Source organism: Asparagus officinalis, chromosome 10 (genome assembly GCF_001876935.1).
Source record: "Asparagus officinalis chromosome 10, Aspof.V1, whole genome shotgun sequence".
In the NCBI taxonomy this organism is placed as follows: Eukaryota; Viridiplantae; Streptophyta; class Magnoliopsida; order Asparagales; family Asparagaceae; genus Asparagus; species Asparagus officinalis.
The window spans coordinates 5,160,709-5,232,797 of NC_033803.1; the positions used below are offsets into that span (position 1 = coordinate 5,160,709).

At 36.9% G+C, this 72,089-nt stretch overlaps 1 protein-coding gene and 1 pseudogene across 1 annotated transcript; one reads left to right on the top strand and one right to left on the bottom strand.

Annotated features, from left to right (window-relative positions):
* LOC109825595 lies at window positions 34,592-51,037 on the top strand (annotated as a pseudogene).
* On the bottom strand, window positions 61,297-65,494 carry LOC109825540 (pelargonidin 3-O-(6-caffeoylglucoside) 5-O-(6-O-malonylglucoside) 4'''-malonyltransferase-like). The gene is given in 5 exon segments (XM_020392391.1): window positions 61,297-61,942; window positions 61,945-62,226; window positions 62,229-62,291; window positions 62,294-62,340; window positions 65,115-65,494. Coding segments are annotated over 5 exon segments (1,242 nt in total). The 3' UTR covers window positions 61,297-61,472.

The window sequence follows — 72,089 nt, forward strand, 5'->3', positions numbered from 1 at the left end:
ATTTACTTTTTAAACTATAAAATAGTATAAGAAAGGAAAAAAAGCTCTATAATTAATAATATTTGACTATCTCACAAAGTGATCACATTAGACAAATAAATATGGTTTAAGGGGAAATAGTCAGTTTGATACTTAGAAGTAAACTTGAGAATTCACCCATACTTTATGAGGATTTGATCATTTTGTCCCTTTAGTTTTAGTAGTATTTTTTTTCCTTTTAATTTTTTTTCTCTTAGATATTTCTTGTCGTGATTCTTTATGACTATTTTGTTATTGCTTGAAATCTTACATCTGAGGCAGTGTCTATCATATCTTAATTGATAGACTTTTACTCCATGAGAACACGAGGGATACATATGGAACCACGTTTATGAGGCTTTGAGGCCTTGGTTGGTTCATATCAAATAGACTTACAACGATAAATATAATAACAAAATTTTTATTTATAATATTTGATTTACAGCAAGAGAGTTAATTGTGATAATTAGATCTATTTTTTGTGAAAACAAGTTGTAGCATTTGCTGTACCTAATCAGCAATCAATATATTACAAGTTTGCATTAACTATGAAAACTAACGCTGCGTCAAAAAGTTAGTGAATTCTACCTTAAAAAATGGAGATCTTTTTACGTTTTCAGAGAAGCAGCCACTTCATTGCAAAGGATATGCATTTCCTATCACCAAAAATGCAAATCTAACAACTTTTGAAACTAACTAAACATTAGATTTGGATTTGGAAAAATATTTGCCAAAACAAAATTATAGATATGCAAATGATAAATTTGATATTTATGTTTTGTAACAAATACAACATGCAACATTAAGTAAGTGTTGATCTCACAACTTGCTAACTTCTTCGTTTGGATACCATGGTGTTTTTCTTGTTGTGTTTTTATAAAAATAAATAGCGTTGTGTTTTCCCTTAAATTGTTTTCAAAATACCATGTTGAGTGTTTTTAGTCAACATTAGTTTGACCCGTAACAACATTAGTATTATAAATAATAATATGTTTAATTATTTTGGTATATCAATTTATTATTGTTATATATTGTATAATATTTTTAAAATAATATTATTTTATTATTAGTATATTATACTATTATTAATATAATATAATATTATTAATAATGTTAATATTATGTTATTACTAGTTTATTATTAATTAGTTAATATTATAAATATTTTAATACTATATAATATATTATAGTTTCTAATATGTTAGAGTTTATTAATAATACTTTAATAATTTATTAATAATTTATGATATAAATATTATTATATTACAAACTATATTATTTTTACATTAAGATTTGTTAGCAATAAATTATTTTAGTATTAAAAAATTATTTTACTTTATAATATATTATATTATTTATTATATACGTTAATATTTTATGTATTATATTACATTTACTATATAATATATTGTTATAATATCATTATATTATTGTTTTATTATTAAATATGTTACTATTATATAATATTTTATAATTATTAATTTATAACAATTTATTTATTAAAAAGTTGATAATATTATAGTAATTATAATATTGTATAGTATATTACTATTAAAAGTACCCTAGGGGGGGTGAATAGGATAATTGCTAATCTAATCTGATATTGATGCCAATTTAAAATTAATAATGAATTATCCTTGCAATGATGATATACACAAAAATATAAGCAAGGACATAAAATGAAACAATATGACCATGGGCGATATAAACAATAAGAGCAAGATGAAAAATACGCCAAAGTCAATCACAAACACAAAGATATGATCACGGCGATATAAACAATAAGAGCAAGATGAAAAATACGCCAAAGTCAATCACAAACACAAAGATATGATCACGGAGTTCGGTCAACCCACGACCTACTGAAAAATACGCCAAAGTCAATCACAAACACAAAGATATGATCACGGAGTTCGGTCAACCCACGACCTATGTCTCCGCTCCTCACCTCGAGGAGATTCTCCACTATCTCTCAAAGATAACTACACAATAACGATTTTTAATGTTCATCGATAACGTTTACAATACACACGTTGTCAATCATACAAGTTACACTTCTCTAAGTGTTGGCCTACCCGTGTTACATTCCTCAAGTATTTGGATTTACCACCTCTCCCTAGGCTTTACTACCAACCTACTCCTCTTGGAATTAACCCCGGTCTCTCCCAACCACTTCTCTAAATGTTCTTGTATATTACAACGTGTTTTCACAATGAGTGCAAATAAAGGATTTGTTCTCCAATACAAATGAGAACAAAATGTAAGCTCTCTCAAGGAATCACTCTCACAACCCAAATATACATAATATGAAATACTTAAGCTCAAGTGGTTGTGTGTGTAAACAATGAGTATAATAAAATCAAAGTTAAACTCAAATCAATCTAGCACAAATATATGAGAATCAAAATAATAAATAGCTAGAGGATGAGTTTAGAAAAACTTCTATAAAACAAAGAGAGGTAGAGATTTGAAGATGAAATCATTCTCTTTGTAAAACCCCTTCAAACAAACAAACACACTTGATTTTCTCTTAAAAACCTTTAAACAAACTTGCAAAACCTCTTTCTAAACTTCCATAGAGAAACAAATGAGTTATGAGGGCCATATATAGCTTCTAAAAAAATCAGCTAAAAACTAGCTGTTACAGCCAAAAGACCGTTGATCGGTTGACTGATCTTTTGGATCGGTCGACTGATTCGATTGTAAAACTGAAGGCTGAAAAAATGTTCTGGTCAATCGACTTAAAAATTACATCAGTCGACTGATGCAAGAGGATCGGTCGACTGATGAAACCAATCGGTCGACCGAAAACACTATTCACAGAAACTTGAATTTTGAAAAGCTAATTTTCTAGATTCAAATTAAAATAGCAAATCAACTCCAAAAATAGTAAAACTTAGGAAAATATTTATATATATGAAAATAAACATGTTAGAAAAGGAATTTCTAAAAAAACAAGTGTGTATGTATGTAGATGTATCTATTTGCTTCATATTTATATGGCTAAACTCATTTACAAAGATATTTAAAAATCTTTTAACAAGGCGAATAAACAATGAAAGCGATAAAACAATTAATGTGTACGTGTATGGTTTGAGCTTTAAGTATAAACACATAAAGTAAAACCTAAACTACTATACCCAAGCAAATGATCTTCATTTAGCTCGATCTTGGTAGAGGATGAAGGGATAATGTATCTTGACTTGAATTGCGACAGCTTCATTCCAATATCCACCAACCTCCAAAAATTTGTCGTTAAGGCACAAATCCTTCCAGCCTCCAACCTGGATGCATGTTAGAGGAAAACACAAATACTAGAAAACATCATTAGGAATTTTTTGTTAATCATCAAAACTAGATTAGACAATAGACTCATAAACATGAGACCTAACAACTATATCATTATTATCATCTTTATATAATTATTTATTATCAATAATTTTTTATTATTTTTATTTATATTTTATTATTACTTATTATTATATAATACATTATCGACATATTAAATACTAGTATTTAATATATTATTATATTATTATATAAGATATTTTAATTATTATATTTTATATTATTTAATAAATATTTTTAATATATTAGATTAACTATAATATAGTATAATATAATATAATATAATAAGCATGTTGATAATAACTACATATTAATTACATTTAATGTATTATGTTAGATATTATATTAACACCTCAGCAAAGTCAAAACCAAAACATCAAACTTAAAACACCCAAAATGTGTTTTGAAATAAGTGTTGTGTTTTTTATTTGAGGATGATTTAGCTCAAAAAACACTATGATTTTCAAACACATGACGTTTTATTTTTGGTAAAAACACCATGAAAACAAATAAAACGCTATGATATCCAAACAGAGCCCTAGGAATCAATATATTACACACATATAGTTTTTGGCGGTTCTTTTATGGTGCACGTTAGCGGGCGATTTGCGTTGCTAACGTGTGCCCCGTCGTGATTCTTGATGGGAAAAAAGAAGAGAAGAAGTGGGAGTAAGATCTTTAGTATTGGATTACGTTCTTCGAATTCTGATCTTGTAGCTCCTGAGGATCAATCTGATACCAGTTTTGTCGAAGATGATGAAGAATCTGATCTCAATGCTATGGGGTCAACGGGGCCTAAAGGGGAGAAATTGAGGAAATCTATGGCGGAAATCTTAAACTCTTCAAGCTCCTTTGTAAATTCTCTTCCTCTGGTTTCTCCTCCGATGGCTGGGGTTCAATCTCGTTTACTCTGTAAGTCTCTGCCCTCTAGATCTCATAGTACTGGTAGGATTTCTTGGGCTGATGCAAATGATTCTGAGATGTTTCCTTTATCTCAACACCTTTCTGCTAAATCTCTAAGAATCTTAGACTCTGATCTCTTGAATTCAATATCGGGTTCAGAGAAAGTTACGATTCCTTTGGTTTCTGTTGAGAAAATTCCTGAGGAAGTCTCTTCAGATGGACAAACTGAACCAAAAAATGATAAAACTAATGGAGATTTTTTGGATTTTCCACCCCTAGAGTCTGCAAAAGTCTTGAATAATTCGGTCCCTGCGAGCAACAATGCCAAGAAAAGCCGGGTTAGTTTCTTTTCTGACAATAGAAAGCTTGGTTGTGGTCTAGATTTGAGTTTTGTGCCCCCAAATGAAAAAGATTCAGTGATTTTTGAGGAAGATGAATGGTATGAAGGTGCATCTATTTGGGAATCTGCTCTTATTGGTCAAGTTCTGGGGATAAATATCAAGTTCTGGGGATAAATATCAAGTTCAAAGCTATGGAATCTTTTGTTCAAAAAGTTTGGTCCCATTTGGCTTTGCCTGAGATATGTATTCTTAAACCAGGGCTATTTTTGTACAAATTTAAAAATAAAGAAGATATGAGGATTATTCGGGAAAGTGGACCTTGGTTTTTTGGATCTAGACCCCTCCTTCTTAAACCCTGGTCGATTGATGAAGAGATAGGTAAAAGAAATGACTGCTTATATCCAATGTGGATTCAGTTACCAGGACTGAGATTAAATCTGTGGAATGCAAAATGTATTAGTAAAATAGCTAGTCTTATTGGCAAACCTATTGCCACTGATAAGCTAACTGCAAGCAGACAGAGGCTAGAATATGCTAGAGTCCTTGTTGAAGTTAGTATGCGCCACTGATAAGCTAACTGCAAGCAGACAGAGGCTAGAATATGCTAGAGTCCTTGTTGAAGTTAGTATGACATCTCCTCTTCCAGATCAAATCTCCATTCAGGGGCCAAAGGGGAAAAAAATATAATTCAGAAGGTGAATTATGAATTAAAACCTAGATGGTGTGATTTTTGTAAACAAGTGGGACATGAAACTAACTTTTGCAGGAGGCAATCTAGAATACAAAGATGGGTGCCTAAAAGCAAAGTTGATATCAATGATAAAAATAAACCTGGGAACAACTTGAACTCACTTGATGAACATGTTATTGCTCAAAGAAAGTATCTTGAAAAAGGAAAAGAGGTTATCCAAGATTCTGCAAATAATGGTTGCGGTAACAATGTTTTCCAGACTGGAAGGAATCCTGTGCATGTTGTGCATGATAATGACCAGAATGAACATAGTAGCAGTATTGTACAGTCTGGTGCAAATAAGGTTGAAAAGGTGCCTAACTATATGCAACAAGCTCATGTGGTGCATGTTCTAGGAAATGGAGTTGATATGCAACATATAAGCAGCACGTCTGGTTTACTGCAGGCTGTACATGTTGAAGAATGTGCACAACAATCTGAAACTGGTTCAAAGCAAATACTTGGTTCTGGCAATAATGTTGAAAATTCTTGGATACTTGTTCAAGGGTCCAGAATTAAAAATGCATCTCCATTACCTTCCAGTTCCATAGACATTGATCCCTCTACAATTGATAGAGGGGGGTCTATACAAGATGAATTTGTCTTTTTGGAACATTAGGGGGTTGAATAAATCCTCTAAACAGCTCTTGGTCAAAAAAATTTTGCTGCAATATCATCTCTCTTTCATAGCTCTCCTGAAAACCAAAATAAAAGAATCAAAATTATCAAATTCTGCCAAGAGGATTGCAAATGACTGGAAATGGTTGTCAAATGTCAGAGACTCTTCAAAAACTAGGATTCTTATTCTGTGGGATCCTAGAATTCTGGATACTCAGGTTGTTAATATCTCAGACCAGCAAATTACTTGTGCAATTAAATCACTTGATGGGAGGCTGGATTGTATAATCTCATCTGTATATGGTTTCAATCAAATGGAGGGTAGAAAAAAAATTATGGGCAGATTTAATCCAAATTCAGCAAATAATTGGTAATGTTCCTTGGCTCATCTGTGGTGACTTTAATACAATGATTAGTAATGATGAAAAACTTGGTGGAGCAGTCCTTTCTGACTCAGATACTAGAGATTTCAACAATTTCATTGAAGATTGTCATCTAAACCATATGAAAACTCTAGGTAGCTTTTATACCTGGAATAATAAGCAAGAGGCAGAAGCAAGAGTGTGGAGTAGGCTAGACAGAGCTCTAGTGAATGATCAATGGATTACTGCTTTTAATTCAAGTCATGCAAAATATTTGTTACCTCATTTTTCAGATCACTCCCCAGGCCTGATTTCTATCTATGAGGATTGTTTGCAAGGGAAAAAATCATTTAAATTCTTCAAGATGTGGACTAAACATGCTGATTATCTGCCTACTGTATCTGATATCTGGGTATCTGATATTCAAGGATGCACAATGTACTCTTTATGCACCAAACTCAAAATGCTGAAGGAAGCCCTGAAAGTGCTAAACAAGAGACACTTCTACAATATTAGTGAGCAGGTTCAAAGAGCTAAACTATTTTTGGAAGATACTCAGGAAAAACTTCAAAGCAACCCTCTAGACCCTATACTCATCAGTCAAGAAAAAGAAAATCTTTCTTCTTACAACAAATTGCTGGACTGTGAAATATCATTCTATCAGCAAAAAGCAAGAATAGCTTGGAGTGTGCATGGTGACAGAAGCACTAGTTATTTTCATGCTGCTGCCAAAAAGAACAGACATAACAATAATGTGGGTGTTCTTTATAATAGTAGAGGGGACAGGATTACTGATGGAGGGGAGATTGTAAATGAACTTATTTCTTTTTTTACTAACCTGTTGGGCACTTCTGTTGCTACTTCTCCCCTAGACAGGAGCATTATCAAAGCTGGGCCTTGCCTGTCTGAGTCTCAAGTCAGGAATTTATCTAAGCCTGTCTCTAAAGAGGAAATAAAAGAGGCTATCTTCTCCATGTCTGATAACAAAGCTCCAGGACCTGATGGGTACATTGCTTCTTTCTTCAAAACAGGTTGGCCTATCATTGGAGAAGAGATTTTAAAATCTATTGGGGATTTCTTCAAAAATGGAAAGCTTCTGGGCACTGTCAATTCCACTTCTATTACCTTGGTTCCTAAGGTACAATGTCAAAAAACTCCTGCAAATTTCAGGCCAATTGCTTGCTGTAATTGCCTATACAAATTCATTTCAAAAGTCCTAGCTAACAGAATAAAATCAGTTATGGGTTACCTAGTGGATGAAGCACAAAGTGCTTTTGTCAAAGGCAGACAGATTTCTAGCAATATATCTCTTGCACATGAACTTATCAAAAGCTATAATAGGAAACATATATCACCAAGAGTTATGCTCAATATTGATATTAATAAGGCTTTTGACACTATTAGCTGGAGTTTTCTTACTGACATGCTAGAAGGGCTGAATTTTCCTGAGGTCGTGATTAACTGGATTAAAACATGCATTTCTACTCCAAAGTACTCAATCTCTCTAAATGGCTCCCTCCATGGGTATTTTAAAGGGAAACGTGGATTGAGACAGGGTGATCCCCTCTCTCCTTACCTCTTTATACTGGGAATGGAGTATTTTTCTAGGATGTTGAATTCCTTAAAGAAGGACAAGCTCTTCAAATTTCACCCAGGGTGTAGCAAGCTCAAGATTACTCACCTTATTTTTTGCAGATGATCTCCTATTGTTTGCTAAAGGTGAAATTTATTCTGTGCAAAAGCTGCACCAATGTGTAAAGGAATTTAGTGCAATATCTAGACTGGTTGCAAACCCTGAGAAAAGTTCTGTGTTTTATGGGGGATTAGAGATACCTGCCAAAATCTCTATAGCAAATCTTTTGGGCTTCACTGAAGGAGCTTTGCCTATCAAATACATGGGAGTTCCCCTTATTTCGAAGAGGTTATCCTTCCTGGACTGCAGCCCCCTCTTCTCTAAAATATCTGGACAATTTCAGAGTTGGATGAACTATAGAAATCTCTCCTATGCAGGCAGGCTCCAGATTATTAAAAGTGTCATCTTGGGAGTTCAAATCTATTGGACATCTGCCTATATTCTCCCTGCAAAAGTCCTCCATAAGATTGATGAAATGTGTAGAAACTTTCTATGGGGAAAAACAGACCAAGCTCACAGGAAGCCACCACTAGTTTCATGGGAGAAGGTTTGTCAGGGGAAAAAAAGAGGTGGCTTGGGTGTTTTTTTTGCAACACTTTGGAATTTTGCATCTGCTCTTAGATCCATCTGGTATATTCATGAAAACAAAGAATCTCTTTGGATCAAATGGGTTCATGAGAGTTATCTCAAACAAGGAAATATCTGGCAAGTTAGTGCAAGGAAAAGTGATTCTTGGTTGTGGAAGCAACTGTTGAAAGTGAGAGATAAAGCTCTTGCTTTTTGTGGTGGTATTGAAAAATTGAAAGATCTCATTATCTCTTGCTGTCAGAATTCAAAAAGATTAAACTCTCAGCTCTATATGAAGCTCTCTCCCCTGTTGGTAGCAAGGTTTTGTGGTACAAAACAGTTTGGGAGGATTTATCTCTCCCTAAGCATTCATTCATTCACTGGTTAGCAGTCCAGAACAAGCTGTTAACTCAGGACAGACTTATGAAAAGGGGTATTATCTCTGTTAATGCCTGTAGCCTGTGTGCAGGTTCTTGCTTGGAGACTAGAGATCACTTATTTTTTGAGTGCACTTTTTCGTGTAATGTTTGGAATCACATCATGGAATGGTTGAAATTTAAATGGAGACCATCTGACTGGCAGCAACTTCAGGACTGGTTTAATACTAGACTGAGGGGCAAAGGAACAAAGCAAAGGCTTAAAAGGCTAGCTCTGAATGCTACGATATACAGCATTTGGAGGGAGAGAAATTCAAGACTTTTCCAGCAGCAAAGTAGAAGGGAAGAACAACTGGTGAAAGTAATAAAGATTGACTTAGCAACTATTATCCTTAACAGTCCCTTACTGAAGAATAGAGATGATTGTCTCTTGATGTTGTGAGGATTGTTTTTTTGTGCGTTTTTTCTTGTATTCTTGCAATCTCAGTTACCACAAAAACTGAGTATCTTGCTGTACATAAATATCTTACATTGGTGAATGAATAAAAAATTTCCATTGACCAAAAAAAAAAGAGCCTTAGGAATCAAACTTTGAACAAGATTTGTCCTCTACTAATCCTTGAGCAATATATGTCAAGGTAAATTTAAATTATACAATTTGCTATTTGAGGAATCTAATTGAAAAAGTTTTGAACATGGAGCAATAATGTCATGGGACATTAAAAATATTGATTTTTTTATAATAGTCATTTAAATATTTCATATTTTAAATTAATCCCTCAAATCACTAAAATCGCCATCAGGTCCCTTAAATCTTATGTTTTTTGGAAATTTATCCCTTAAATCTCTAAAATTGCTAATAGGTCCCTCAATCCTTTATTAGCTTCGAAGTTAGTCCTTTCAATTAATCAAGTGGAGAATTAGCAACCGAAGGAATTAATTTGAAACTACTTATGATAATTTGAACTAATAACGATTTCAATGATTCGAGGAACCGATTTCCCTCTAATTGCTATTTTAATGTTTTTTGTAGGGGACTAATTTCAAAATAACGTAAGAATAAGGGAATCTAATAGCATTTTCAATAATTTGAGACTAATTTTAGAATAACATGAGATTTGGTGGACTCGACAGAAATTCCAATAATTTGAGGCACTACTTCGAATATGAAAGATTTAAGGCACTGATGTTGAAAAAAACCCATATTTTTAATGTCGTATTGACATCATTGCTCTATGCTCAAAACTTGTTCAGTAAGATGCCTAACATAGCAAATTGTATGATTTTCAAGATAAAATAATTAACTAATTTTTACAGTATCAATTAATTGCCAAGTTTCCTTAAAATGTCAATTTATCTGGCTGGCCCAGCTTTTAAGCCTAACTATAAGCCCCGACTACTGACATTAATGGGCCTTGAAACCCGAACTGATTGAAACCCGAACTCATCTCAGTTCGGATAATCTTCAAACGTTGGCCGGGGGTCTAGTATCCAAAAGGCTCGTCAAAGGGTGGCACTAGGGGCACACTCATAACCACACCTCCAATCACACCCCCTCTCTCATTTGCTATAGTACACTGGGCCCCACATGAGATTTTAAATTTTTAATATCTCATGTGGGGCCCGGTGCACTGTAACAAATGAGAGAGGGGGGGTGTGATTGGAGGTGTAGTTGGGGGTGCGCCCCTATCATTTTCTATTAAGAAATGATTGAATTAAATCATAGAATTCGTCAACACAAGTTTCTCTCAACAGGTAATGATAAGTGTACTATTCTAATTGTACTCATTTGGTACTTCCACTCACAAAAAAAAAAAAAGAAAATGATAGGAGCATACCTATTTTTTAAAATTTTAAAATCTCATGTGGGACTTGGTGCACTGTAGCAAATAAGAGATGGGGTGTGGTTGAAGTTATGGTTGGGGGTGTGACCCTAGTGCCACCCAAAAAAAAAAGGATCATGATGACTTATCATTATAATTTTTATGGGGTGAGTTATCATGATCTTACTCTTTTGTGAGTGAGAATATCAAATGAGTACGACGGAGAGTATTACACATACGCGTCGTTTGGTACGCGGGAATTGACTCAAATGAGAATTGAATGGAAGAAGGAATATAATGAAATTAATGTGAGAATGAAATAATCATTCACATTCTCACATTTGGGTGTAATTTATAAAATGAAGTGGGAATGAACGTATTTTAAAATTGTATATTTTATTGATTCATATTTAAGTGAGAATGCCCATTCACTATCATTTCATTGGGAATCCTCAATCCCACGTAAAGTGGGAATTAATGAGAAGTGGGAATGGACATTCCAATTTCAAAAAAGAAGGTGTGTTTGATAGGCAGGAATAAGAAGTGAGAATAACCATTCCATTTCACCACATTCTCGCGTCGCGTAGCAACTGAGGTCATAGTATTTTCTTTTCTCAACGCAAACAATGCAACTACCGTTTAGACCAAGTCATTGATTAAACCAATTACAAGTGGAACAAGTTCGTCGACAAAATTTATTTTTAAAAAAATATGGAACAAGTCATTGACTGAACCAATAACAATTGGATATTTTGCTTGGTAATATCATTTCGTTTCTGGTAGTTGTTTATTTTATTTTTTCTCTCAGATTTTTTTAGTGAGTCCCCATGACTTATTTTGTTATTTGATATATTTTCTATTATATTTGAGTTGACAGACTTTTACACATATGGATCCACGTTTTTGATGCCACAAGTCAGGGTTAACATCACGACTTGTTAACTTAGGACTTAAATAATGAACTTGTTTTGTCCTGCTGTTGAGCAATAATGTCGAGGGGCATTAAAAATAGGAAAAATTCCTTAGGACCCAAAATATGGAACCAATAGGGAGGGATAAGTGAGGTGTCTCCCTCCTATTAGATAATGAGTTAGTCATCATTAATGATGACTAACTTATTATCCAATAGGAGGGGTACACCTTACTTGTCCATCCTATTGGTCTCATATTTTGGGTCCCTATAACAAAGCTCTAAAAATAGGGTTAATTTCATATCACCGCCGAATTATGGCCACGTTGCACATAACTCTCTAGAACTTTATTTATCTCACTTAAGCCTTTTAGTTTTTAAGGTGTCTCACGAAACCTTCATAAACTTTAAACTTTTCTCACCTTATCCTCCTACAGGTATTTAGCAAATAACTAAAATTTCATTACCAGAAAAAAAAAATCCAAAATTTAAGAGAGAGGGAATACTGTCTTTAAATGACCAATGACAATCCTCTTAAGAAAATCTTCATTGTTTACAAATTACACATATATCAGGGTTTAGTGAGAAAAGTTTAAAGGTTACGTGGAGTGGGTTTGGGGGGAGGTTTTTTTTTTTTGGGGGTGCTCCGAAAATAAGAATTTTTATAATTTTTAAATGGATGGAAAATTAAAATTTTGGGCTGAAAATAACAAGGGTGTATTTGTTCTATTTGTGCGAGTAACTTTTTTTTCCCTTTTACAATTGTAAAAAGATTTTGAGGAGGCGGATACACCCTATATAGTTATATTGATGATCCCCCTATTTTGGTTCGTTTCTTTGATATAGAGAAATGCAATTCCATGTAAAGAAACACAAGTTTTGAGTTTTCCAAACTTTTCCAAGAAATAGATTGTTTTGCTTTGGTTCGCACATAAAAAATGGTGGGAAACCAATGTATTTATTTTTCTTGTGTTTGGTTCGCATAGAAAAAAAAGGAAAAATTTTGTAAACAAAGCAGAGAAGGAAAAAAATCTGACGTGACAAAGTTTTCATCAATTTCACTTGGTTGGGGAAGGAAATCGGAGAGGAAAAAAAATCTTAGTTGGCGGCGATTTCAGCAGAGTTTTCCCTCTTCCATTCGAGCGAACCAAAGCGGCACAAAGAAATGGACGGAAACAAAAAAGCTGACGTGGAGGGCTAAAAATCTAACGTGGAGGGGTTTTCTGAGTTTTCCACCCCTTATAATAGCGAAACAAACAGCCCCTAAGTAGATGGGAGTATTTGCACTTGGATTAGTACCACATGGGTCTATTCGCACAAATAAAACCAAAGTGAGTCTATTCACAATTGTACAAGCTTTGTCGATGAGACCATGAGGGATGCAAATGGATTTTAAGGTTTCGAGGCTATAATTAAGTCATTTTTAATATCACCACTTGCTAGATTAGGAATCGTCAAATTTTCCTAACACAGCAAGTTGTGATTAATATTCCCTTGACATTATCGGTCAACAATTCAAATGGAAATAGAGGGTGGACATGATTGAAGTTGACTTAATGAATATAGAAAAGAGATGTGTGTTAGAACTACATTAATTTTGATAGAAAACTAGAGAAAAAGGCGGGCATTAAATTGGGAGCTTTGCTACAGGGACTCAAAATATGGGATCAATAAAGGGGACAAGTGAGGTGTCCCCCTCCTATTGGATAATGAGTTGGCCATCATTAATGATGGCCAACTCATTATCCAATAGGAGGGGGACACCTCACTTGTCTCCCCTATTGGTCCCATATTTTGGGTCCTTAAAGAATTTTTCTTAAATTGGATGGTTCCCTTGACATTATTAGGTCAACGATTAGTAGAGGACAAAACTTGTTCAAAATTTGTCTCCTAATTGGTAGCAAGTCTTAGTTATTACGCCTCAAAACTCAAAACAGTTTGGATCCATATTTATTCCTGGCGAGTGGTCTCATCGAGTAAATAAAACAATGTCAACTCTATTATAAAATAATTCCTAATTAACAATTAACGAAGTAAGAATCAAGTTATTGAGCAAGAGTTTTGTCTTCCACTGATGGTGGATGGAGCACCAACCTGTTTGGCTCATAAAAACTTTTGGTGGTTTACAAATTCTAGAATTAAAAAGTGATATTTTTTTTTGGGGTCTTGAATTTCGTATATGGTATATGTTTCAATAAAATTTTTAGAATGTTTAATTCCTAAAATACAAAAGGCAATATCTTTCAGAATTTGTCAAATCATTCCAATTGGAGAGAATGGTAGATCCTATAGATGGTTATGGTTACCCTAATTACTATACTATTGTATTTTGCTCTCTTGTGTGGAGGTAAGTTCACAAAAGTAAATATATTCACCTCTCATTCTTTTTTAAATTGAAACAAATAATAGATTACAAATTTTAAAATTGTCATCCTATAATTTTAGGTTTGAAACATATAAGAGATTATAAATTTTAGAATTTGCTTTTCTTATAATAATGTTAAACCAAACAAAATATTAGAAATTTTCGTCTAGGATGTTCCGTCTAGGATTATCCTAGACAGTTTTATGTTCCATCTAGAATATTCCGTCTAGAATACTACATCCGAAACGAAAACTTACTAGACACGCATTGTAGACGGAATTCCGTCTAGGATAATCATCCTAGACAAAAAATCTAATTTTCCTAGACGGAAATTTTCATCTAGGATACCTCATTTTTTACTTGTGACACTAAAGATTTGAAATTCTCATGAGATTATAACTCTTAAAATTTTTGGATTTGAACCAAACAGCGTCTCAAGGTACATGAGACTTTTTAAATTAATGGGGCTTGGAGCAATTTAATTTATACGGAAAACAAAAACCTAAGCGCACTAAACCTAAACAATGTTCTAGGAAAAAAACGTGAAAGTGCAGAGAATACCGTTTAGATTAATGTTCCCACAGACCAGGGATTGTTGCTCCACGTTCGGTAGAAGACAAAATTTGTTAAAATTTGATTCCTAACGTAGCAAGTCGTGGCATTACACTTATATATATAGCCTCAAAGCCTCGGATCCATAAGCAGCCCTCGTGCTCTCATTTAGTGAAAGTTTGTCAAGTTAGATATAATAGAAAATATATCAGGTGTAAGATCTCGAAAAATAACAAAATAGGTCATAAGACCTCAGTACAAGAAATATCTAAAGAGAAAAAAATAAAATAAAAACGATTGTCTCTCTACCAAAAAATATCTGAAAGGGGAAAAAACCCACTAGAAACGAAATCATATTATCCCTCCTATGGAGGGTTAGTCACCAAGAACTTATAATTGGAACTCGAATAATCTGTGGGATAAATTTTTAAGGTGTTAGTCACATAGAACTAAAACTAGAACAAAATTTTACAGTTTTAGTCAAGTAAAACTCTAAACAAAACTAGAATTGGGATAATGGTACAAAATTATTCTAATTTTTTTTATTTTTCTATACAAAAATGAGAGTTCTAGTCTCTCAAGTTATTCCAAGTTTTAGCTTGGAACTAGGTGGTAAAAAACTAGAACTCATATTTATTTTGTTATTTTATATATTTTTTTCTTTACTTCTTTCCTATTATGGTTATCACCATCATTATAATAATAATTGTCAATATCTTATAGTCTAATCAAACGTTGGTTCTAGTCTCTCAAGTTACTCCATACTATCGCAAGGCTTAATGCAATCTTCTACTTGGCAGTGACATCCAATCCTGAGGAGAGGTATCACTCAGATAGCTAAGGATGAGACAAATGCTCTCCTTAACCACCTAGCCTACTTCTCAATCCAAGCTTCAGCTTCTCATGACAAGCTTCACTAGCCATATCTTCCTTCAGGTTCTTATTCTGTCAAATCATTCTACGATCTCATAACCTCGGGTGGAGTTACCTCTCGCTACTACAAATTCATTTGGAACTCCCCTACTCCTTTGTAGGTTAAAGTGTTTTTCTAGATTGCCAGCAAGCACAAGTTGAATACCAGGGAGAATCTGGCTGCTAAAGGCTGGGAATTAGGCAGTCTGCTCTGCCCTCTTTGTAATGAGGTCATCGAATCTCATGATCACCTATTCACTAGGTGTGCCATCTCGTCTTCAACGTGGTCTCTTCTTCTTCCACTCATCCCATCTATTGATCGGCCTCATAACCTGGATGACATGATCTCTCTCAATTTCATTTCAGCAATCAATCAGGACATCATTTTATTATGGAGAGTCCTTTTGCCGTGCTTCTGTTGGTGTTTATGGAATAGCCGCAACAACTTCGTCTTTAATGGGATTGAAGTCAGTCATCGTCGCATTGCTTCTAATGTAGCTAGACATGTTCTTTGGACAGGTACTAATGCTAGTAAATCTGGACCTAAGCTCCATCAAGCGGTAATTAACCTGGGACTGAAGCATATCGCACAATCTAACAACAATGCTGATGTGGGTGATAACTTCTCAACCGCAGGTTGATCCTCCTATCCTCCTCTCTGTTGTGTTTCTGGCCTCCTTTTGAAGACGCTGAAGCTCTCAGCCTTTTTTTAGAGCTTTTTGCGTTTTGTTTGATGCTTGGCAGAGGTTGAAGCATTTAGTCTATTTTGGAGCAATTGTTGTTTTGTTTTGATGCTTCTCCAGTGCTTATGTGTAGCAAGTCTTATTGAGTCTGGTTTGTTTTTTGTCCACTCTTTGGTTAGACTTGTATCAGTTGTTAGATTGTAATCTGTTACTAGAAACATCTTATATATATATATTTTAATGCAGGATATCTCACCCTGTTTTCAGTCAAAAAAAAAATCAAACGTTATTTAATAGTAAAGAACATTCTTGTAAGCAATTATCAATCAATAATAGGAAGTCTAAAATACATAAATAGTATGTATTATTGTGCGCAGCGGAAATTTCGGCAGAGTTTCTGGTGCACAATAAGAGAGAAAGATCGATAAGAATTCTTGTTTCTCAAAGGGAACAAGAATCTGAAAGCCTAATATCCCATCAAAGTGGGATATTTGCTCTTCCTCTCGTCAGCTCTAGGACTGCGCGTCGAGGGATCCTAAAAACTATTACAATGGCCACAAACTCAAACAATCAATTTTTTACGTGGTTCGGCAAACTGCCTACGTCCACGGGGCAAGGAGGGGGAGATCTACTATTAGAAAGAAAAAGAATACAAATAGGTTTACAACTCTCACAATTAAACCCTCAATCTAATCTCTTTCTTCCTCTCTCAAAAGCCGCTGACTTTTTCTTCTTTCTCCTGTGCTGCGCACCTGCTCTCTGCAGCCTTTGTTTTTCTCCTTCAGTTCCTGCACGAAACCCAAGCCGCCTTTGCACAGTTCTGTCTTCAAGCCGCCGGTTTTGATTTCCCTTCAGCCTCCGCACACTTTTCCCTAGGCCCTAAGTTCGTATATTTATAGGAGAGAGTGTTCGGGTGGGCCAGGCTCTAATGTCCACAACGAAAAAAAAATCAAAACGCATCTTTGATTTGCTTCAATCACATGGTGGCCCCCACTCTCAATAGCTCTTCACGAGACTTCTTTTGCTAGCCAATCTAATCATGTGGTCCCCCCCACGTTCTCACAATTCTCCACCTCGGTGAAGTTTCCCAAAACTGAGCCGACACCAACCAAACCAAATGCCTCACTTGTTGTGTCCAGTACGAAGTGAAACAATTCACGACAACAGACTCAATCCATAACAAGTCGAGAACCCAAATGAGAATGCAAACACTCTCCAAATGTCAGTATCAACTCACCAAATCGATCTCACCCCCATCAAATAATCCAACCCGGCTGCATCATAAAGACTGCCTACGTATCCTCTTGCCCAAGGAATCAAGCCGAACGTAGTTCACCCAAATGGCCTCCAAAGGCCTCAATTCACTAGAAGAGTTCGCAACCCTTCTCCAACATCACGATCAAGTCTACGACTGATAGCACCTCCAATGGCCTCAAACACCTCCACCTGAGGTGAACCAATGGTCATATCCAAACTGCATCTATCAGCTGCACTCGAGTCAAAACCCAACTCATCATCTGCATCCGAATCCAAATGACTTCCACGCTGTGTCACCTCAGCTGGAATCCCAACCAATGCAGAATGACCTGGAGTATGTGGGAAAATCCCCACCCAATGTGGAGTAGCATCAATCTCCACCCGCTGCGATACCTCTAAGGTCTGTCCAAAACTCTCCACCTGCTGAGAGTCAATTGGCTTCCTCATCGAAGCCTCAACCAAAGTGACACTACCAGACCTATCTTCCAATGGAGTTTTACCTCCAATCACAGCAGTTGACAACTCTATAATAGGATGACTCAAATATGTCGAAGCCTCTGTCCAGAAACTTTTCTGCAGACCATTGCTTGACAACAAACACCGATCCTCCTCCAGCAAGGCACGGTTCTCCAAATTTTTCACCCTATCTAGCTGCCCCAAGATTTCCATTCTAACGAAGTGTCTCGCAATGCCGTGAGCTCGGCTCCAATGCAGAAACAGGTCCATCTTGTACCTCCCACCAGAATGGAGTACCTTCACCTTTCTGCCAATATCACACTTCTTCAATCTGTTAGAGACTACTAGGACTTTCTCCAATGGGGATTTGGTTGCAACCCAAACACGCCTAGAACAACCACCAACAAAGGAAACCAAACTATTACCTCCCAATGATGCCCCCTTGGAAGGCCCCCAAACATCCACGTGAACTCCTCCAGAACGACCCTTAGCACGGTGAATAGAGGTGCCACACTTCACCTCGGTCTTCTTGCTCACATCAACATGTTCACTGGACTTCAAACTGCAGGTCTTTGCACCCTCTTTTAATCTATGCGAGGAATCAATACTGGAATGGTCAAGCCCCAAATGCCGCAGTCTAGTCAAATCAATAGAAGTCGCCAGCTCTCCACCTGCCACTATACCTCCAGTCAAGTAATACAGGTTATTTCTCCTGACGCCCTTCATCAAAATACGAGAGTCTCTCGCAATCTCGAGAACCATGTCCTCAACACGAACCTTCAGACCCTCTCCAACCAAAGCTCCAATCGAGATCAAGTTCTTCCTCAAAGAAGGAACATATCTCACATCATTTAACTCTCTAACAGTCCCGTCAAACATCTTTATGTGAATTCTTCCTATCCCAAGGATCTGGCATGCACGGTTATCAGCCATGTACACCACACCACTATCCACCAGCTTCTCAAAACTGGAGAACCATTCCCTTCTAGGGCACACATGATAGGTCGCACCACTATCCAACATCCATTCAGATTCCTCCGAATAGCTATCTGTAGGACTGATAGAAAGCGAATAAATAGAAGAGTCAGAATTATTACCATCCGATACGATGTTTGCTTCTGATGATGGTTGCTTCCCTTTTCCCTTCTGCTTATTCTTCATCCATTCGTCGAGCTTTGGGCAGTCTTTCTTCCAATGACCAGTCTCCTTGCACCAAGCACACTGATCTTTTCCTACTCTAGACTGTGACTTCCAATTCTTTCGGTTTGGACCCTTCCCTCTTGCGACCAACGCCTCCGCTACCGGCTCAACCGAAGCCTCCTTATCCTTCTTTCGAAGCTGATAATTCACAAGTGCAGCGGTGACCTCACTATACGAAAGTGATGCCTTCCCATTAATCAGAGTAAGAACGAAGGTCTCATATTCCTCGTCGGGCAAGGAACTCAACAACAGCAACGCCTTGTCCTCATCTTCAATCTTGACATCCACATTCGCCAAATCCGCAAGAAGCTTTGTGTAGTGGTTCATGTGATCTCTAATGGAGGTTCCCTTCTTCAACTGGAAACGATAAAGTCTCCTCTTCAAATGCAAGCGATTTTCCACACTCTTGGTCAAATACTTGCTTTCGAGAATCTCCCAAATCTTCTTCGCAGAAGTCTCATTCATCACATCATATTTTAGATCTTGAGTCAAACAAGACCTAATCACACCACACGCCGTTCGATTCATCTTCTTCCAAACCTTCTCTTCAATCTCATCTGGCTTGCCATCTAACTCCAATGTATCCTCCAAATTCTGCGCGTTCAGCGCATCCAAAACCTCGCATCTCCATAATCCAAAGTTGTTTGTGCCATTAAATTTCTCCACATCTATCTTCATAGAGTGGATATTCAAACTCTGAATAGTCTTCACGCCAGAAGAACCACCCTCGACTCCCGAAGCACCTTCTTTCCCCGACATCTTACGCACCAACGAACAAAGAATAGATCCAAAACTGAAAGATAGAGTCTTTACCAAAAGATCCCACCTTTATCACCAACGAAGTCCTAAACGGGCCTCCAAATTGATCTACTCCTCCAACCAAACCCTAGATCTGGAATCTGGGCTCTGATACCACTTGTTGTGCGCAGCGGAAATTTCGGCAGAGTTTCTGGTGCACAATAAGAGAGAACGATCGATAAGAATTCTTGTTTCTCAAAGGGAACAAGAATCTGAAAGCCTAATATCCCATCAAAGTGGGATATTTGCTCTTCCTCTCGTCAGCTCTAGGACTGCGCGTCGAGGGATCCTAAAAACTATTACAATGGCCACAAACTCAAACAAACCAATATTACGTGGTTCGGCAAACTGCCTACGTCCACGGGGCAAGGAGGAGGATCTACTATTAGAGAGAAAATACAACTCTCACAATTAAACCCTCAATCTAATCTCTTTCTTCCTCTCTCAAAAGCCGCTGACTTTTTCTTCTTTCTCCTGTGCTGCGCACCTGCTCTCTGCAGCCTTTGTTTTTCTCCTTCAGTTCCTGCACGAAACCCAAGCCGCCTTTGCACAGTTCTGTCTTCAAGCCGCCGGTTTTGATTTCCCTTCAGCCTCCGCACACTTTTCCCTAGGCCCTAAGTTCGTATATTTATAGGAGAGAGTGTTCGGGTGGGCCAGGCTCTAATGTCCACAACGAAAAAAAAATCAAAACGCATCTTTGATTTGCTTCAATCACATGGTGGCCCCCACTCTCAATAGCTCTTCACGAGACTTCTTTTGCTAGCCAATCTAATCATGTGGTCCCCCCCCCACGTTCTCACATGTATATCTTCAAAATGCATAAATATATACTTCATGATTATAAAAATTTATCCCACGTTATTTTATCAAAATAACCCACTTCACAAAATTGTTCCTATTTATCCCACTAAAATATCCCACTAGCGTAAAACTATTTCACTTTAACAATTATCCCATTTTGTATAAAAATGTCTCAATTGACTAACACCCCCATGTGTATATCCCTCTTTTATATATAATGACAAATTAGTGGTTTATATATAATGAGAAATTAGTGGTTCTTTCAAATGCATAAAAAACTGATGTGCGTCATCTAAATACATGACATGTGTCATATCAAAAAATAGTCATGTGTCCTTCTACCCTATCAAAAGATGATACATGAACACCTAATCTTATCTTCAACTAAGAATCATAATTAAATTAAAACTATACATACTAAAAATTTTTAATAGTCAAAGATTTGATAATCCTGATTAAATTATAATTATCTGTAATTAAAACAAAACTCATACACACACACAAGGTTTTATGCACATGCAAATGCACGTGGTTAAATACTATAATTTAGTATATTTAATTTATTTTCTTACTAAAATTTATTTCTCGATTCTATTTTGGTGTTTTTTTCTCACCTATGTCTCTAAAAATTAATATTATGATTATTTATTTTCTTTAATATTCGTTTAAATGAGCTACACCCAATTTAAATTTTCATATTGATAACTGAATTGATAGAAAATAAATATAATCCGAAGCTAATTTGAATTTTTATTTTATTTGGACCAACATGAAACCAAGATTGGCCTAAGAAAGTATAGTGTTGTAAAAGTAAAAAACGCTTTAAAAATAGAGTCATAAAAGGAAAATGAATAGTTAAAGCTAATAGGACAATTACAGTTAAAAATGGGCTAAAACAACACAAAAGAGAATATGGAGTTTGTTTCTAATCCTTTATAGATTTTAAAAATTATAAATTAAAGATTAATGCTAACTCTAGCACACTTTTATATGATGAAAGTATCCTCATAAGCATATTGAAAATACTAAAAAAATTTATGAAAATAGCACATGTGTTCCATAAGACTCACGTCGATGAGTTTGCAGGCCGTGAGGATCGATCTCGATCATTTGGACGAGAGTACACACGACGACGACATCCGCGTGACGATGGAACAGCACTTCGCATGCTGATGGAGCCGGTACTTCTCAGCCTCATACACAGCCGGATACTCAGATAGTCGAGGCTCATCAGCAGGAGTAAGGGGGAGGGGGAAGAGAGGGAGAGGAAGAAGAGGAGCTATTTTGGGTTGTATCTGAGCTTATTTCGTTAAGTTTTCTAACTTTTATGAATTTTCCAATACTATACTTTTGTGGATTTGATATTGCTTATATATGTACTATTTGTGAGTATTGTTTGATTCATGCTCCATTTTGCATTTTGGTTGAATTATGTATATAGTGTTAAGATTCAGTGTATATGAGCTCAATTATTGTTAACATGCTCTTTGTGAGTATTGTTTGATTCGTGCTCTATTTTGGTTGAATTATTGATTCATATTGTTGTAATTCATTGTATATGAGATCAATTATTGTTAACATGAAAATATAAACTTGTATAAATGTAGAATTGTGTGCACAGTCACAATTCCAGCTCTTTTTAGGATTCTGAAAATGAGCCTGTAACTCCACGGGAGTTCAATTGCCGTGGAGTTTTTGCTCTCACAACAGACTTCACGGGAGTTGAACTCCCGTGAAGTTTGTTCAACTTAAAAAACTTCACGGGAGTTCAACTCCCGTGAAGTTTATTTAAGAAATTAGACTTCACGAGAGTTAAACTCCCGTAAAGTTTAAAAATATGCTAAACTTCACGGGAGTTGAACTCCCGTAAAGTTTCGGATAAAAATTTTCAAACACCGACCTGGTTTCAGCGCCAGGGCTGAAACCAGGTCGGTTTTTGATTTTTTTTTTAAAAAATAGGTTGTTTTTTGCACATAAAAGTGTAAAGGGGTTGGTTTGAAAATTTGTCCTTAGAAGAGTTTAAGCACGATTTTGTGACAAGCTCCGAAAGTTAGAAGAGTTTAAGTGACATTTATAAAATTTAGGGGGTTATCCCAAACTTGTGCAAGTAGTAAGATCTTCACATGCATAATTGTTTAGTCTTGGAGTTAATGAGCTTTAAATAGAGGCTAGAAACAAATTTTAATCAAGAAACTATAGCTATTAGGTATTGACTCCAATTACTATTTTAAACTCATCACTCTTTCTTATCTTCTTCGATGTGAGACTATTTTAAAATCTAAAATATTTGATTGTTTCAAGAGTTTTAAAGCTTAAGATGAGAAGGAAAGTAGCTAATATATCATAGTGTTACATACAAATGGTGGAGGTAAAAATACTTCTAACGAGTTCAATAAGTATTGTACAGAATAGGAAATAAAACGTAATGCCACTTTTTCCTACACACCTCAACACAACGGCATTGTTGAATAGAAAAAAAGAACCATACTTGATATGATGAGAAGTATGTTAAAAACCGAATGTATGCCAATTTTTTTAATGGAGAAGCTATCTCATGCACTATTTATTTGTTGAATAGATCATCGACAAAGAGCGTCAACAATCTCACTCCTAAAGAGGTGTGAGGTGTTTATAAGCCAAGTGTAATGCATCTCAAAATGTTTGGCTCTATTGCTTACAAAAATGTACAATTGATTAAAAAAATTATATTAATGGTATTTTTGGTGCGGAAGATTCCATTTGACTTTGTGAAGTCACTACTCGAGGTTTTCCTTTAAAAAAAGTTACTATTTGATGTTTTAAAAAATAGAATGGAAAATGACCGTTGCAATATTTTTTTAGGTCTAGATGTATTAATGTATAATCTTATACATTTCTTTGACTTTTTGCATTTAAGGAATGTTGGTTGAATGACAATGGAGATACAAAAGTTATAAATATAACAACCAGATTACATTGTTTGATTTGTAAACTTTGCAATCAGGGAAAAAAAATTTAATGGACTTGCTTTCTGACACTTCATATTTTTGATTTGTTATATCTATAATATTAATATTGTAGCCTATGCTAAAAAAAATCTTACCTCCCTTTCACTATTTATCTTATAAATAATCTCAAAGACCCATATACCTCTTTCAATACCTAACTTATATTAATATTAATATCATGTTGAAATGAGTATAAACACTCATATACCATTTGATACATTTTTTATCTAATTTTACTCCAAAATGTCATATATATTGAAATGCATGCTATGAAAATAACTTCAAGTTGATCAAGATGCTCCTTATAATTACTCCTCTAAATTATTAAAATTTATTTATATTAGAAAAATATTTTGGGTAATTCTGATCATTATGTAATTTATGACAATATTATGAAATTAATATATTTTTCAATATTTATTAAAATCATTTGAATTTATATTTATATAATGTAAATAGTTCAAATTAATATATAATTTATGAATAAATTTTTTTATCGGTAATAAAATAAAGAATTAACAAAGTAAAATAGAGTATCAATCATAAAATAATTATTTTTTTGTTAATAATTTAAAATATTAAATCAAAATGCTAAAAGAATGAACCCAAAAATTTTATTCTTGTGCACTCTGATAGCCTGAATTCAGGCTATACTCTTTTCATCACTTTTTTAGTTGTAACAAAGCAAAGAACCAAAAAATAAAATCAAATTCAAGTGCTAAAAGAATGAAAATAAAAAAAAATTCTTCTCTCATCTTTCATAGACCAATCATTATTCTCTACTTATATTTTACATATTAATATCTACAATAAAAAACAACACAAAGAATATGAACAATAAGATGAAGATGGTGAAATAATAGGTGAAAATTATCATTTCCCTTACTTCTTTTGAAATTCATAGGGTTTTTATACAATGATAATTATAAAAAGGGTGCGTAAAACTTTTGCATACAAAATGTTAGATTTGTATCATTTTAGGATTTCTTTTAAATAAATTAAAATTTGAATCGGGGTTATAATTAAATAAACCCTCCAACCAAAACCCAACCCAAGCTCAACCCAACCTAACCCAGACACAAACCATAACCCTAACCATAAATTTAATAAAAACTTTATTTAAAATTGATCAATTAAGAACATCATTGCTTAATTGTTCATGGTTATATTTTCTTTCAAATACATTAAAATTTGAATCATGAGTATAGATAAATAAGCCCCTAAACCCAAACCTGATCTAACCTAGGTGCAAACCCTAGCCTAACCATAACAATAACAAAAAATTTATTAACAATGATAAATTAAGAACATTATGATTTAATTTTTTATGAACTAGAAATATATTATAATAACATTATACTATAACATCATTACAATTTAATTAAGATTTTTCTAAAATATTAACTAAAAAATGAGAGATACCTAAAATATCCTAATTCAAGCGATTTTAAAATTATGGTGACTATAAATTAGAGTTAATATTAATGACAAATATAACTTAGAACTCTCATAATGTATTTTTAAACTTTTTGATAGCCTCATTCCTCTTTCACTACTTTGTCATCATTTTTTCAACTGTAACAAAAATAAATAATTAGAATAAAACAAAATAAAAAAACAAAATAATTCATTGGTAATTAAAAAGTCAAATTAGAATGTATAAATAATGAACCAATCAAAATTTTCTTACATGAAAAGAGTAAATTCGAGAGATTTTGGATGCTAAAAGACAAAAAAGAATTTGTTATAGGTAATTTAAAAAAATAAAATTAGAATATTGAAATATGAGTCTCAAAACTTTCTCCCCCAGATTTGACAAATGATGTCTTGTAAATTTATTAACAATTCTTTTTAATCTTTATTCAAATTTAGAGATTTCCCTAGATTTGTTTAAAATTTGAAAATTCAAAGGCTAAATATCAGAAACCCTTAGTAATTTTGGACGATTATTAATATAACCCCCTTGAGAGAGAGACAGAGAGAGAGGGAGGGAGAGAGAGAGAGTATTCTTTCTGTCTACTTATGTCGCTTCTCTCTCTATTCAAAAGTTGTTAAAAGGTCGTGAAATATCTTTGGCACATATGCACTTAAGTGAAGAGAAAGTACATATAAAACACATACAAATGAATTTCATAAGAGTGTGAATCTTTGATTATCTTTTGACAAGTACACTCTTATTATTTATTTATATTTTTGACAGATATGCACTTAAGTACATACAAAGAGAAGTACGTGCATTAGCCAAGTCAAAAATGCTCAAAAACACATGATGTATCCTAAAAGATCTATAAACTAAATATAAGACACCTCCATCACTATTCCACAACACATAACATGATAAATATGAAAAGTAGGAATGTCCAAGTATCCACAGAGGCCCACTCTTGGTAGGAATGGTCCCCTTAGATATCCAAATCTACTTTACAATTTTGGTTTAGTATTGTAAACGACATGACCTTGAGAGTTGCCTCATTTTACCACATAAAGTGCCACAAGATGGTTGAAAACTCTTTGTCTTGTTTGAATATGAATAACCAAGTCAAGTTTCATTTTTTACAAAATTTTGAGTTTAAACTTTTGAGCCTAAAGAAACTTTTCCACGATATTTTCTAAATCAAATATTTTGGACTTGAGCAATTCATTTCAGACATCATTGTAGTAGAATGAGTTTCAAAGTACTTTTGCTCATTAGACAATGTGCATGAAAAATGATTTAACTGAGCAAGCAAATCGTCATTTTTACATTTTAATATATATACATTCTCAGTTAATTCTTCATTCATATCTCTATATAAGGAACACTCTAAGAAGTTGAAAGAAGAGGTATTCAAACTTGCATTGTTAGGAGCATTTAATTCTAAATATATTTGTAACTTCTTTTGTAAATTTTTGTTATCCTTCTTTAGATTTCAATGCATCTTTTTTAAAGTATTATATTTACCAGCAAGTATCTAAAATTGACCCAACATTTTATCATACTTATATAAGTCATCATATGAAGAGTGTACCTCATTGTCAGAGTTTTTATGTTCAGAATCATCTGAATTAGCCTCTTTTCCATGAAACAAATGTGTGTCGTCCTTTTCTCATTATTGCTCAAGCTGCTCTCTAACCCCTCTTTGTCGATTGACATCTTTTGCCTTTCCCTTGAATCTTTTGCCCTTCCCTTATTGTCCTTTTTGTTCAGCAAACAATTCTTCCTTAACTGACTTTTTTTTTTGCACCGAAAATTATTAGTTCAGTATTAGAATCACTAGAATTAGATTAATTTACCTTGCTCGTTCTATTTTTCTTACAGGAATCTTTGACAATAATTTGATTTGAGGAAGGATTCAAAGCCTTTAATAATTTGATCTGTCGTTATCTTTCTCACTCGCAGAACTCAAGCTCAATCCTATGTTTGCCTTGGACTTTAAATTTGCTTTTTTCATTTTTAGGGTCATTGACTTATTTTTTAGGTTTTCCTCCAATTGCTCTTCTCTCTCCTTCAATATCACCGCATGTGTGATAAGATTTCCTATAAGATTATTAAGAGAGAGTTTAGGTAAAGTATGACATTGCTCAATAGTGGTTACATTAGCATCCCATTCTAGTAAAAGTGAACGGAGAACTTTGCGAAGGAGCTTGTCTTGGCTGTACTCCTTTCCCAATGGTTTTACTTTGTTCACAATATTCATGAGACTTGTAAACTTCTGCTATATCCTCTCCAGGACCTTCATCTTGAAATTTTCATATTTACACACAAGCCTTATGAGCTTAGCCTCCTTGACCTGTGAAGTACCCTCGTGTTTGACTTCTAAAGTATTCCAAATTTCCTGCATAGTCACACAGTCAGAAGCATGATAAAATTCATTAGAATTATTAAATTTAAAGAACAATACAAGGCATTCATAGTTTTAGCATTAAGAGAGTATAATTTCTTTTCAGTTGCAGTCTACTTGTCTCTAGGTTTAACTATAGTGACTACGACCACGTGTCAGTGGGTTCATAATAACCTGATTTTACCATGTTCCAAATGTCATAATCAGCAGACAATAAAAAAATATCTCATGCAAGCTTATGAAAAGTTCATGCCATCAAAATTTAGGGGTCAGTTAATGCCATTGGCCTTTAGAGAAAGCAGTCAAGAAACCTAAATTTGCCATCTATCAAGGTTGTGAAGCCTAATATATGGATATCAAGCTCTGATGCCACTTGTTAGATCTGAGATACAAGCCTCGAGGGGAGAAAGGCAAACAAGGTTGTCTACTACAATAAATGCAAAATATGCAGTGAAAATAAAAAGATAATAATCAAACAATAACAATGCAATAATCACAAGAATAATCACACTAGAAAACATGAGATTTTATAGCTGTTAGGATAATCCAATATCTACTCTTCCTTCTCATGAATGAGCTTCCTTGCAATGTGAAATTTCTCTTGAATCACAAACCCGATTCAGTAGGCTTGCAAGACTGAAAGCTTAATTTCTTTTAAACTAGTCGTAAAACCTAACTCTTCACATATGAATATTTCTAGCCCTAGATAGTGATCAATTCCTCAATTTGACCCCAATTTGAGTGCACCGAAAATCCTCAGCTTGGGTATGGCCATAAAAATAAGTTTAATACAATAAGATAAATATAAATAAAGTATAATACAAAAAGATCTTACAAACCTTCGATTGTGCAAACTATTCTTCGAAGTATATAAACAAAGATTGATGAAGAAAAACAATGGTGATGAAGTCCATTGGCAACTCTCTTTACTGAAAGATGATCCCAAGATGTTGCGCACGACGAGTAAGAGTTCAATGAGGCTCTCCAGGGGTCACAAATTATTTCTTGACCTCTCAAAATCAAAACTCTAGAACTCCTCTCTCTCTAGGTTTTATTTTCACAATTTGGTCAATAAAGAGATATCTCAAACATGATAGAGGTTGCAGATAATATAAACAATGAACGGCTATGATTAAATTATCAAAATTCGCTTCAGTCAAATTTACCATCGATGATGTCTCTTAACCATTGATGGTCTAGTGTCGAGAGACCATCAATGGTTGATGAGCACCATCGATGGTTTTGATGTCTCTAGACTTTTGCATCATTGATAGAGCATTGAACCATCAATAATCACCATCTATCATCCATGGTCAAACATCACCATCGATGGTTGTGATGCTGAAATAATCTTTTGAGCTGATTTCGCGTTGTTTCGCCTCGTACATCTCTCATGTCTGTATTTGCCTATACCAATGTTGGGGATGCACAACCCTCCTGATGCGATTTGGAAATAGAGATTTAGGAGAGAAGAGAGAATTCAATCAATCACAAATGCACAAGATTTACGTGGTTCGCTTCTCAATGTGAGAAACTACGTCCACGGCCGTCGCAGGAGAAAATTTCACTATTTTCGTCTCTTTTTACATCATGCCCTAATCAACCCTTTTATAGACTTAAGGGTTTTATAAATAGAAAAGGAAATAGGTCAAAAACTGTAACTGGGCCAAAACCCGACTCGCGGTCGACTGCCGCGCCACACGCGGTCGACCGCGACGAATCCTTCTCCTAATCAGAGTCTCTGGAGTTTTGGCGGTCGACCGCCGCGTCACCCGCGGTCGAGTGCGACGAAGCCTCCTGTTGATGGTAGCTCTTTGGACTTTTGGCGGTCGACCGTCGCGCCATGCGCGGGCGCTCCTCAGCAATGTGCCTGTCTGTGCACGTCAGCGGTCGATCGTCACGCCATGCGCGGTCGACCGCGACTCAGTCAAAATGCGCCCTTCGTCGTTTTGCTTGAACTTCGTCATCGTCGATCCTATTCCTCCTGTTCCACTTTGATCCTCTTCATTCTGAAGTATAGGACAGGTCTGATAGTTAGGCTTCACATATCCTAACAATCTACCATTTGGAGACTAACTATCAATCTCTTTCAGCTCTCTCTGCGGCGACGACCTCCATATTATCAAGTAATGAGGCCAACTGAAGTTGAACACAACTTCAGTTTCTCTGTAGTGACAACCTTGGTAAGCATATCGGTTGGGTTCTTGCTTCCTTGAATCTTCACAAGTTCTAACATGTCCTCGTTCAACGTTGATATTATGAAGTGGTAGCGGACCTGTATGTGTTTGGTCCTTGCATGAAAAGCGGGATTCTTCGCCAAATGAATTACGCTCTGGCTATCACAATGTAAGACACTCTTCTCACTCTTCTGTCCCAACTCCTCCAAGAAACCCTACAACCATATCATCTCCTTGCTTGACTCTGTCACAGTAACATATTCAACCTCTGTCATTGATAAAGCAACGATCTTTTGTAACTGAGAAACCCAACTAATAGCTGTAGAGCCCAAAGTGAATATGTATCCTATAGTGCTCCTTCTCTGGTCTATCTCACCAGCATTGTCTGCATCAACAAAACCCTACAGAACTAACTTGCCTCTCCTGAAGCATAAGCAGTCTTCTATTGTACCTCGCAGGTACCTCAGAATCCACTTTACTGCTTCCCAGTGCTGCTCTCCTGGATCTGACATAAATCTGCTCACAGCTCCCACTCCATGAGCAATGTCAGGTCTCGTGTATACCATGGTGTACATGAGGCTTCTAATGGCTGAAGCATATGGAACCTTAGCCATGTAGTCTTTCTCTTCATCAGTCTCGGGGCACTGCTCCTTAGTCAATTTGAAATGACTAGCTAGCGGTGTGCTAATGGCCTTAGCACCACTCATCTCGAATCTCTCAAGCACCCGTCTAATGTACTCGGCCTGAGATAGCCGCAGTGTTCCCAAGAGCTTGTCTCTACTGATCTTCATTCCCAATATCTGCTTCGCTGCGCCTAGATCCTTTATGTCGAACTCACTCGACTCTCTACTGATCTTCATTCCCAATATCTGCTTCGCTGCGCCTAGATCCTTTATGTCGAACTCACTCGACAGCTGCTTCTTCAGCTTCTTGATCTCTCTCATGTCTGAACTGGCTACTAGCATGTCGTCGACATATAAAAGCAGAATGATATAACTATTGTCAAACTCCTTGCAAAGCAACAGTGATCAGCATTGCACCTGGAGTAACCGTTCATGTGCATGAATCCATCGAACTTTTTGTACCATTGCCTTGGAGCTTGTTTCAGGCCGTACAAGCTCTTCTTCAATCTGCATACCATCTTCTCTTTTCCCTTCTGAGTAAACTCCTCTGGCTGCTGCATATATATCTCTTCCTCTAGATCACCGTGGAGGAAAGCTGTCTTTATATCTAGCTGCTCGAGATGTAGATCTTCAGCTGCAACAATACTCAGGACTGCTCTGATGGTAGTCAGTTTGACTACAGGAGAGAAGATCTCTGTGTAATTAACTCCTTCTCTCTGCTGAAATCCTTTAACCACCAATCTGGCCTTGTATCTCTTGGAACCATCATGTTCCTCTTTGATTCTGTACACCCATTTGTTGCTCAAGGCATTTTTCCCCGTTGGTAGCTTCGCAAGTTCCCATGTCTTGTTGGTGTTCAAGGATTTTATTTCATCTTTCATGGCGAGCTCCCACTTGCTCGCATCATCCACTCGAAGTGCCTCATCATAATTTTCTGGCTCTCCATCGTCACTCAATAATAGGTAGTTGAGATGGGCTCTGGGCTGTAGTGATGGATACTTTGGATTAGGCTTGTGGACTCTAGCTGACCGCCTCAACTCTCTGACGGGTGAAATAGGCTCTCCATCTTCATCTGCCCCCTCTGAAGTAGTCTCATCCATCAACTATTCTTCTTCATCAGAACTAGCTTCGGGATTGCCTCCATCTGAGGCATCATCTGACTCGAAGTATGTGGGATCACTCTGCACCGAACTAGTAGACTGAACGGCATCACGGTCTTTGTAGAGGACTGTTTCATTAAAGACTACATCCCTGCTTCTGATGATTTTCTTGTTCTGCTCATCCCAGAATTTGTAGCCAAACTCATCACCATCATAGCCAACAAAGAGACATTTCAAAGACTTAGGATCAAGTTTGTTTCTTGCATGATCACTCAGATGAACGTATGAAACACATCCAAATACTCTCAGGTGAGAAAGATTTACCTGCTTTCCACTCCATACTTCTTCGGGTATTTTGTGCTCCAAAGGCACTGATGGTCCCCGGTTGATCAACTAGGCAGCTGTGTTAACTGCTTCTGCCCAGAATTACTTTGGAAAACCTCCTTGTAACCACATACTTCTGTCTCTCTCAGTCAACGTTCTGTTCATTCGTTCTGCTATGCCATTCTGCTGGGGTGTACCTGGCACTGTCCTCTCTAATCTAATGCCGCTGTCATAACAGAACCTCTTGAACTCTGAGTCTTCATACTCGCTGCCGTTGTCAGAACGAAGCTTCTTGATCTTCAAACCGGTCTCGTTCTCTACAATAGCTTTCCATCTCTTGAAGACTTCAAACACTTCTGATTTGTATTTCATGAAATAGACCCAAGTCTTCCTCGAGTGATCATCTATGAAGATCACAAAATATAACCTTCCGCCGGTGGATGGTACTGATGCTGGACCCCACACATCTGCGTGAACTAACTCTAGCTTCTCTTCTTTAGGAGTTCTGCCAACCCTTTTGAAGCTTATTCTCTTTTGTTTCCCAAGAATGCAACTTTCACATAAGTCAATATCAGTCGATCTCAAACCTGGTAACTTCCCATTCGACTGCATAACCTTTAGGCCTTTGCTACTCATGTGACCTAGCCTCTGGTGCCACAAATTTGGGTCTTCCTTACTTTCAGCCACTGTAATGAAACCACGTGCATCTATCGTCATGTAGAGGGACCCTGTCTTCGTACCACGGGCAACAACCATGGACCTCTTTGTAACCTTCCACGTATCACATGCGAATGTTGATACATATCCCTCTTTCACCAATTGTCCTATGGAAATCAGATTTTTCCTCAAGCTAGGAACATGTCTCATATCACTCAGCTTCCATATAGACCCATTGAGCTTAATCTGCACGACCCCTTTGCCAACAATATCACAAGGCTGATCGTCACCAAGGTAGACTTTTCCTAGGTTTCCTGAAATGTAGTTCTCAAATAAATCTCTATTTGAGGTAGCATGAAATGAAGCTCCTGAATCCAGTACCCACGATTTAGTCTTGCTCTCCAACGAACAGATTAGGGCATCATCTGATTCTCCTGAGACCACGTTCGCTTCAGTCTTGTTCTCCTTGTCCTTCTTAGGTTCTCGGCATTGATTCTCATAGTGGCCAAACTTTCCACAATTCCAGCAATCGATCTCCTTCTTGCTCTTGCAATTTCTGGACTTTGACCTCCCGTTCCTCGAGTTAGGTCTTCCTCGGCTATTCCCTCTATTTCTGTTTCTGTTTCTTCCTCTGCTCTCAAGATTCAACGCCAACCCTAAATTAGAAATCCCTTCCTCTTATCTTCTAATCTCCTCAGTCATAATCATGTCCACCACCTCTGAAAACTTTAGTTTTGATTTGCCACATGATCCGCTAATCGAGATAATGGTACCCTTCCAACTGTCGGGTAATTGACCAAGTATCAAGAGGGCTTGGATTTCATCGTCAAACTGAATATTGACCGAGTTTAGTTAATCTGTGATCTCGTTAAACTCGTTCAGGTGTTCCTTGAATTTCTAGCTCTCGGACATCCTCAAATTAAACAGCTTTTTAATGAGATGTACCTTATTCGCCGCAGAGGGCTGCTCATACATACTGGACAACGCCGCCATGAGATCCGCCATCGTATTCTGATTCTTGATGTTGAATGCTACTGATTTAGACAAGGTCAACCTGATCGCTCCAAGGGCCTTTTGATCCAATAGCTTCCAATCCGCATCCTTCATATCCGTCGCATTCTCTCCCAATGGTAGGTATAAATCCTTCTGATAGAGGTAGTCTTCCATCTGCATCTTTCAGAACCCGAAGTTTGTTCCATCAAACTTCTCAATCTTGGATGTTTCCTTCTCAGATCCCATGTCTCTGACCTCAAATCGCTCGTGCCGAACCTGGTCGCTCTGATACCACTTGTTGGGGATGCACAACCCCCCTGATACGATTTGGAAATAGAAATTTAGGAGAGAAGAGAGAATTCAATCAATCACAAACACACAAGATTTACGTGGTTCGCTTCTCAATGTGAGAAAGTACGTCCACGGCCGTCGCAGGAGAAAATTTCACTATTTTCGTCTCTTTTTACATCATGCTCTAATCAACCCTTTTATAGACTTAAGGGTTTTACAAATAGAAAAAGAAACAGGTCAAAAACTATAACTGGGCCAAAACCCGACTCGCGGTCGACCGCCGCGCCACGTTCTCCTAATCAGAGTCTCTGGAGTTTTGGCAACGAAACCTCCTGGTGATGGTAGGTCGTTTTGCTTGAACTTCGTCGTCGTCGATCCTGTTCCTCCTGTTCCACTTTGTTCCTCTTCATTCTGAAGTGTAGGGCATGTTTGATAGTTAGGCTTCACATATCTTAACAACCAAGTCATCTCAAATCAATATTAGTCCCAAGTGAGAGTTTATTATTACTCAAACAAGAGATATTGCAAGGACAACGTGCAAACAATATTTGCTACTAAGCAGCCAGGTTCATTTATTTCCTTAAAAATAATTGAAGAATCTTTCTTCTTTCCTTTCATTTCTTAGACACCCTTTTTAATTGTTTCTCTTTATTTGGTCTCTCTGCAGTAAGCTGTATCAGGCCTCCCCTATTCTTCATAAAGCCCATTAATGCCATCAAATTTCTGATTGATTAACTTTCGTCATATTTTCCCTTTCATATGACAGATTGAGTAGAATGGCAGCAGAGAAAATGGCTCTAAGGAAGCATCGAGGCTTCTAGTGATTCTAAGGGAAAGAGGCAAGCTAAGCACTCTATCCATTTTACAAGCTGCTTCGGTCGCATACTCGACGTATATGCTTTCTTGATGATCGCGGCACCAATTGCGCGGGTGCGAACGGGTGGCGATGCCTCTCATGACTGTGATCTTGGGGAGTATGGTTCAGTCTTTTGGAGGAGCTAGTGACATCCAGGGAGTTCTTCATAGAGTTACCAAGGTATGTATTTTTGTGAAAACTAAAAAATTAAAAAAAGAATAATTCTAGCTTGTCTTTTAATTGGATTAATTGCTGATGATTCTCAATTTCGTTAGTTTCACGTTAAGTTTAGGCTTCGTAAACTGATTTACTTATTACTAATTTAGTGGGAAAACTAATTATAGTTGAGAATCCATGAAGTCTATATGCAAAAATAGACGTATCGGGGGTCTACCCGCAATTAACCCCTTTATAATTTTGCAAATGAATTTAAGTTTCTTTGGCGTAGCAAATGAGCTTTGAGCAAGTATAATTGCGGTGATAATACTTTATCAGACTAATAAAGTAGATAAATAATAGGGAATTAACCCTTTCCCTTTGTATATATGTCTTCAATTAGTGAACCATGAAAAATATAACATCTAATTTTGTCTAATGACATCATTAACCATTTCTGTTCATGTTATCAGGTATGCCTCCAGTTCGTCTACTTAGCTGTCGGAGCTGGGGTAGCTTCATTCTTTCGTAAGTTGTTCGCTCCAGCTACATATACTAATTTGCAAAAATCCAAATTGCTCATTAGGCCCTTATATCTTCAATTATTCCATATTAGTCCCTCAGATATTGGAAATTGCTCTTTAGTCCCTCAAATCTTAGGGTCTTACGACTTAGTCCCACATCGACCAAAATACCCTCCTTCTTTCTTCTCCAATCTAGAATGCTTATAAGCACAGCATCTGCTACAACCTCACTGCCCGTCCTACCTCCAACCAACTGCCCTCATTGCTATTCGATCTCTTCCTCATACTCTTTACTTATCAGAACCAACACCAATTCCCTACTATTTTTGAACCCATGACGCGATCTTTGATTGAGATGAGATGACTAAACTAGTTGTGCTTTGATTGTGGTTTGCCTATTGGATAACCATCTCCCTACACTGCCTATCACAATCCAATATAGCAGAGAAGAGGAGAGTTTTCTTGAATCTTAAGCAAAGGGTGGAGAGGAGGTTGGGGATGTAGGAGGCTGGCAATGACTAATGAGCAATTTCCAAGATTTGAGGCTAATATAGAACTATTGAAGATTAAGGGACTAATATCTAAATAACACCTCTTTATCAAAATAGGGTTAATTTCACATATACCCCTTGGGCTTTTGGGGTATTGCGCATGACTGATATAAACTTTTGTTCTTGTTTTTAATTTGTTGGCAGAGGTGTCTTGTTGGATGGCAACTGGGGAAAGACAAGCTGCAAGAATAAGGAATTTGTACTTGAAAACCATACTACGTCAAGAAGTTGCTTTCTTTGATAAGGAAACAAACACTGGAGAAGTTGTTGAGAGGATGTCTGGTGACACTGTTCTCATTCAAGATGCGATGGGAGAGAAGGTATTCGTCTCGATCATCTTCAGGAATTTCAGCTAAATTTTTGACCATTTTGATAGTATTTCGCAACAATTAATTGAAAGCCCCTAAGCGACTCAAAATTCATTAATCAAGCTGGTGACGGAGTAGTTGACGTCATTTGGATAAAATAGAGGAGTGCATTAATATGGCATTTTAGCCACAATTAGCTTCGGCCTTGTTTTTTTTTTCTATTATTGTTATTATTATTATTATTTTGTGGCTTCCTCTCCTTTGTACTTTGGGTTTTTTTGGTCAATGAAATTTTTTTTTATTCATTACCAAGGTAGTGAGTTTTGTGTACATCAAATTCTCACTGAAATTGTACTTTGGGTTTGTTGGGTTAAACTCTTATTACTGAAACAACATAGGTATTTCTCACCGTTTCACCACCACCACCACCACTACTACTACTACTAACAGTCGGTTCCCAAATAAATAAATTCAAGTTCTTTTCCTAGTACTAGTAGTTTAGCTCGTTTTAAGCACGGTCATACCTCACTGATTTAATATCTCTATTGTACTTTAAGGTTGTGTCTGACAAACTACACAAAACTGGGCTAGGATTAGTCCTAGCCTAGATTTGTACTAAACCATATTTTTTGGACCAGCCCCCTAGTCCAAAAGAAAACTAATTTAGAGGCTAGATTTTGGCCAATGAAAATACGGTGAGATCTAGCCCTCTTGTTTGCCAAACGAAAAATCTTTTAAAACTGGGTTCAGCTTTGAACCTGGCCTAGTTTTGATAGATTGACAAACACACCCTAAGTGTTTCAAAGACACCTATACATCATTTATGAGCTGAGTTCACATCAAATTTTTTCCCATACGAGCCTACACTTTATGTAATATATTATCTTTTTTATATTTAAATTTTCTTACTAATATACATCCTATCACACTTTCATTATTAAATAGTAGATAGTTTCATATGCATGGACAAATGAGCTGTAGTGTATTAACTATTTTAATTTAATAATAAAAATAAATAACTATATACTAAATATAGTATAATCCTATTATATTTATTCCAATATATATTACATGATAAAATTGGCATTACACACACGATATTATAAAATAACAGTCATCTTGTATCAAGATAGAAATATAATATATAGAGTATTTGTTTAATAAATAAAAACAATTATTAATAAAATATAATGAATAGAAAAAATAAAAAGTTATAATGAATTAACAAATATTAAAATAACTTAAAATGTATTAAGAACTTTTTGTGGTAATTAAGAAAATCAAATTAGAATATTATGAGTTAAAGCTCATAAATTTCTCGTCACATTCTTTAACAGCTCCACCTCTTGGTTTACATTTTTGTTAACAAAGTGAAATTGAAAGAGATTCTCAATCCCATAGAAAATAAAAAGAATTTGTCATTATTAGTACTTTTAAAAAAATCAAATTAGAAAGAGTCAATCTCCAATCCTCTTGGTTTACATTTTTGTTAACAAAGTGAAATTGAAAGAGATTCTCAATCCCATAGAAAATAAAAAAGAATTTGTCATTATTAGTACTTTTAAAAAAATCAAATTAGAAAGAGTCAATCTCAAAAGCTTATTCACCCATTCATTAGTAATAAAAAAATAAAATTATTCTTTTGAAATAATGAATCTCAAAAGTTTATTCCCATATTCTTTGATAACACCAATCCTCTTTCACTATCTTTTTCTTATTTTTCTCACCTGTGATAAAAAAAGTAGAACATAGTAAATTGAGAGAGAGAGAGAGAGAGAGAGAGAGAGGTAGGTTTCCAATCTTAAAAAAATAAGAAAAATAAATTAGAATGCTAAAATAAGAAATGTAAATTATTTCTTCTTACATTCATTGGTAATTCATAAAAATTTTCTCTAAAATAATAAACCACAAACTTTTCTTCTAATGTTATTTTATAGCCACAACCCTCTTTTTCTTTTTTTTTAATCTTTTTTTTCCTATATATGCAACAAAACAAAAATTAGGGGAAAAAGAAGATAATATGTAAAAAATCTATGAAAATGGAAAAGTTAAAATATTTTTGTTTTATCTCATTTATTTGAATAATAAAACATTCAAATTTCAAAATCCTTCATTAATATTGTTTAGAAACTCAGATTCTGAAATTAAAGAAATTGACAACTATAACGCTATATTTGTGGTATTAGAAACATTTTTTATGATCTTTATTATCTTCTATCCTCTTGCTCTAATTTATTTGTTATTTATTCATACATAAGGAAACAAAGTATTGGAGCAAATTAAAACAGAGTTAGATTCTCAATCATAAATTCATAAATTAAATACTTTTTCATTAGTAATTAAAATACATATTAGATATGACATTATACCTTTTTAGAAATTGATAAGGGCATTTATCATACAATTGAATACCTACATTACATGAAAAATACAAACATAGTGATATAAGGAGATTGATACATAAAACATAATTAAAATTTAAATATGAAATAAATAAATCTAACAGCCAAACTTAACGCTAAGGAGATTTATACATAAAACATAATTAAAATTTAAATATGAAATAAATAAATCTAAAAACCAAACTTAACGCAAACCAAAACCCGAAGTCTGACCCTAATTATAAAACCTGCACCCAATCCAATGTCAAACCCTGACCCTAACCATAAAACCTACACCTAATCCAACGCCAAACCTTGAACTTAACCATAATACTAACACAATATTTTTTAAAAATTAGTAAAATAAGAACATTACAATACAATTATACATGAATAAGAAAATAAAATACATGGTGGTTTAAGATGATTGACAAATAAATATACAAAAAATTTAAACATCTTCTCAATCCTAAAAAATCAACAAGTAAAACAAAGTAATTAAAAAAATCTCATTAGAATGCTAAAAGAATTATTATCAAAATTTTCTTCTGACATTCTTTGATATCCTCAATCCTTTTTTTTTTAATCTTTCCCCATTTTCATCACTAATAAAACAAAGATTAGAATAAAGTAAAATAAGGATATTTTCAATTGAAAAAAAAAACAAAAAACAGATTTTTATTTAATATATTGTAATTTTACAAAGTAGAAATTACCTTAGGAAAGAAATGATCTTAGGGAAGATTAAGGTCCAGATAAATGCGCATAAACCTATCAAATATGCTATCAACCAATAAGATTTGGGTCTACGAAAGAATAAAGAAATAGAATATAAACTCTTATGATTTTATAAATAAAAATTAAAAATTTGGGCAATGGGGGATCAAGTTAAATTTTACATCTTTTTTTATTTCTTTCCTCATAAATTTTTTCTTTGAGTTTAAATATGTTTGAAGAACAACCACAAGATGATTATAACTGATATCTGCATAATAAATAGTATTTGCTAAAAACTCATATAATCTTATAAATATATTTACTAATCAATTGTATTGTACCTAATATAACGTTTCTCTCTTATTTTCAAAATTCAAATTTTTTTTCAAATGTTTATCTATAATTTAGGAAATAAAGATTTGTAAACAATTTTATATAGTAATAGTAACTATTCCAAATTTGATTTATTACATTATATATAGTTATTATTTAGGGTGATTTGATATCCAAATTGTAGAGAGAATTCAAATTAATTCTTTAATGAAATTTCTCCATATATGTTAATAAATATTAAATTATTCATAATTTAAAACTCTATAAATAAGTGATGGTACATGCAATTTTTTGGTATATTTAGATTTCAGTCAGCGATTAGATGAGGATGACACCTATTTGTGGTGTGTTTAGAAATTGCGTTCTCTAGTGCATTTAAGGTCATATGGTTTTGCTTTAGGGGGTGTTTGGTTCAATTTCTAGAAATTATAGGAAATGTTTTCCACCTAAAATATGATTTCCTTGTATTTCTTAAAAAAATTATAGGAAAAGTTTTGATATATTAAAAAGTACCAATTTTCTTGTTTTTTATACTTTGCTTGTTTGGTTCAAAACAAGAAAATATCTCATAACTTTATAGAAAATAACAATATTTGGTAGGTTTTTAATTAAATATGGTATGTGTCAGATTTCTGGTGATTTCCTCTCATTTTGAGAGGAAATTACTTTTTGTAAACTTTGGTAGGTTTTGATATTTTATAGAAAATATTTCTGTAAATTTTTTGTTGAACCAAACATAATTTACTGAAATCTCTGGAAAACTTTTAATTACAAATTTATCATTTTCAGATGTTTTGAGAAAAGTTTTCTCAAAAAGTGTGCTACCAAACAGCCCCTTAGAGTATACACTAATAACATTTTAATTTAGTGATAATAAAAATAAATTATCATAAACTAATTATAGTTTAATCATATTATGTTTACTTCCAATAAATATATATTACATGATGAATTTGATTCATAATATATATTATATATATATATATATATATTAATGTATATATATATATAGCATTATATAAGAGAGAGAGGGAGAGAGGAGAGAGAGAGAGAGAGAGAGCAAAACTTCGTGTCAACTTAGCGGATAGTAAAAAGTTATCACCAACTTTTAGCCACTCATACATTTACCTAGGATCCTTGCATTGAATATGAAAGGTTTTATTTATATTTAATAACACTGACGCTGCTAGAAGGTTAGTGGAATCACTTAAGTTATAGGAGTCTTACTATATATATATTAATTTAATTTATATATATATATATATATATATATATATATATATTGTAGGCATCGAAAATTGCCTATAGGTCTCCACGAACAGCTCAGTGCTAAGAAACGATGATGAACGTCACTATCCGGTTCATAGAAGTTTGATTGATGTCAGTGAACGCTTGAAGTGAATCGATGAACTACGTAAACCAACGGAATTTCAGAATAACAAAGACACGAACTGGTCGGGAACCTCGTATCGTTCACAAACGGCGAAATACCCTTCGTGTCTCATTTGTTCAACTGATGATATAATCATTGGAGCTTATAGAACTCCTCGTCGGCTTTCCAACGCACTTTGAATCGTTCAAATCCGAATTCGGATGAAGGAGTTACGGCGAAAACGAACAAACAGGCATAACAGAGCGTCTCAGGTGAGACACCCAAGGGTGTCTCCAACCTCAGATCAGTCTGTTACGCGGTTTTAACCGCCCGGAACCCCCAAAAGCCTATAAATACAGCCCCAGGACCCTCATTTTTTGGGATCTGGATTTTTAGAGAATTGGCGAAGCCCTACCGGATTGAAGATTGATCGAGTTCATCAACACAAGAGAGAAAGCTTCTTCAGATCTGCACCGCCCGTATCCGATCCTTAGAATTATCCCGTTGCGATAATTCTAAGAAGAGCAATTATCTCGCCGTTGCCGAGATAAGCGCTTCTGCTTCTAGATTCTTTCACGAATCGACGGAGTTCTGGATCTGATCTGATTGTCAGGTAGTCCACGGATATCGGCGTCCCCGTCACCGGCTAAAGACCCACGCAAGCAAGAGACGACGAACGGATCTTGCGTTATTTTCGAAAAGTTGTAATCTTTCATTTTTTTATTGAATATTTTGAATTCTTTGTAAGCAATCCATATTATAATGAATTCTACAATGAAGGCAACTTTCACGGAAAAGCATATATAATATATATATATATATTATATATATTATATATATTATATATATTATATAATAATATAGTATATATAATATAATATATATATATATTAAGTACTAATTATACTATATTGATGAATTAATGGTATCCTTTATCATAGCGAGGGATTTCCCCTTTGCGTCCTCTAAAAATACATGATTGAGTCGACATTAGAGATGATCCGCTCGTTGACCTGATCTAATTATTCTAAACCCTAACACACAAAGTTGGTGAATCCATTGTCGTTGACTCTCATCGAACCATGTGAAAAAGTTCATTCATTCAAAAACCGTTAAATTGATAGAGTGGTGAAGGGTCCAAACGACGACGAGATTCACCCAAACTGGTGGTTAGGGTTTTAGAATATGTAGATCAAGTTCAACGAGCGGATCATCCATATCGCTCAATATGTGATTTTAGAGGCGTCAAGGAGAAATCTCCCTCCGTATGACAGGATACCCATTAATCTCATATATATATATATAACTATATAGATATATATATATTATATATATATATATATATAATATATATTATATTAATATATATATATATATATAATATATATTATATAATTATATATATATATATAATATGGGTATGTTTGGTACAAGCATAAATTTTGTTATTGATAGTGATGTGTCATATCCCCATCCACTCACCACTCATGTGAATTTGTTCTCAAATTTGAATGAATGGATGTGGATTTGACACCTCACTACCAAGCACAACTTTTTGTGCTTGGTACCAAGACGATACTCATATTCTCATATAATAGTATATATATTTATATATATATATATATAATATATATTATTATATATATATATTATATATATATATAATATATATATATATATATATATATATATTAATACATTACCTTGCTCGATAGTTTATTTTATCTAGTTTATTAGTATATTAAAAAATAAGTTAAAAAATTAATCAAATTATCATACTCTATCAACGATTTTCTTCTCTTTTTGTATACTTGAAGATGATGATTCAATGATCTCATACTCGAGATGTAGACTTTGAGACTTTGTATTTTTTGAATCCATGAGCATACTAATCTTTGTTTCTAAAGTGCTGCAAAAAGAAATATGAATTTAATATGCTTAACAGATATTGAGATAGAGGAATAAAATAAACAACCAATTTGTTTTAAATTTTTTGTCTTTAATACTGTGATATGTTCAAATTTGTTTTTATATTTTACCTGTTAATTGTCTTTTATATTTTCTAATTGTATTTTTTATTTAGTAAAAATTTTAAAAATGTAAATAGATAACATATAGAAATATACCAATTTAAAAATATATTTTCAGTTTTTAGGTAATATATTCTAAATTATCAAATACAAGGAAATATATTATCATAGCTGAGTTTGAAATTTTTTATTTTTGATACTGTGATATTGCTCAAATTTGGAATCTCCTATGTCTTACCTTTTAACTGAATTTTATATCTTCTAATTGTATTTTATTATTTAGTAAATCTTTTAAAATATAAACAAATAATATAAGGACAAATTTTCAAAATGAACCGATTTCGAATTTTAAATAGCAAAACCGACCTTATCGAAATTTAAATAGCAAAACCGACCCTTTTCAGAAGAAAAGGGTCGGTTTTGCTGCGCAAGATTTTTTACGACATACACGGGACTGCTAGTCCCGTGTATTTCGTGGCAATTTCGAATAACACGGGACTAGCAGTCCCGTGCGATCGGTGAAAGAGGTGGGGGTGAAACTGGTTTGGGTGAAAATGAGTGAGGTAAAGAGGAAGAAAGTCACGGGTTTCAATTTTTTACCCCCCGATCGCACGGGACTGCTAGTCCCGTGTTATTCGAAATTGCCACGAAATACACGGGACTAGCAGTCCCGTGTATGTCGTAAAAAATCTTCCGCAGCAAAACCGACCCTTTTCTTCTGAAAAGGGTCGGTTTTGCTATTTAAATTTCGATAAGGTCGGTTTTGCTATTTAAAATTCGAAATCGGTTCATTTTGAAAATTTGTCCATAATATAAAGAAGCTTATCAATTTATAAATATATTTTCAACTTTTATAAAATATATTCCAATTTATGTTTCCTCATATGGTAGACATTATAAATATGGATAGATGGATCTTGAATATTAGGAAATGTATTATAGAAATATCTTGAATAATTGCAAATAAATATATTTTGAAGTAGGTAATATATTAAAAGTATATTTCAATTAATACCAAATGTTAAATATTATTTTATTTGAAGGATAAAATTTAATATCTTGAATATAAATGAATAAATTTGAATAAGAAAATAAAATATGGATCAATAATGTAAGAAAATAAACAAATGAGGTTTGTATTATAATATGCTGATCATATCAACAAAAAATATTCATATGCAACTAAATATGCATTCATTGAGTAAAGAAATAAAATGAAAAACAATCCTTTTGGAGCTTCTAGATGAACATAGACGAAGTCCAATCGCTTTAACCTACCAAAAGAGTATATCATTAAATCTCATTAATGACTATAAGTGAAAAAAAACATAAAATGTCAAGGTTACCTCTGTGATATCAAGAATAAAATGGATGAGTTTTTTCAGATTACCCAAGAGAAGACTTAGAGGAGGAGTAATGTAGCCGACACCAGCACAATCACCAACAATAATCGCTAAAATTTCTAGGATCTTTTACATAGAAATTGTCAATTAAAAAATCAAAAATTACCAAACGTATCATTTTCCTTTGTTTTTTTTAAATTTCAAATAACCTATGAATTTTGGTAACTGAAAATTTAGGAAGGTACTGATTCGCATAAGAATCACACATGATAAGGTAAAATCCCTAAATTTATTCAAAACTTACACCTCAATAAAAATCTGCTCTATTTAGTATTAGATTAATGGTTAGGATTTACACTTGATAAAAATTAATGGCTGATTAAAAAGTCTACGTGTCAAAAAAATTAGACGGGCTAAAATGCTAACATGTCAAGCCTTGGTGTTTTTGAGGTCATTTGGTTTTTCTTTGATGTATACCCCTAACATAAGATTGTTACAGGTTGGCAAGTTCTTGCAGCTGTTATCTTCTTTCTTCGGGGGATTTATAGTTGCATTCATTCAAGGATGGCTTCTCACCCTTGTGATGCTGACCGTAATTCCTCTCCTTGTGATAGCCGGGGCTGCCATGTCCACCATGATATCAAAAATGGCATCGAAGGGCCAAGCAGCTTATGCGGAGGCTGCAGTTGTGGTGGAGCAAACAATTGGTTCTATCAGAACAGTGAGCAGCAATATTTCAGCTCAAATTTTAGAGAACACCCTTTAATTTTGGACGATTATCAGATAGTAGTCATCCATAACTTCCAAAATAATTTACGACGGAATTGCTTTCTTGTTAAGGTTGCTTCTTTCACCGGAGAAAAACAAGCAGTCGACAGGTACGAGAAATCTCTCAAGCGGGCTTATGCTGCTAGCGTCCAAGAGGGTGTAGCTTCAGGATTGGGCCTTGGTACCGTGATGCTTGTTATGTTTTGTGGGTACGGTTTGGGGATTTGGTACGGCTCCCAGTTGATACTGAAGAAAGGATACACGGGTGCTGATGTAATCAACGTGATACTGGCGGTACTGACCGGTTCCTTGTAAGTGGCTGCTTCATCATTTTATTATAGTTGTTGTTCTTCACAATTTTAGAGTTTTGATATAATGGTTAGACCACTTAATTTAAAATGGTATCAGAGTAACTCAAGTTCATATCCTATCGGTCACGAATTTAAAGGGGTTTTTTTTTAAAAATTGACACTGCTGCGTGATCCAGGTTTCGGCGGGCGCTCAGCAAGCGGGGGCGTGTTAGAATATTAAAATATAAGACTCAACCCTCACATTAACTTTAAAGTTTTGATCTAATGGTTAGATGACATTTGGGTCATATTTCTGCGGTTCTTTGGGCCGGGCTTCTCCATGCGTAACAGCATCTTTTTAAAAAAAAATATAGGACTCAACCCTCAATCCCATATTTCTGCAGTTCTTTGGGCCAGGCTTCTCCATGCATAACAGCATTTGCAGCAGGGAAAGCTGCAGCGTACAAGATGTTCGAGACGATCAACAGAAGGCCAGAGATTGATGCCTCTGATCCCTCGGGAAAGAAGCTCGATGACATTCGCGGAGATATCGAGTTCAGAGATGTTTACTTCAGCTACCCAACCCGAAAAGATGAGCAAATCTTTAGTGGGTTGTCGCTGTCCATACGAAGTGGCTCCACAGTTGCTTTGGTTGGGGAGAGTGGAAGCGGGAAATCTACGGTAATTAGTCTTCTTGAGAGGTTTTATGACCCCGAGGCCGGCGAAGTTCTGATCGATGGTATAAATATTAAGGAGTTCCAGCTCAAATGGATTAGAGGAAAAATAGGTCTAGTGAGTCAGGAGCCCGTGCTATTTACCTCGAGCATTAGGGACAATATAGCCTATGGAAAGGATGGCGCCACAACTGAAGAGATCCGAGCTGCAACTGAGCTCGCTAATGCTGCAAAGTTCATCGATAAAATGCCTCAGGTTAGATGTACATATATTGGTAACTTGTTAATGAAATTATCACGATATTGACTAAATAAGTTGAATTGTTGCATCCAGGGGCTTGATACTATGGTTGGCGAGCACGGGACACAACTGTCGGGTGGTCAGAAACAGAGGATTGCAATTGCGAGAGCGATTCTGAAGGACCCTCGGATTCTGCTCCTTGATGAAGCCACCAGTGCCTTGGATGCAGAATCCGAAAGGATAGTGCAGGAGGCACTTGATAGGGTGATGGCAAACCGAACTACTGTTGTCGTTGCTCATCGGTTGAGTACTGTTAGGAACGCTGACACGATTGCGGTCGTGCATAGAGGTTCAATTGTTGAGCAAGGTACAATCCTGCAAGACACACTTTTACCTGGTTGGATGTGGAGATGCATATGTAAACACTGCAACCGGATTTATATTTAACCTATTTTGGTTTGCAACATTTTAATTGGGAAAGGTAAGTATACTTACAATTTTTGGACAAAAACTGTAGCAAATTTTACAGTCAATTTGGAGTGCGCATTCAATTAGAACAGGTCTATAGAAAGGGGCGATCTATATCATTCATGGATGGTTAGAGGGTTAGTTTGAGAATTCTAACTCTTCTATCTATGAAGCAAACCACTTCATTCCCATAAGGGTGGTTCTTAAAGGACACCTACCCATCAATTTGATATGAACGAACACTGCGTAGTGCAAAAATAGAAATTAAAAGTAAAATATAATTCCACCTCATCAAAAAATATTTTCTAATCTAAATAGGAAAATTATCTGCATCCGTTGGTTCGCTATATGGTAAATTTCATGGCTTATGCACAAATTATTTTTCAACTGAACACTGAATTTGCATTGAAATAACATTTCCCATCATGACACTGCGCATATCCAAACAATAGATTTGAAGTTAACTTCTTGTAACAAATGCTGCTAGAACAAATGCTAATATTTTTTTTCAGCGAATAAAACTGCCCCTAATACTTGCCATATTGTGCATTTTGATTAGGTTCGCATTCGGACCTGCTTAAAGACCACGATGGAGCTTACTGTCAACTCATAAGACTGCAAGAAATGAACAAGAACTCAAAAAATGTATCTCGATCTGACCACGACAAGCTCAATCTTTCATCCAGGCATATGTCTTTTAATCGTTCAATAACCCGCGAATCATCATCATCGTCTGTAGCTATAGGGAACAGCAGCCGTCACTCTTTCTCATTACCGCATGGTTTGCCCGTTGGCATTGATTTTCAAGATAATAATAGATCAGAGGCGGCAAGCACTGAATTCACTTCCAACGAACCAAAGCAAGTATCCCTCAAAAGCCTTGCCTACCTCAACAAACCTGAGATCCCCGTACTCACAATTGGCGCCATCTCTGCAATTGTTAATGGGACCGTGTTCCCTGTGTATGGAATTCTACTGTCTAGCGCGATAACCTCATTTTACGAGCCTCCTGCAAAGATGAAGAAGGATTCCAGGTTTTGGTCAATGTTGTTTTGTGTGTTCGGTGTGATTTCGCTTCTTGCTCTTCCAGCTAGGCAATATTTCTTTGGTGTTGCTGGATCAAGGTTAATAAGAAGGATCAGGCTCATGACCTTTGAGAAGGTGGTCCGCATGGAGGTTGGTTGGTTCGATGAGCCTGAGAACTCGAGCGGAGCCATTGGAGCCAGGCTATCGGCAGAGGTGGTTCACATGGAGGTTGGATGGTTTGATGAGCCTGAAAACTCGAGTGGAGCAGTTGGAGCTAGACTATCAGCAGATGCAGCAACTGTTAGGGGTCTCGTGGGCGACGCGCTAGCGTTAATTGTTGAGAATATCACTACTTTGATTGCCAGTTTGGCGATAGCTTTTGCTGCAAACTGGCAACTATCTCTAATTATGTTGGCGCTCTTGCCTTTCATAGGTCTTAATGGATATGTCCAGATGAAGTTCATGAAAGGATTTGGCGCCGATGCGAAGGTTTGGCTTCACAACTCTGTGAAAAATCAATTGATCATAATGGGCACAAGCCGAGTCCATCAGAATATAAAATTATCAACCCTCTCCACAACTCCAAAGTTTTGTGGAGGTAAATAAGCATTTTTAATTGCCAGTACTATTGTGGAGTCAAATTCATTGTGTTATTACTACTACTACTATTGTTAACTCTCTTTTTTCTTTATGGAGGTAATTAAGGAATTGGATGAGAGATAGATACATTCTTTAGTATCAAATTAGAGATATAAGATTGCTAAAACAAGTTAAAGCTCCTACAACCAAGAAGCAATCTCTAAAAGTTGGCGATGTTAAACTTTGAAACGTCGAGGATATATTTGACTCTCTAATTTGGTGCTCTCAGATGATGTATGAGGAAGCGAGTCAGGTCGCGAACGACGCAGTGGGGAGTATAAGAACAGTTGCTTCGTTCTCGGCCGAAGATAAGGTGATGGAACTGTACCAGAAGAAATGTGAAGGACCTACCAGGAAAGGAATTAGGCAAGGGGTGATCAGTGGAGTGGGATTTGGAGCCTCCTTCTTCGTGCTTTTTTGTGTTTATGCATCTTGTTTCTACGCTGGAGCCCGCCTTGTACGGGACGGAAAGACTACATTCCGTCAGGTCTTCAGAGTAAGTCTCATCTCTACTTCTATAAAGTTTCTATTAGAAGACACGATAGTTAGAGTATAAAACTATAACCCTTAATTTTCTCACTGTAGAAGCTTGATGTCAGAGTAACTCAGGTTCGAATCTTGCTATCCACAAATTTATAAATAGATTTAAGAAAAAAAAAACTGATTGTGCGACTCCAAGTTTCTGCGTACCCCCCAAAGAGCCCTGAACATGTAGAGGCATATTAGACTTGAAAATTATGACCCTTATCCTCACCACAACTTCACAGTAGTGGCAGGGGCTTTGACGAGATATATGACATCTTTTTTTAGAGTTGCATTCACAGTTCCAGGTACAAAACTAAAAAGAAATATTGAATGCTCAAATGTAATTGGTAAAAGTTTCAGACATCATCAATACTTTTAAGAACCATGAATATTACCACCTCTATGATGAAAGCTCATAACTTTTATGTAAACTATTTGAACATTGTTGATTTCAAATAAGGATAAAATTGAATTGCAGGTTATATTTGCTCTCTCTATGGCAGCCATTGGGATTTCGAACTCAGGCAACCTGGTTCCAGATTCTAGCAAAGCGAAATCTGCTACAGCTTCTGTGTTTGCACTTCTTGATCGCAAGTCGAAGATAGACTCTGGTGATGATTCCGGTATGAAATTAGAAACTCTAAAGGGAACCATTGAGTTTCAGCATGTCAGTTTCAAATATCCAACAAGGCCAGATGTTCAGATTTTCCAAGACTTATCCTTGTCAATTCATTCTGGAAAGGTAAATATACTAAACACTTTGGAAATGCCTTACTTAAAAGTATGTGTTTATGTAAAAGGCTCGGTGTATTGTTGGAGTATATATTTTAGGATTAATTGCGGATAGACCACCTGCGGAATCTTTTTTTTCTTCTTCTTTGAGTAATGAGGAGCCGCTTGGCTAGAGCACTCGAGTCCCATGGAGCAACCTCAAGAGCCCCAAGGGTCTACCCACAATTAACCGTGTATCCACAGTAAGGAAATTAGTTCTAGTGTATTAGGAAAGGGAAAAAAAACTAGTAAAACCAAGAGAGAAGCAAATGTTTTTCATGTATCGAGACTGATAAAACATACTCAATTGACTAAACTCTTATAGTTGCATTGATAGACCTTCATCATATAAACCCGAACGACCACCATGTGAACTAATGATCATCCATCGTTAAATTCAGACAAAGCTTCTTCCTCCATTTACAGACTGTTGCGTTAGTTGGAGAGAGTGGGAGCGGGAAATCAACAGCGATAGCATTGTTGCAGAGATTTTATGACCCCTACTCAGGACATATATTGATAGATGGAATCGAGATCCAAAAGTTCCAGCTCAAGTGGCTAAGGCAACAGATGGGCCTGGTGAGTCAAGAACCATCCTTGTTCAACGACACTATTCGAGCCAACATTGCCTACGGGAAAGAGGGAGGAGCTACGGAGGCTGAGATCGTCGCTGCTGCTGAGTCTGCAAATGCACACAAGTTCTTATGCAGTCTGCATCAGGTTGGTTCTGTACCTAGCTAGAACAGTCAGGAGTCCTCTTCTTCCTAAACCCTCACGAAACTTTCGTAGGACTTTTCATAGATAGCCTACAATCAACCCCAAGAGAAATTTGTTTGGGTAAGTCTCAAAAGACCCCCGACTAAGTTTGGCCGATTTTGAGATAACCCTCTAAACTTTAGAGAGGACCACTTAACCCCATTAAGTTTGGGTTGTTTACCAAAACCCCTCCAACATTAACACTCCTAACGATATTAGATGAACCGGTGAATAAGGGGCCAAAATAACCTTTTCAAGATTAACACTCTGGTTACTAAATTAAATCCAGCTAATTAATTAATCTAAAGGGGTTTTGCGAAAATTACAGGGCTACGACACAATGGTCGGAGAGCGGGGTACCCAGCTATCCGGTGGTCAAAAGCAACGGGTGGCCATTGCGCGTGCAATCGTGAAGGATCCCAAAATCCTGCTCCTGGATGAGGCGACAAGCGCGCTCGATGCTGAGTCTGAGCGCGTAGTTCAGGATGCACTGGATCGAGTCATGGTAAACAGGACCACGGTAGTAATCGCCCATCGGCTGGCTACAATCAGAATTGCGACATAATAGCCGTTGTTAAAAACGGTACGATCGTAGAGAAAGGAACGCACGAGACACTGATGAAGATCGAGGGCGGGGCTTATGCCTCCTTAGTAGCACTTCATTCAACTTCTGCTTCATAGTTGCATCATTATCTTGTTCATGAACTTCTTGAGTTCTATATATATGTTTTTTTAAAGGTCACTTTATATTTCTCCACTATCTATGTTCGCAACAAGACGGCTCGAAAAGCGTCCCAAACAGAGGTTGTTTTTGAATAATCTCCTGCGGGTTGATACCAGATGTTTCAATTTGTTCTCCGTTCTTTGGGGGATAATAACTGGTAATAACTGATGAGGAGGATTATAAACCCGCTATCCTTGCCTCAACGTGTCATAATTTCAAACAAATTGTCAAAAAGTATGAAAATTGCAAACTAACCCCCTTAAAAATCTGGCAAACAACGCCATTGAGGCTCTAAAAATTACAAGCACCCCTATGAAACAACACCTGAAACATATGAGAGTTGCAAACAGACCCTTAAATGGGAAAATTACAAACCCCCTCAAAGTCTAAAAACTACAACCAACCCGCTCATATATTTGAAAATTATAAATAACCCCCCTAAAATGTGAAAATCACAAATAGTCCCTGATAAAAAAGATTGAAATTATATATTGCGCGTCGTGCGGAAGCGTGCTCGACAACTGAACGAGTCCGCGAGTGATGAGAGGAGAGAACCAAATCAAATCACGAGTGCAATCCACCAAATACGACACAAATCAAACCAAACACAGAGATTTACGTGGTTCGGCAATTGTCTACGTCCATGGGGAGAGGATGGGGAGATTTCACTATATGGAGGAGAAATACAACGGGTTACAATTCACAAAACCACTCAAATATAACCCTAACCAAAGCTCTCAACTCCCTCACAATATCTCCTTCTCAAAGTGTTCAAAAGTCTCTCCTTTCTCTGATTTTGAAACCCTAAAATCGTGTTTCAATTTATATCAAAACACAAACCAAAACCAACTGGGAAAACCAAACTGGGCCCATAACCGCATCGCGGTGGACTGGCCAGAGAGCTGAAAATCAGCTCTGTAATTGTGCACCTTTTCGGTCGACCGGCCATAAGCGTTCGGTCGACTGACCAGAGACACGGTTTCTGACCTTGTATTTCCAAAGTCTGTCGGTCGACCGGGCCTATGTCGTCGGTCGACCGACTCGTAGCCAATCATGTGCACTTCAAATTTCCTGTTCTTCTTTGCCGTTTGTTTAATTCTCCACCCCGGTGAAGTTTTCCCAAAACTGAGCAGACACCAAACATGAGCACCACTGCGTCGTCTCACCAAATTCGGCTACACCAATGTGGTTGCCTACGTACCCCCTCTCCCAAGGGATCAAGCCGCTTGTAGTTCATCCAAATGGTCATGAACGACCTCAACAATCACGAATTTGTAACAAGTTTCTATAATGATCGAAATTATTGCTCGGAACCACCTTTGTGAGCATATCCGCCGGATTATCTTTCGTGTGGACTTTCATAATCTCCACATCCCCATCTTCAAGAACATCTCGAACGAAGTGATACCGAATATCGATATGCTTCATCCTCGCATGAAAGACCTGATTCTTCACCAAATAGATAGCACTCATGCTATCACAATAAATGGTGACGGATCGCTACAAAATACCAAGATCCTCCAAAAGTCCTCGAAGCCAAATCGTCTCCTTAACAGCCTCCGTAATCTCCATATACTCTGCCTCCGTCGTCGATAAAGTCACCGTAGACTGCAAGGTGCATCTCCAACACATCAGTGCATGGGTCAAAGTGAACACATACGCCATCATCGACCTGTATTTATCCAAATCTCCAGCGTAATCTGAATCTACGTATCCAGTACATAGCTGCCCACCGCTAGTGTCGCACTCAAAAACCAAACCAACGTTGAGAATACCTCGAATGTACCTCAAAATTTATCTCACGGTATCCCAATGACCTAGACCTGAGTCGTGCATGTATCTCGAAACCATGTTCACTGCCTGTGATAAATCCGACCTCATACAAACCATGGCGTACATCAAACTCCCAACTACACTCGCATATGGAGTCTTCGACATCAACTCTCTGTCTTCAACTGTCGTTGGTGAAAGGCCAGCTGAAAGCTTCAAATGGGCTCCCAATGGTACACTAACTGGCTTTGTCTCCATGCTCACATTGAACCGCTGTAGAGCCTTCTTCAAATAAGTCACATGTGTAACAAATTATGCCCTTGTATCTGTCTCTGCCGATCTCCATTCCCAAAATATACTTCGCTTCACCCAAATCCTTCATCTCGAACTCGCTCGAAAGCTGAATCTTCAATCCATCTATCACGGATCTGGAAGTAGAAGCAACCAACATATCATCGACATAAAACAATAAGTAAATGTACGTACCTCCATTCAACTTGCCATAATACACACAAGGATCAAGCTGGCTCCTAATGTATGAATGATCGATCATGAACCCATCAAATCGTTTATACCACTGTCGAGGAGATTGCTTAGTCAGTATAACGATTTCTTCAACCTACAAACCAATTTTTCCTTTCCTGGAGTTCGGAACCCCAATGGCTAAGTCATATATATTTCCTCATCAAAATCACCATGAAGAAATGATGTTTTCACATCCAATTGATCTAATTCCAAAACATATTGTGCTACCAAAGCTAGCAAAATCTGAATCGAAGAATGTTTCACCACCGAAAAGAAGACCTCATTGTAGTCAATACTCACTGCTGGAAACATGACTTTTAGCGACGGACAAATCCGTCGCTAAAAGTCGAAAATCCGTCGCTAAAAACTTTAGCGACGGAAAAAATAAAATTCCGTCGCTAAAAGATCGTCAGTATAGTGAGGGTAGCTGAAATTTGTTTTAGCGACGGATATTCCGTCGCTAAATTTTAGCGACGAAAAATTAGCGACGGATATTCCGTCGCATTACTTTATTTAAAAAAATTAAAAAAACTTTAGCGACGGATTTTCCGTAGCTAAAAAATTTTTTAGCTACGGATTTTCCGTCGCTAATAGTTATTAGCGACGGAAAATCCGTCGCTATAACTATTTTTGAAAAAATAAAAAAATAAAAAGAACGAATATTCCGTCGCTATTAACTTTAGCGACGGAAAATCCGTCGTTAATATTATCTGTTTTCCATCGCTAAAAGTATATTTAGCGACGGCTAATCCGTTGCTAAAATCTTCTAATATTTTTTTAAAAATAATTTGAAAATTGAAAAAACCTGTACAATAATATAATAAATTTAAAATCCTGTTCAATCAGCAGTATAATATTCATTCTCACGCATATATAACACATAATTTAATTAAAATATCCCAACATAATAAGCGTTGTTTATACAGTACACACCATGATAAGTATTGTTTATACAACACACTCATTCATTGTTTTCAAAGGTAAAAAAACAAATCAGTCCTCTTGATCATCATCCTCATCACCAGCTCCACCTTGTCTAGAAGTCCCGGCCTGCAATTATAAATCAAACGTTAACAACATGGCATGACATTCAAGTATAGCAATAAGAGAGTATCATGGCATATTCTTATGTATTATACGCACGCACACACAATTTTTACAACAACGCATACACACACCCTAACAACGCATGCACGCATAATTTTTACAACAATACGCGTACACGCACAATTTCTCACCATATGTGCGCATGTACGCGTACATGCTCATACGTGTACATGCACATACACGTATACGCACGCACGCACACATACACGTGTGCACGCATGCACGCAAGCACCACACTCCACACCCCCCACCCCCCACCCCCTCCCCCTCACCCTACATCACCACCACCACCAAATCCACACTCCTTCCCCTCCCCCACCATGACCAAATCACCCCCAAGCAATCACATAACCAACCATACGCACGCACGCACCACAACAACACAACCACGACTAACTAACCAATTCACCAACCAATACTATCATCACTACGCATGCACGCACCATCAACACCACCATCACATAAAAATATTATACGCATGCACGCATGCACGCACGCGTGCATGCACGCACGCATGCACACACACATACACGCATGCACCACACTCCACACACCCCACCCCCACCCCCTCCCCCCCTACATCACCACCACCACCAAATCCACACTCCTTCCCCTCCCTATATTATACGCATGCACGCATGCACGCACGCGTGCATGCACGCACGCATGCACACACACATACACGCATGCACCACACTCCACACACCCCACCCCCACCCCCTCCCCCCCTACATCACCACCACCACCAAATCCACACTCCTTCCCCTCCCCCACCATGACCAAATCACCCACCAAGCGATCACATAACTAACCATACGCACGCACGCACCACAACAACACAACCACGACCAACTAACCAATTCACCAACCAATATTATCATCACTACGCACGCACGCACCATCAACACCACCATCACATAAAAATATTATACGTATGTATTTTGGTCTTTGTGTTAGGGTTAGAGTTAGGGTTTGTATGTAAAAGTGTGTATCGATGTGTGTGATATCATTTAGTCACATGGCATATTCATAACTAAGTAAGAATTAAATATATGTAATTCATTTAATTTAAAAAAGTAATATATATATATATATATATATATATATATATATATATATATATATATATATATATATATATATATATATATATATATATATATATATATATATATATATATATATATATATATCATCAGCAGGATGTCTCAATTTCCCGTCCTCTTTACGATCGGTCGAATGCCATCGCATATTCTCAGCCAGCTCGGCAGACATATAAAACCTCTGCAGCCTAGGAATAATTGGAAAATATCGGAGAACCTTCACAGGGATTCTGCTCTGTTTATTGGATGATATGCCTTCAGATGTGCCCGTATGTTTTTTCCAGCGTGATACATGACACGTCGGACATTCCTCTAGACCTTCATTACCCTTATTGTACAAGATGCAGTCATTAGGACAGGCGTCTATCTTTTTGTAATCAAGACCCAGGGTATCAACAATCTTGTGAGCTTCATAATAAGTTGTGGGGATGCTCTTCTCGCCGCCTGGAATGACTTTCCTGAGCAAGTCTAATAACATCTCGAAATGTGTAACAGCCATCCCACTGAGTGTTTGGATATGAATAAGCCTCAGCATAAAAGAAAGCCTTGTGAACTCCTTACACCCCTCGTATAACTGTGACTCGTTTTCTTCAACAAGTCTCATCAATCGGGCTACATCTTGAAACATATCAGTAGTGTTAACATCACTCGAAGATGGCGCTGCAAGAATATCTTCCAACATATCAGTCGTGTCAACTGTCGGATTATCGACATTAGTGAACTCTTCCTCTAATTGCATCACCGGGACGCCTTCACCGTGATGACTCCAAAATACATAAGAGCTATCAAATCCATTGATTGACAGATGGAAACTTACGTCACTCCTAGTGAGCATTTTACCATTCCTGCAATTCTTGCAAGGACAGAAAATTGATCCGCTCAGCGACCGTAGAGGGTTGGTGTCAGAGTAGGCTAAGAAGGCTTCTATTCCATCCTTGTATCGGGTGTCTAGATGCCTCCGATCACGTGGTATGCTCATGAACGATTTGTCAGGAACTGTCCGCATCTAGAATTTAAAAATTAATGGAAGTGAGCATATCCCTATATATATCATTTTAATTTAGAACAAATGTGTGTGACCGGCTGTCAGAGGAATGCTTCTATCCCATTAGGTATGTAAACGTGACGTGTATATGTATTTACGTGTGTTCAAGTGTACTATCATTTCGTCAAAATTTGTAAGGAGAGAACCCAAATTACTATAGAAGGTCTTCAATAAGGTTAAGAATGTTGCACGCAGCGAAAATTTCGACAGCACCTCGGCAGCACAACAAGAGAGTCAAGTCGTAATAGGAATTCCTGTTTCACAAAGGAAACAAGAACCTTAAGCAAAATATCTCAACAAAGTGGGATATCAGCTCTTCTCTCATCAGTTCTAGGACTGACCTGTCGAGGGAACCTAAATAAGCTATTACAAATCACAAAATAGCGAGACAAACTAATTGCTGAGGGGGTATAACTATATTTGTAAGGAGAGAACCCAAATTGCTAATCTTTTTTTTATGTCTTTGACTTTGTGAACATTAAATCCATACGTATGAAGGATCCCAACAAGTCCCTAAATTGAGACTGCACTTGTTTATGATTAATTGCAGGCAAAGAGGCATGCACTTAATTGCTGATTAAAAAACTATAGGCACTAAATGATGTCCCATTATTCTCTAGTTGTTTTATTAAAGCATGCACTTAATTGCTCTATGTTGAGGAGCTTTTTGTCTACATTAAGGGGGGAGACAGCATGCATTTTAGTGGTAAATTATGACATATGATTTGATTATATAATAGTGTCTCAATTAGTACATGATACACAAATCAGTATCAGTATATGATCATTTGGATAAAAAATGCAAATTGATTACAAATTTTGATTGACTAAATGATTTGATGCTTAGGAACAAAATAACAATCCATATAATATTTTCATAAAAAGACTTGATTTCGAGTTTATTGATAATAAAGAAAACTAATATTTCTATATATTGATAGCTCTTTAGCTTACTCCAAAATTTATTGCAAAAATCAACTTACTACTACATTTTCTCCAAGCCCTTAAAACTGAAAATAAAAATTAAAAAAAATCCACGAAACTTGCAACATAAATATAGAGTGGGGCACCCACATTACATCTTATTCATATCAAAATGAAATTCACCACATCAAAGTAAACCACACAGATCCCATCTCAAACATTATCAACTAATAAGTCTGTTCATAAACTAAGCATATAATTAAACTAATAAGTCTGTTCACAAACTTTACAGATGCAAGGCAAACGCATACCAGTAGATTGTCACTAAATCCAATTCACATTAACTAATTGACATAGTAGCGTGAAATCATATGGAGAGAGCGACTATGTTTCGAATGCACTCTTATATTTTATTAGCTTAATTAATTACATGAAGGATGATGTTAACAATAACAAGGGTTTCATCCACAAGCTTTGCTCATTAATTAGAGGCCTGACTTGCATCAGATAAGCTTTTATTTTCATACTGATTTGTCCATTGTAGAAAGCAACGCCTCCCAAATTCACTACAGACACCATAAGCACGCATGCACAGAGATCACAAAACAAAAACAACAACCAACAACAACAACATTATAACTCATCCTCCCTCTACTCAACATTCTCTTCAATGAACTAATTTGCTGAAATTAAGTTCTATCTTATATGAAGAACAGCATGATACATATATTTATGTGCGTCACATATAGATATATTCATAAGAAACGTGCATATATAACCATATTATCACATCTGGACTTTGGACTATTGCCAGTTTCACAAACCCCTGTCCATGTCATAGTATGACATTCGCATCTGTCTAAGAATCATAGTTCACTCATATGATATGCATGTATCATCAACAATTATTAGATTTTTTCAAAGTAACTAAAATGTTGAAAATTATCAGAAACTGGAACCAAATGTAAAGATTCGACATCGTCAAATTTAAAGCCCGAGACCCATCACTACTTTCTTTAGAAAGTAATCAGTTTTCTTCCTTCTCACCCCTTATTAGTTTCTCAATTGGACATCAAATAAAAACCCCAAAATAAATGGCCTAGCCAAATCCCTTGCCAAAATTGAAAATTACCCATTTTTTCATTACCGTTCTAATAACTTAAAATCTCCGCTAAAACGATCACAGAAACATAGCACGTGAATTCGGGGCGAAAAGCCCAAATTTAACAGACTGACTTTAGAAAAAAAACCAACCAGGGATATTTTGTAGCAAAATTTGGGAATAAGACTAAAAAGAAAAGACCTAATCTCCTCCAACAATTAAACTACAATAAGCAAAAGATTGAGGGAGGAGAGAGTACCTTGAGAGAGAGAAAGAGAGAGGGAGGCGGCGGCTCGTTGGTAGGGAAGGCGGCAGCTCGTCGGTGGTATGGCGGCGGCGCGGGTCCGGTGTCGGTGGTATGGCGGCGGCGCGGGTCCGGTGTCGGTGGTATGGCGGCGGCGCGGGTCCGGTGTCGGTGAAGAGAACGAGAAGGGGGAGGGGGGGAATGAAGAGAGAGAGGGGGGAAATAGGAAATGAGAGAGGGGGAATTAGGAATTGAGAGAGGGATTTGGGATAAATCCCTCTCTCGGGCGCGGGCTGCCCAAATTTTTTGGGCACGCCCGCGCCCAAATTTTTTTGGGCACTATTCTTTTTGGCGACGGAATTTCCGTCGCCAAAAATCCGTTGGTACAGTAATAACGACGTACAGTTCCCGTCACTAAAAATGATATTTCCGTCGGTAAAACTATTTTGCGGACGGAATAATAGCGACGAAAATTTCCGTCGCTATAACATGACTTATAGCGACGAAAATTTTCGTCGCTATAAGTCCGTCGGCAAAACCCCGTTTTCTAGCAGTGACTTTCCTCCTCTACATATCCCTTCGCAACCATCCTAGCCTTGAACCTCACGGGAGTGCCTTCAATACCCTCCTTCTTTGTATACACCCATTTACAACCAATAGCCTTCCGTTACTTTAGAAGCTCGACTAGCTCCCATGTGTCGTTCCTATGAAGAGACTCCATCTCCTCCTGCATAGTCACCTGTCATAAATCAATCTCTGAACTCTGCTCGGCCTCTCTGAATATAGTAGGAACCAACTCATCGACACTCTCCACCGAAAGTGCATACGCAACAACTGTGTCTGTATACCTAGCTAGCATTTGTATGTTTCTCCTCTATCTCCGAACTGCAATAGAATCATGAACCTGAGCCGTCGGTCCCTGATCCTGCTCAACTGTACCTGTATCCTCCGAATTATCACCGTGCTCGCTTGGCGTCACCTCAGTCAGCATTCTAATGAATACAGTCCCATCTGGACAATGTGGAGCTGCATCAATCTCCACCATCTGCGGTGTCTCTAATGTCGGGTCGCTCTCCACCTGATGAGAGCTAGGAAGCTTCAAGATAGAAGCCTCATCGAATGTGACATCTCTACTCAGCACAATCTTCTTATCAACTAGATCCTAAAGCTTGTATCCTTTGACACCATGCTTGAATCCCACAAATATGGTCTTCCTAGCTCGAGGTTCTAATTTATCAGTTTTCACATAATAAAATGCAGGGTACCCAAATACTTTAAACTGATCATAGTCGTGTGCTCCGACCACATCTCCATAGGGGTTTTTCCCTCAATCACAGATGAAGACAGCCTATTAATAATGTGGCTCACATATAAAAGTGCCTCTGTCCAAAAGATTTTCTTCAAACCATTCTGTGACAATAAATATCGTACATTCTCCAGCAAAGATCGATTCAACATTTTTGCCATCCCATTCTGCTGTGGCGTGTGACTAACTGTGAAGTGCCTCTCTATGCCCTCGTCTCGACATAGTTGCTGAAAGAGGTCAGAAGTATACTCACCATCGTTGTCGGATCGCAACGTCTTGATCTTTTCCCCAGTCTGTAGTTCCAATATCTTCTTCCACTCCACAAATATCTCTAGGACTTTACTCTTTTCGTCATGGTGTACACCAAATAACACCTAGAATAGTCATCTACAAACGTGACGAACCAATATCGACCACCAAGTGATGCCCGTCTTGGTGGGACCCAAACATCTATGTACACGTAGTCCAAGATGTCAGTCATCCTATGGATGGCTATCCTGAACTTCATCATTGTCTTCTTGCTAAGAACGCAGTGCTCACAGAATTCTGTCTTTCCACTCTTGGCTTCTTTCAATAGCCCCTGCTTGCAAAAAGACTGCAGTGACTTTTTACCTGTGTGCCCCAACCTATAGTGCCAAAGTCTGCTCGCGTCCGTCTCTGAAATAGCTGAAGCTACCTGGCCAATCTCGGTGCTTCCCTTTAAAAAAAAGATTTTACTTTCCCAAAAAGCGGATTTGAATCCTCTCCTCTTCAAAAAAAGATAGTCCATGTCACCTCTCTCTTTATCTTGATTTTGGATCGCAATCCGTTATAAATTCATCTTTGATATTGGATCCATTGGGGAGAATCTGGCCCAACCAAGAGTTAATGAACGATCTTATTAAAAACATGTTTCAGTGCATATAAAATAAAAAAATATAAATAGTATATGCAACCTCATTAAAAACAATTTCCAATGCAATGTAAAAGAACATGGGCAATTGTGTAAGTCATGTAGATTTCGTGCCAATTATTTTTCAACAAAACAAAAAAAATTCATTCGAGAAACAGTTTTCACAATAAAATTATAGATATCTAAGCAGTACATATTTGAAGTCGATTTCATGCATCATTCATCGTTGTAGCATTAATTTGCTAACGTTTCATTCTTGGCACAAACGAAACACTACTCTCACAAAGGACGTATGAAATCGAGAATACAACAGAAAATGTAGGCATCACATGATTTCAAGCAAACCGCCAATTCCAGTATGAAGGCAATGTTGACTACACATACGAGGAAGTATAAGCGAGGATCTCTTCATCCCGCTCAAACCTAATCATATCCTCCTCCTCCAACGTCACCCAAGCCTCCATCCCGGTCAAAGTAACCATATTCCTCATCACGGGCCCACCGATCCCCATCCAGATGGGCCTCCCAAACCCAAAATCTGCCTCGTAAAACCCAAACCTCGTCCAGCTAGTGAAAAAATACACGTCCCAGTCATCACCAACCTCATCCGCGATCTCCCTCACCGTCTCCTCCCTCAACGGCCACCCGTCAGTCTCTGTATACTCTCTCAGTCTCTCTCTGTCGATATTTTTTATGGTCGAGCTCACCTTCTCTTCGAACCTCGACTTCAATTTGGCCTCGGCCTCCGTCACCGCCGTCGCAACTTGCCACACCATGTTGCCGAACAGGCTGTCCGGCAAAGGCGGTTCCGCCTTCCCTCGCATGTCGACCACGATTCTCGCCATCACGGCTTCGACAGCCTGTCGCTGCCTTCGCCCTCGTGCAGCATCGCACAGAGGGCGATCACCGTCTGAACACGTGTAGGGTTGGTGATAACGGAAGATTTTCTGAGGTTAGTGATTGCCGACTCGTCGAAAGAGAAGTCTTTGATAATGAGGTTTGGCGCGGGCCGTCCATAGTCGGGTACCTCTTTTGTAAAATTGGGCGTAAAGAGACGCCGCGTTAAAGGCGGGAAGCGGGGGCTGAGCTTCTTCTGGTCGCTGTGGCGGCCCCATGCGGTGACGAAAGCCCGGCGGAGCGGGCATCAGAGATTTTGTGGGAGATGCAGATGGCGACGGCGATTTCCGGCGCCAGGAGAAGGTGGTTATCTGGACGGAGAGGAGAGGGTTGCCACTGTTGTTTCTGCAATAGTTTTTCCCTCAAGAATTACTTCGTATTTACAAAAGAATTTTATTTTTTTCTGCAGAAACCACTTTAAAAATCAACCGTTTTATTCTTTTTCTTTGTGAAACTTTAATAGAAACCCGCAAAAATTGGTTTTGAAAAGCACGTCCGCCACAAATTGAGATTTTTCACGGGGCCACAGTTTTGTTTCTTAAGGGCACTTTCGGAATTTGAATCAAAATCTACTAGAAAATATAGGTCAAGGTGGTTCATTACGTCATCCTATTTTGAAGGTGGTTTCTGTAAAGAAAGCCTTTTTGATATTCATATGGGAAAAATGCTTCCAGCCCCTAAAAGCTAAAGAAACGTGCTTCCCACCCCCCAAGAGTCTGTCAACGGATGTTTTACCCTAAAAAATAAAGATTCTATTCTCTGAGCCCCAAAAAACAAAACCTAAGAGATTAAAATATGTGAAGACCATAATATCATTCTCTCTCTCTTTCTTTTTTTATTAAAATATGATGAAGATTATTTTATTATTTTCGTTTTCTCTCTCTCTTTATCATGATGTACTAAGATGATAGTTGAAATGATTGATGAGGATTATTTTATTATTTTTATTTTTTATTATTTTTGTTGTTTGTATTGGGAGATTGTTAAAGTTACGGGTTAATTGTTAAGGTTACGAGTTAATTGTTAATGTTATGAATCCTCTCTCTCTCTCTCTCTCTCTCTCTCTCTCCCCCTTCTCTCTCTCTCTATCATGATGTTACTTTGATGATATTGAAATGATTAAAGATGATTATTATTTTATTATTTTTGTTTTTTATTCTTTTCGTATTTTTAGAATATTCGTTGTTAAGGATAATGGTTGGTTGTAAAGGTTATGCATTGATTGTTAAGGTTACGGGTTGGTTGTTAAGGTTACGGGTTTGTTGTTAAGGTTATGGGTTTGTTGTGTAGTTTACGGATTTGTTATTAAGGTTACAGGTTTAATTGTTAAAGTTACGGGTTTAATTGTTAAGGTTACGTGTTTAATTGTTAAGGTTATTGGTTTAATTATTATGGTTACGGGTTTAATTATTAAGGTTACGTGTTTAATTGTTAAGGTTACGGGTTTAATTGTTAAGGTTACGGTTTTGATTGTTAAGGTTACGGGTTTAATTGTTAAGGTTACGGTTTAATTGTTAAGTTTACGGTTTAATTGTTAATGTTATGGGTTTAATTGTTAAGGTTACGGGTTTAGTTGTTAAGGTTACCGGTTTAATTGTTAAGGTTACCAGTTTAATTATTAAGGTTACGGTTTAATTGTTAAGGTTACAGGTTTAATTGTTAAGGTTACGAGAGAGAGAGAGAGAAAGGATCCATAACCTTAACAATTGACCCGTAACCTTAACAATTAAATCCATAACCTTAATAATTAAATTTGTAACCTTAATAATTAACCCGTAACCTTAACAATTAGACCCGTAACCTTAACAATTAAACACGTAACCTTAATAATTAAACCCGTAACCGTAACAATTAAACCCGTAATCTTAACAATTAAACCCGTAACCTTAACAATTAAACACGTAACCTTAACAATTAAACCCGTAACCTTAACAATTAAACCTGTAACCTTAACAATTAAACTCATAACCTTAACAATTAAACCGTAACCTTAACAATTAACCGTAACCTTAACAATTAAACATGTAACCTTAATAATTAAACCCGTAACCGTAACAATTAAACCCGTATCTGTAACAATTAAACGCGTAACCTTAACAATTAAACCCGTAACCTGAATAATTAAATCGTAACCTTAACAATTAAACCGTAACCGTAACAATTAAACCTGTAACCTTAACAATTAAACACGTAACCTTAACAATTAAACTCGTAACCTTAACAATTAAACTCGTAACCTTAACAACAAATCTGTAATCTACACAACAAACCCATAACCTTAACAAGAAACCCGTAACCTTAACAACCAACCCGTAACCTTAACAATCAATGCATAAACTTTACAACCAACCATTATCCTTAACAACGAATATTCTAAAAATACGAAAAGAATAAAAAACAAAAATAATAAAATAATAATCCTCTTCAATCATTTCAATATCATCAAAGTAACATCATGATAGAGAGAGAGAGAACGGGGGGGGCATGATAGTATTTTGATGCTAACAATTCATTAACAATTAACCCGTAACCTTAACAGTTGATTGAATTTGTAAGCTTAGAGTCTATCTGAGCTATTGCTGTACTTATCATTCATATTTGGTTATGAATAAAAATTTTCATTGACCAAAAAAAAAAAAAAACTTTAACAATCTCCCAATACAAACAACAAAAATAATAAAAAAACAAAAATAATAAAATAATCTTCATCAACCATTTCAACTATCATCTTAGTACATCATGATAAAGAGAGAGAAAACAAAAATAATAAAATAATCCTCATCAACTATCATCTTAGTACATCATGATAAAGAGAGAGAAAACAAAAATAATAAAATAATCCTCATCATATTTTAATAAAAAGAGAGAAAACAAAAATAATAAAATAATCCTCATCATATTTTAATAAAAAAAGAAAGAGAGAGAGAGAATGGTATTATGGTCTTCACATATTTTAATCTCTTGGGTTTTGTGTTTTTGGGGCTCAGATAACAGAATCTTTATTTTAGGGGGTAAAACACCCATTGACAAAGTCTTGGGGGTGGGAAGCATGTTTCCTTGGTTTTTGGGGGCTGGAAGCATTTTTTCCTATTCATATTCACAAAGGTAGAAAAGAATACCTGCAGGAGTTGTTACTGCAGGGGAGGAGAGTGTTCACGCTGCAGCAGCTGAGGCCCCGAGCAACAAGCTCCGAGAGCGGAGAATCAGTTGTGGCCACGGCTTCGACAAGGTGAGCGCCCCGGTCGTTGCAGTCGACGAAGGTGTGGTCGGGGTCTAGTTCTCCGGCGGCAGGGTAGAAAATAGACAGGGTGCGAGATAAAGAGGTTTTGAGAGTGGGGAGGGAGTGAGCGCCGGCAGGGTTTTGATAAAAGAGGACGAAGGGAAAGTGAAGCACTTTAACGCATCGATCGATCCAGCAGAGCTTGTGGGTGCGGAGATGAGGAGGAGTTGGGGATGAAGGGGTGATGGTCTCTTTGGATGTCACTTCCAGCTCCCACATTTTGATCTGAAGCTTGTTTCCTCAAACTCTCTCTCTCTCTCTCTCTCTCTCTCTCTCTCTCTCTCTCTCTCTCTCTCTCTCCAAGATTGAACGAATAGCCAACGCTCTGTCGCATAGATGCATGAATTGCTTTCATGTAGATGAAGCCATTTCACTTGTTCGAAGTCAATTGCAAACAACCTATTATATATTAATTCTTGACAGTTGTGAGATTCATTGGGTCGAAAAGTCGAAGGAGTTGCTTGAGCAAAGGTTGTCGGCGCACGATGAAGGCTTTGACTTTGGAAATCATAGGATTGAGGATTGGTTAATCGAGTATCTGAAAGCTGATAGCAAGTGACAAATATGAGGCAGAATATTGGCACGAAGCGACGTGGAAACAGGTAGCTTTTATTTTTTGAATGTTTTAGAGGAGGACCCACTCTCAGATATTACCCTTCTCTTGAGACCTCCAACTAGCCAAGTAAATGCCAGGTGTTGATCAGACACTTTTTTTTTTTAGAAAAAGGATGGGATATCATAAAGATACCAAGCAAGCTAAATAACATAAAGGTTGTTACATAACAGGTACATATCCCCAACCTAGAATATGTACCATAGTTCAAAACCAACTACATTGCAAGGTTACAAACATCCCATACTCTAACCACAAATTAGAGAACAACACAAATCTAACTAGATTGTCATAGTAAGGAGATATAGAAACTACTATAGTTTTTGTCCTCAAGAAACAACTATCACAAAGATTTTTATAATCAGAAATCATTCCACCTCCACTTGAGTACTGCAAAGAAAGCTGTCAATATTAATCCAAAAGCCTTTCCAAAGGATTCGGATCCTCTCCACTACAAAAAAAATAATGGAGGGACCACTACATAATCACAGCCATTGATTATCTAGTTGATGGTTATGATTTTTTCTTTTAGTGCAAATTAGGAATGAGTGCAATACACGGGGGTATGGTAAGTGTTAGATTTAGATTATATCATAACCGCCTACTAAATAATCAACGCTTGAGATTAAAAGTATTGGTCTCTCCACTACTTTTTTGTAGTGGAGAGGATCCAAATCCCTTTCCAAAACCATGATGAATGCAAGTTTTCAGAACGTAAATATTCTGTCCATGATTTCTTTCAAAATATTTATGGAAACTGGTTTGCTTCCAAAGCTCAATGTTGCCATTAAACCATTTCCAAAGCCATTTACCTAAGGGAGCTTTATTCATCATTTTTAAATTTTTTATCCCTAAATCACCACATTGTTTTGGTCTACATATCTCCTCCCGTTTAACCAAATTAGCACACCCTTTATGTTCCAAAGATCCAATCCATAAAAATCTTCTTCTCATTATATCAACTTTTCAATAACTCAAACTGGGAATAAGAAGAAAGATAACCAGAAGATTGGCATAGAGGAAAGGACTGAGTTAACCAAAACCAATCTCCCTCCTCTTGATAAAGATCTACCTTTCCATAAAGCTAATCTTTTCTCAATTTTCTCAATCAAAGGAAACCAGACATCTCTTTTTAATTTTCCTGGCCTTAAAGGTATTCCAAGATAAGTAATAGGAAATTACCACACTTACAATTCATCATAAAAGCCAGATTTTGTTGTAAAGACTCATTATCTTCAAGAGCAATATGAGCACACTTTTATTAAAACTTATTTTTAAGCCTAAAGCTAATTCAAAGCAATACAAAATCAGCTTCAACACAGTCAAGTGCTCTTTTTTATTTTTGCAAAAGATCAATGTATCATCAGCATATTGTAAGCAAAAAACTTTATGCCTCATATTTTTAGGGCCTAATCCTTCAATTAGCTGAGCTTCAACAGCTAACTTCAACATCTTAGCTAACTTCAACAGCTAACTTCAATTAGTTGATCAGACACCTTTAATCTAATATAAACACCGGGTTGTCCGATCAAAATGCATGAGCGTGAGGTTTTTAGAGCAATTGTGTTAAAGCGTCAGATTTCGGGTCCCTAGTATAATACCTCTAGAGTCTAGACCGGCTCTATTTTATTACTTCCTTATTCTAAAACAAAGCATAAAATTCATTATTTTAAAATTCATTATTTAATTAGAATGTGTTTAGGTAAACTCTTAAAACTGGAAGACTAAACCTAGCCCAGTTTTGAATTTGTTTTTTATTGGTAAAAACCGGACCAGCTTAATTTGGTTCGGTTCTTCGATCAAGAGTAAAACTGATTTAGAATTGAACCTAGCTTAGATTTTGAGTGATTGTCAAATACAACCTTAAATGAATATGCAATTCACATTTATTAACGAACTCATAAGCCGAGCAAACACATCAAACATACAACAATTCTACCATCTAAGTCTAATTAAATTTAATTATTTCTAACCCCTCATAATTCAAATTAACGTTATTCTCGTAACCCAGGGTTTTATGGATGGTAAAGAATAAGTGAATGATTTACAAATATATATATATAATAAAAGAATACCTGTATGAGTTGCTATAGCACGGAAGGAGAGTGTTTAGACTACATTGATCGTGGAGGAGGCGTCCAATGAACTCCGAAAGTGGAGAATCAGATGTGGCCACAACTTCGACGAGACAAGCTCCTCAATCGTTGCGGTCGACGGAGGTTTGATTGGAGTTTTAGTTCTCCGGTGAAACGGAAGTTTTGAGAGTGAAGAGGAAGGTAGGGGTTAGTGTTTGTATAGGAGGAGATGAAGGGGATGTGATGCGGAGGCTGTTAAATATAGTAGTATTTTTTTTATCTTGATATAATGTTTGTTAAATTAGGTAGTATATGATCATGTATTATGTAGGATACCATTTCCTAATTTTCTCCTTTACTTTCTGCCTTTATTAAGACTTTTCATATTTAGTCTCAAGTTAGTATAAATATGCGCAATGACCATCATCAATAATATCAAGTCTTCTTCTAATTAAAGTAGTTATCATGGTATCACAGTCATCTTATTCATCCTAGAGAGACTCCTTCGATTCCTTTTTGCTCGATCTCAGGGCCACCGAGGGGTTTCTTCGCACTTCCCGTCGTCGGCTTGGATGCTGATTCCAGTAGAAACTCCTCTGACCAAGCCTAATCCGGCAACCCAAGCCGAAAGTCTCGGTTTCCGCTGCTCCTCCCGCAGCACTACTGTGAACAGAGGGATTAGCGTGGGGGCCACATCACGAAGACACATCCATGAACGCGGAGGCTTTCGCGGAGGCAAGCGGCATCAGTAACTTGGTGGGGGTCCACCCACGTGCGCCCACCTAACTCCAAGCTGCGGGTTTTCTTTCTTCACCGGCCCACTAATCTCCCTTTAAATATTCGATCTCTTCCTAGGGTTTCGTGCGGGGATAAACGTGTGAGGTTTTTAGCCGGCTGCAGTCAAGGGGAAAAAGACTGCGGGGAAATAAATCGTAGAGTTTTTTGCGATTGTTTTTTAGAGAAAAGCTGAGAGTTTCTTGAGGAGAGATAAAGAGAGATTCTACAAAAGAGAGGTTAATTTCTTTTGGATAAAAATCAGATCTTTTTTCTTTAAGACGAGCTTGTGGATTGTACAAGTCGTCGGTGTTCTCCTTATAGTGGAATCTCCCCTCACCCCTCCCGGTGGATTGTACAAGTCGTCGGTGTTCTCCTTATAGTGGAATCTCCCCTCACCCCTCCCGTGGACGTAGGTAATTTTGCCGAACCACGTAAATCTCGTGTATTTACTGTTTTCTGGGTGTTGACTATTGCTTGTAGGTTCCCTCAATATTCGGTCTTAGAGCTGATGAGAGGAAGAGTGTATATTTCACTTTGATGAAATATATCACTTTCAATTCTTGTTTCCTTTGAGAAATAAGAATTTCATTATCTATTCTTGTTTCCTTCGAGAAAAGGGAATATAGAGGTTGACTTGTGCTTTTGTGACAATAAAAGCCAGGGCTTTCTCTCAGGTAATATCGCTTCCGCGGCGGTGGGCGTGACTCTGCGCCTAACAATTGGTATCAGAGCTGTTATTCAGATTGGGAGTGGTGTAGCTTCTGATTTGAGGTGGTGCTCGGTAATTTCCTGAGAGAAGCGGATTCATTAATACAAGCGGAGAATGGCGTTAACAAGTAAAACAGTTAAAGTAGGAAAATACGAGATTGAAAAATTCAATGGGAAGAATGATTTTTCCTATTGGAGGATGCAGATGAAGAACACGTTGATTTCGCAGAAATTGCACAAAGCTTTGGCGGGAAAAGAGAAGAAGCACAAGGATATGTCTGATGAGGATTGGGAGGAGCTGGATCTGGAAGCACGGGCGTCGATTATCCTTTGCCTTGAAAGGGATGTAGCTTTCTTGGTAGATGGAGAGGAAACGACCGCGGGCGTGTGGTTGAAGTTAGAAAGCACGCACCTTCATGACGAAGAGTCTAACGAACTGGATCTATTTAAAATCCAAATTGTATACTTGCAAGATGGAGGAGGGCTCATCAATCCGGGAATACATCAACAAGTTCGATAGGATAATATCGGATTTGAAGGACATCGATGTGACTGTAGAAGACGAGGATCAGGCGCTTTTACTACTTCTATCTCTACCGAAGTCTTATGAGAACCTGGTACAAACACTGATGCTTGTGGGAGACAATTTGACGATGGATGAGACTAGAACGGTGCTTCTAGCGGATGACCTTCGGAAGATTGCAACCAGTGACATGACTACTGGTGGTAACAAAGAACAAGCGCAGGGATTGTTTGCTAGAGGAAGGAGCAATAAGCGAGGAAAAGGCAAGGGAGGAAAGTCTAGATCTAAATCGAGACCTCTTGCGGGACGAGCGTGTTTCAAATGCGGTGAAGTTGGGCATTTCAAGGTCGATTGTCCTAACAAGAGAGTAGGTGTGTAATATCCCAACCCACGGAAGCGCTTGACAAAATTGTCGACTGACTCTCCGTCTTTTTGCTTCTCATCTAAGTCAGAACCCTAACGGACGTACAGCACGTTCCTGATTTGCGGAAGAATCTTATCTCAGTGGGTGCATTAGACTCCGGTGGCTGCAAGATTGTTACAGAGAACGGAGTAAAGAAGGTTGTTCGAGGTTCCCTAACAGTGATGAAGGGTGTTCGTCACGGTAATCTATATACTCTCTCGGGTACGACGGTGACAGGAGATGCAGCGGTTGGAACTGATGGAAGTGGTGGAGACCCATGTGAGCACACCCGGTTATGGCATAGGCGGCTTGGGCACATGTCAGAGAAGGGTCTGGTTCTGCTTGGTAAGGAGGGTTTGCTGAAGAATCTGAAGAAACCTTGCATGGATTTTTGCGAGGATTGTGTGTATGGAAAGGCGCACAGGGTTCAATTCTTGAAAAGCAATCACAAGAGCAGAGGTATACTAGATTATGTGCACACGGATGTTTGGGGTCCGGCTCAAACAACTTCCAAGGGTGGTTCCAGGTATTTTGTCTCGTTCATAGATGATCATTCGAGGTATGCTTGGATTTATTTTCTTAAGCATAAGAATGAGGTATTCGAGACATTCAAGAAGTGGAAAGCAATGATTGAGAACAGGACGGGCAAGAAATTGAAGACACTAAGATCTGACAACGGTGCAGAGTATACAGATGGTGCTTTCAAGAAGTTCTGTGATCAAGAGGGCATTGTTCGACACTGGACAGTCAAGTCAACACCACAGCAAAACGGGGTCGCTGAGAGACTGAACCGAACATTGCGGGAGAAGACAATGAGTATGTGATCTTATGCTGGATTGGGCAACGAATGGTGGGCAGAAGCGGTGGCTACAGCATGTTACATTGTGAACCGTTCTCCACATTCAACATTGGATGGTGATACACCCTATAGGGTGTGGTCAGGGGAACATGCGGATTATGAGAGGCTCAGAATTTTCGGATGTACCGCCTATTATCACGTCAACGAGGGAAAGCTTGACGCGAGGGCCTGTAGGCGTATAAAATTGCTTATAGGTCCCTTAATACGGCTCAGCACGAACCGACGAACCAACGAGGCAACGAGGTTAACGAATCGCACGCAAGCAACGGAATAAATCCATTCACGTGCGGAATCAAGCTAACGGGTTCGAAGAGTCAACGAGTCATCCAACCAAGGGTAGACTCGGACGAATCACGATCGAATCAAGATCAGTTTCGGACTCAGACTCAGAAGTGGATTTACTGCCAAATCAGGAATCGGATTTACTGCCAAATCAGGTCAACGAATCAGAGTCTAAATCAACCACATAACCGAATCACGAACAGAACCGAAAGACGGAAAACGATGGAACCCAAATACCTATAGGGGCTCGGCCAAAACCGAGCCACCTATAGGTGGCCGGCCCAGAGCCGAGCCACCTATAGGTGGCCTGTCAGATCTATGCCCGGGCACAGTTCTGAGTGCCTATAAATAGGGGGCTTGGTTCATTTGTTAAAAGGTTGGAATTTTTGGAGGCGAAGCTCTGCTGGATTCAAGGCTCAGAACTTAAAAAGATTGAAGCTTTAGGACTTTGAGGACTTGCTCTTCCAGATCCGGTGCTCGGCGATCGTCAACGCCAAATAAGGCAAGAGTTCGAGAGGAACCGGATCTCAGATCTACGCAGCGTACTCCGGATCAAAGCTTGGTGGGCGATTGT